The sequence below is a fragment of the Corylus avellana genome, chromosome ca9 (assembly GCF_901000735.1).
Source record: "Corylus avellana chromosome ca9, CavTom2PMs-1.0".
Lineage (NCBI taxonomy): Eukaryota > Viridiplantae > Streptophyta > Magnoliopsida > Fagales > Betulaceae > Corylus > Corylus avellana.
The window spans coordinates 5,197,795-5,266,972 of NC_081549.1; the positions used below are offsets into that span (position 1 = coordinate 5,197,795).

At 36.0% G+C, this 69,178-nt stretch overlaps 9 protein-coding genes across 23 annotated transcripts; 2 read left to right on the forward strand and 7 right to left on the reverse strand.

Annotated features, from left to right (window-relative positions):
• Positions 1-1,794: 1,794 nt before the first annotated feature.
• LOC132191514 (serine/threonine-protein kinase Nek6-like) lies at positions 1,795-7,152 on the reverse strand. 4 transcript variants are annotated; one of them, XM_059606574.1, is made up of 15 exons: positions 7,136-7,152; positions 6,925-6,998; positions 6,617-6,767; positions 6,201-6,267; positions 5,495-5,560; positions 5,317-5,363; positions 4,950-4,995; positions 4,776-4,856; positions 4,653-4,695; positions 4,493-4,542; positions 4,150-4,231; positions 4,007-4,056; positions 3,816-3,889; positions 3,628-3,679; positions 1,795-3,543 (listed from the first exon to the last, which is right to left on the reverse strand). In XM_059606574.1, the coding sequence occupies exons 3-15, from the start codon at positions 6,733-6,735 to the stop codon at positions 2,260-2,262; spliced, it is 2,061 nt and encodes a 686-aa protein (XP_059462557.1). In that variant the 5' UTR covers positions 6,736-6,767; positions 6,925-6,998; positions 7,136-7,152; the 3' UTR covers positions 1,795-2,259. The 4 variants fall into 4 exon arrangements, with proteins under 4 accessions (XP_059462557.1, XP_059462558.1, XP_059462556.1 ...); XM_059606575.1 differs by lacking the exon at positions 7,136-7,152 and having other exon boundaries at positions 1,795-3,275; positions 3,351-3,543; positions 6,925-7,091; XM_059606573.1 differs by lacking the exon at positions 7,136-7,152 and having other exon boundaries at positions 6,925-7,091.
• A 3,593-nt stretch (positions 7,153-10,745) lies between these two features.
• On the reverse strand, positions 10,746-15,796 carry LOC132192275 (chaperone protein dnaJ 6-like). Of its 4 annotated transcripts, none has more exons than XM_059607551.1 (9): positions 15,716-15,796; positions 15,246-15,412; positions 12,631-12,729; positions 12,447-12,548; positions 12,014-12,073; positions 11,814-11,920; positions 11,659-11,741; positions 11,205-11,295; positions 10,746-11,104 (listed from the first exon to the last, which is right to left on the reverse strand). In XM_059607551.1, the coding sequence occupies exons 2-9, from the start codon at positions 15,372-15,374 to the stop codon at positions 10,894-10,896; spliced, it is 882 nt and encodes a 293-aa protein (XP_059463534.1). In that variant the 5' UTR covers positions 15,375-15,412; positions 15,716-15,796; the 3' UTR covers positions 10,746-10,893. The 4 variants fall into 4 exon arrangements, with proteins under 4 accessions (XP_059463534.1, XP_059463536.1, XP_059463538.1 ...); XM_059607553.1 differs by having other exon boundaries at positions 15,666-15,755; XM_059607555.1 differs by having other exon boundaries at positions 15,246-15,381; positions 15,716-15,733.
• A 2,113-nt stretch (positions 15,797-17,909) lies between these two features.
• On the forward strand, positions 17,910-20,053 carry LOC132191676 (zinc finger A20 and AN1 domain-containing stress-associated protein 8-like). 2 transcript variants are annotated; one of them, XM_059606770.1, is made up of 3 exons: positions 17,910-18,085; positions 18,185-18,247; positions 19,200-20,053. In XM_059606770.1, exon 3 carries the CDS (start codon positions 19,213-19,215, stop codon positions 19,729-19,731), a length of 519 nt encoding a protein of 172 aa, XP_059462753.1. In that variant the 5' UTR covers positions 17,910-18,085; positions 18,185-18,247; positions 19,200-19,212; the 3' UTR covers positions 19,732-20,053. The 2 variants fall into 2 exon arrangements, with proteins under 2 accessions (XP_059462753.1, XP_059462752.1); XM_059606769.1 differs by lacking the exon at positions 18,185-18,247 and having other exon boundaries at positions 17,911-18,085.
• Positions 20,054-30,420: 10,367 nt separating this feature from the next.
• Positions 30,421-33,664, forward strand: LOC132191839 (probably inactive leucine-rich repeat receptor-like protein kinase At5g06940). Its single transcript, XM_059606952.1, has 2 exons — positions 30,421-32,879; positions 33,083-33,664. Exons 1-2 carry the CDS (start codon positions 30,596-30,598, stop codon positions 33,433-33,435), a joined length of 2,637 nt encoding a protein of 878 aa, XP_059462935.1. The 5' UTR covers positions 30,421-30,595; the 3' UTR covers positions 33,436-33,664.
• A 1,471-nt stretch (positions 33,665-35,135) lies between these two features.
• Positions 35,136-41,904, reverse strand: LOC132191503 (uncharacterized). Of its 8 annotated transcripts, none has more exons than XM_059606546.1 (9): positions 41,787-41,904; positions 40,135-40,185; positions 38,945-40,051; positions 38,567-38,858; positions 38,142-38,351; positions 37,857-38,030; positions 36,656-36,856; positions 36,440-36,553; positions 35,136-35,789 (listed from the first exon to the last, which is right to left on the reverse strand). In XM_059606546.1, exons 3-9 carry the CDS (start codon positions 40,009-40,011, stop codon positions 35,451-35,453), a joined length of 2,397 nt encoding a protein of 798 aa, XP_059462529.1. In that variant the 5' UTR covers positions 40,012-40,051; positions 40,135-40,185; positions 41,787-41,904; the 3' UTR covers positions 35,136-35,450. The 8 variants fall into 8 exon arrangements, with proteins under 8 accessions (XP_059462529.1, XP_059462527.1, XP_059462526.1 ...); XM_059606544.1 differs by lacking the exon at positions 41,787-41,904 and adding an exon at positions 41,595-41,669; XM_059606543.1 differs by lacking the exon at positions 41,787-41,904 and adding an exon at positions 41,553-41,658.
• A 12,716-nt stretch (positions 41,905-54,620) lies between these two features.
• On the reverse strand, positions 54,621-55,338 carry LOC132192354 (uncharacterized). Its single transcript, XM_059607669.1, has one exon. It carries the CDS (start codon positions 55,243-55,245, stop codon positions 54,898-54,900), a length of 348 nt encoding a protein of 115 aa, XP_059463652.1. The 5' UTR covers positions 55,246-55,338; the 3' UTR covers positions 54,621-54,897.
• A 1,018-nt stretch (positions 55,339-56,356) lies between these two features.
• LOC132192357 (putative pentatricopeptide repeat-containing protein At3g13770, mitochondrial) lies at positions 56,357-59,614 on the reverse strand. The gene is made up of 2 exons (XM_059607671.1): positions 59,134-59,614; positions 56,357-58,411 (listed from the first exon to the last, which is right to left on the reverse strand). The coding sequence occupies exons 1-2, from the start codon at positions 59,612-59,614 to the stop codon at positions 56,967-56,969; spliced, it is 1,926 nt and encodes a 641-aa protein (XP_059463654.1). The 3' UTR covers positions 56,357-56,966.
• A 368-nt stretch (positions 59,615-59,982) lies between these two features.
• On the reverse strand, positions 59,983-63,295 carry LOC132192320 (putative pentatricopeptide repeat-containing protein At3g13770, mitochondrial). The gene is made up of 2 exons (XM_059607617.1): positions 62,706-63,295; positions 59,983-62,006 (listed from the first exon to the last, which is right to left on the reverse strand). The coding sequence occupies exons 1-2, from the start codon at positions 63,184-63,186 to the stop codon at positions 60,562-60,564; spliced, it is 1,926 nt and encodes a 641-aa protein (XP_059463600.1). The 5' UTR covers positions 63,187-63,295; the 3' UTR covers positions 59,983-60,561.
• Positions 63,296-64,050: 755 nt separating this feature from the next.
• On the reverse strand, positions 64,051-68,718 carry LOC132192070 (uncharacterized). The gene is made up of 3 exons (XM_059607267.1): positions 67,974-68,718; positions 64,728-65,059; positions 64,051-64,656 (listed from the first exon to the last, which is right to left on the reverse strand). The coding sequence occupies exons 1-3, from the start codon at positions 68,615-68,617 to the stop codon at positions 64,169-64,171; spliced, it is 1,464 nt and encodes a 487-aa protein (XP_059463250.1). The 5' UTR covers positions 68,618-68,718; the 3' UTR covers positions 64,051-64,168.
• Positions 68,719-69,178: the final 460 nt, after the last annotated feature.

A 69,178-nucleotide genomic window follows, 5' to 3' on the forward strand; every position in this document is an offset into this window, starting at 1 on the left:
ACAGATCAGAAAAGCTCATGTCTTTGAACAAAAAAAAAAAAAAAAAAAAATCCAAAAAAAAAAGAAAAAAGGTTTCTACCACAGAATTATTCATAATATCATATGGACCATGTATTACATGCATGCATCGATCCCACAAAATAGGCAATCCTCATCCCACGCAAAGCCATACACGTAAAAGTCTTGCTCAATAATCACATACTATTTTTGGCTCAAAGAAGCATATATATATTCCTCCCATCACCTTCATTATTCCTCAGGCCTGCAAACGCAAGAGATTAAAGAAAACCAAGATTGTTTCTTTATTCTCCAAGGCGGGTCTCGATCGGAAACGTCTATTTGTTTCCCCATTTCCAACAAAATAAAATAGTCGTCATCATCATCATGGGTATCAAGAAGATCTCCTGCGCTGTTGTCATCGCTGCCGCCGCCTCCATGAGCGTGGCAATGGCTTTCACCGAGGTCCCGGCTCCGGCCCCCGGACCATCCAGTGGTGCCACCGCCACCTTGCCCCTTGTTGGGTCTTTGGTTGGTGCCTCTCTTTTGTCTTTCTTCACCTATTACTTGCAGTAAGCTCATCACAAAAAAGGATAGATGTTAGAAAAGATGAAGGATATGAGAAAGAAAAGTTAATTGGTTCAAGAACAGTGGATTTGTTTTTCTTTGGGGGTTGTTGGATTTTTTTAAAATTTTTTTTTGAATTTAATTAACTATTTCAACTCTTTCTCCAATCTGTTTCCCTGGATTTCTGCGGTAGATTGTGATAAAAGACTCATGTACTAAATGTCTGCAAGTTTATGGAAATGTCAGAAATAATGTTCTCATGATGTTTCAATGTCCTGTGTCCATTGTAGAAAAAACAAAACGAGTATAATTGATCCAATCCAATTAGGTAAACTGTAAACAAATAGTTAGATACATGATAGATGGTGATGCAAGGTGACAGGAAGCATAATTTTTTCTTTTCGGTCAAATAGGCCGTCCTTATTGACCGAAAAGAAAAAATACAAAAAAACGCATGTTTGATCGATCGAGAGTCGATCAAACTCTTGATTTTTTCTCTATTGGCATATATCGGTCCCAAGTTCAATTGATCCAAGGTCGATCGAACTTCTTAAACCAGATTTTTCAGACTTTTATTGAGAGACCAATTAGACCTAATAAATAAATGTTGGAAATGAAAATATTTTGTGAAATATATATACAAAATTTTATCCCTTTAATTAAATCAGTTTTCTAAAGCCACCAAGTTTGCCATCATCATATATTAGATGTAAACTGGCCTGAATCATATGGTTAATTAAAATAATAGTAAAAATAAATAAATTGGGTTTTAACTATTTGCAATTTCTTTCCTTGAAAATGTATGATAACATCCTTAATTAATGGCAGAATGCTAACAAGTCATGAGCAATAAATGCAATTAAGACGTATTATCTTGCATAATTGGAGTGGAACTCCACACATGCACGAATCTTTTAAAACACAAAGCATTTTAGTCCTCATGCATGTCCCTGTGATTATCATTGTGAGGACCAAATGCATTAACATATTCGATTATGACAAATGGAGCCCCATAATAATATGATGTCGCTTGAATTATGCCATGCATTAACTATCATTACAATCCATTATTTTATGTCATATAATTTAAGAAATCATTAATCTTCTTCACAATACCAATTTGTTACAACACTTTAAGATAAAATGAAATAAATTAATTGCATAATTATAATATATATGTGTGTGTATGTGATTTCGTACAAAAGGTGTATTTATACGGACAAGATGGGCGATCGGGAAAAAAATTTCAATAAATATAATGAAATACAATGGTGATGAAGAAAGATACTCAAAACAATTACCCTGAAAATACACAAAGCCTCACACTTACAAGTTCAAACGCATAACAAGAAGAATTTTCTTTTGGCCTTGATCTCTTGCTGGGGTGTCAAAAGTCAGAAAGAAGTACACTACTCAACCAAATAGATAGAGCATTCATAAGTCGGTTATGGGGAATGCTATGGTGAGTGTGGAGCATGGTGCCCTATGTACCCCTCCCAACCAATTGAAGCCACCAATCCAACAAGGTTCATTTCATCAAAGCCAATTGGTAAGTTAAAAATCTGTGCTATATATATGTTATTTCCAAATTCCAAGCCTCTAATCTTCATATACATTATTATTATTATTTTAACACATTCAATGGCATATATTCTTATGACGAAGAATAAGTTAATGCCAACCATCTCTCAAAAATTAGGTTCCTCCATTAAATTTCTGTGCAGACATGAGACTCTTTGTCAACCAAATTGCTGTTTCTCTAGATGAGACAGTATCTTCTCCAAATGGTCTTAGCACACCAGAAAGCTCTTCAAGTTTGTCCTGCTTGAGTAGCTGAGCACATAGCTCAAGCAGAGACTCCAGAGCATCAGCTCTTTGCTGGCTTTGATTGTCCCACTCACTTTTTGTTTCATCCCCATTGATTGTGGTAAGTGTACTCAGTAAAGAGATATCACTAGGTACCTGATTATTTGCATGAGCATCTTTCTCTGTCTGCATGGAGCAGCTGAAGTCATCTGTTTTTGTTCTTACTTCATCTTTACATGGAAGCGTATCATTACTTTCAGCCAATGCATAATCCATGCGAGACCCTTCTGTGAATGCATCAGGACTTCCCTCTTTTTGTATAGCTCTGGATTCTACATCAGCTTTATTTTCAACGGTTGGCTCGGCTGATGATGAACTTGCATCATCAACGGACCCATCCTTATTGGTGCATTCTGCACTGGACATTGTCAATGTCCCATTATCCCTTGGTTTAGCCACCTCACCCTCTGCTACAGCTACATCAAGAACTTGGTTCCCTGATTTAGCAAGCTTGCTCTCCACTTCAGCTTCTTCTTGAGGTTGGTTGCAAACTCTCCCAGGTTCAGCACACTTGCCATCTACTTCAGCCTCGTTGAGTACTTGATTGCAAAATGTTTCTTCATCTTTTGAGGTCACAGTCCTGACATCAACTTGCAACTGGTTAAAATGTTCGGTGGTCTGTTCCCGTTCCTTGTTCTGAGAATTCAGTGTACTCTCCAAAGTACTCTCAATGTTGGTGCTTTCCTTTTCAGGCGAATTTGTAAAATCTGCTTGCTTGTCTCCATTGCGAACAGTTGCTTCAGAATCAGTAGACCCATCTCTTGAACCATTGATGGCATTAGATATTTCAACCGTGTAGCTAGTAGGATCAACCTTCTTGGTCTCAAGGCTGTCTTCTGTACTAGCTGTCAGAGTTGGCTCGTTGCTGTTAGGCAATTTGATCAACTGCAAATCAACATTTCTCTCAGATGGATGAATACCTTCAAGCTGGTCTAGTACTCCATGCTCTTTGTCTTTGCTGTCTTTCCCATTGCTAGGTCTGTTAGATAATGATTTTCTTGTTCCCTTCTCCTTGGAATTGTTTATGGGATAGATTGGTAGAAAAACAGAAGATGGATTACGGCAACGGAGGAGATATGGTTGTAAATGTGGATGCCGCAAAAGTTCTGCTGCCTACAATTATAAAGACACAGCGATTAAAATGGCTCATAGTATTCAGATATAATCAAAAACAAGGATAGGTTGACCTGAACTCACAGTTGGTCTGTTTTCTGGGTTCTTCCGCAGCATGCTCTTGATAATTTGTTTCCTGTGAGGTGTAACTCTTGTTTCAATTGATAATGAACTCAATAATTTATAAGAAATAAAAGCATGTTATATGCAACTGTAAATGCAAAATTTCTAGAGATAGCACTGTGGGCGGTGAATTTGGAAAAGTCACTTACAGTGTGGAGGAATATACAATTGGCAGTGGAGAAATGGAGGATCTGTTTATTTTATTGATGAGTGCAGCCATGTCCTGTTAAATTGAGTGATTAATGAATTTAATTTACTTTCATAAATTTTCACAAAAGTACAAAGGCAATGTTGATAGCTGATAATTGTTTCAGTATAAATGGCTGAATCTTGAACTTACAGGAGCTCTAAATGCTGGTTGATGGGCAGCAATTTCAAACATACAGCAGCCTGAAAAATAAACAAGATGTTATTCCTAGACTAACTAGTCAAGACCATCTGTACCGTTTTGTTAAAATAAAACCATGCTTCCACTATTCTTACCAAGCGACCATATATCAGATTTGTAACCATAAGGAATGTCTGCAAGGAGCTCAGGACACATGTAGTTGGGAGTTCCAACGACCTATATCAAATATATAGGGGCATTGAAGACATACAAATGAGGAAAAGCAGATTTAGTTAGGTAGTTTTAACCTAAAAAACTAACATCTCAAAGCCACTTAAGTGTTTCCAGGTCTAGTTGAGCATTCTAGACGTGACAAACATAAAAAAAAAAAAACTTGGCAAAGGCACTACAGTAACAGGGTTTTAAGACAGTTTAGCAGATTGAGGTGTTGACACAAAGTAAACAATTAGCACACCTAATATATATACAAGTCCATACCGAGGAAGTAAGGTCTTCTGAGTTGAGTAGTTTTGCAAGTCCAAAGTCACCTGTACAGTACATGTAAGATAAACATTGCTTTAGAAGACATAAAGACATGGAAGCCAAACCTGATGTGGGAAATAAAATTCTGCTCCCTTAATAATCATTATCTTCATACCAAGCCGGATGTCATTCTCCTTAGTAAGGAATATGTTGGAACACTGGAATTCAATGAAGTTGTATTACTATAAGTACCTTAACATTGGAGCTTTTATTTGCAAGGATGGATATATTATAATACCTTAAGATCTCTGTGAAGTACACGATTGGAGTGGAGATAGTCCACAGCTAGCAACAATTGAGCCAGCCATTTGCAGAGCTTCTGAAAAGTGAAACAGAATAACACAGAGTAGGTGCACATTACCTTGTCAAAGTACATATAAAGGAGGTAAGACATTGAAATCTTAATGATTACCTCCTCTGGAAAATGTGTTCCTCTAGCTTTTTTTATAATATCAGCCCTGCAAACAAAGGAAAAAAAATGTTGTTCCTTGATTCAGTCATTCATCAAAAGCTTTCTTATTGCTTTTCTACTTTTTCACATAATTATTTACGTAAATACTTTTTTACGTTACAATTGGGTAAGATTTTTTCTTTGTTCTTAATGGTTGTCCGGACAGGGGCCATCAATCTGTTTTGAGCTTATTTGGAAAGGAAATTTCTCAAATTACTCTGAATTTGTGTATAATCCTCTCAATTCCTAGTTTGATGTGAAAAACACATTCTATTATACCACCCAAAGCATATATAAAATATTAAAGACACAAGCATATATTACTTACATGTCTCCTCCTTCACAATAGCTAGTTACAATGCATATGCAGTCTCCCTACAAAAATTAACAACTCATGAACATGCACGAACAGAGTAAAAAATAATCACAATAGCTACAGATTTCTACAACATTATATGTCATCTTAGGGATATGCAGATTTAGGAACAAAAGTATTACATAGTTACCTTGTCTACCCAAGCATCTTTGTACTCCACAATATATGGGTTATTTAGTTTTGCAATTAAGTTCATCTGCAGCAGAAACAGAGGAACAGTCATTGATGTGAGTTAGAAACTTAGAAGCATTGTCTGGCAAGTTATTTCACACAAATTTCAATTTGAGAAAACCCATGTGGCTTCATGCATGGGAAGTTGACTATAGAGGTGAGTTTATCTTCTTGGACAGTTGATGGGAAAGATGGGCAGGAAATCAAGAACTTCAAATCGTAATTGGCTCAGTATAGCATTTTACTATGATATCATCAGTTCATCATTTAGCGTGTTCTGAAGGGGGATGAATCTTCAAATAAACAGATGACAGAATTTTCTATCATGGTATTTAGTATAAACAACAACAAAAATGTCTATGCTGAGTCAAGTTTGTCCATAAATGATTGTGTCCTCCACAAATTATTTGCTTGTAATGAGAAGAAAAGGTGCACATCTTGCTCCTTAGGATTGTTGCATCGAACAGAATCAAGACATTTTCATCAAATCAATGGAGTAGAATTGAGGAGAAATATTATGATAGAAAAAGAGAAATAAAAATGAAGTTTACTATCATATGATTGACTGCCAAAAATAGAGAAACAAATTAAAACCCAACCCTTTAGTACAGCAGACAATGGATTTCTACAGTTAAAATGTAACCGAAATTCTTTTGTATAGTAACCTCCTGGTGTGCTGTACGTTTGAACTTCTCTGTTTGCTTAGCCAAGCGAATCTTCTTCAGCACATACCTAAAAAGAAAAGAAAGTACATAATCAACTAAATGGAAGTTAAAAACACAGCTTTAAGCAAGTTGCTGAGCCTGGAAAGGATATCGCTCATACAATCAATTAATCAAACACAGAAATCTCGAATACTTAGTTTTCCTTTCCTGGGAATTCAATTCCCTGGATGGGAATTATGATAACATCGCATTCAATCATTATCAAAACAGCTATTATTCAAACAAATTTGTTTCCCGAACTGGGTTGCTTCGTATTCAGCAGAACAACAGTTATCTTTTAATGATCTAGCTGATTAGAACCACAGAATTGAAGAAATTAGGTTGAAGAAACAAACTGGGTCGGAAAATTCTCTTACTTCTTCTTCTCAATCTTATGGAGAACAAGAAAAGCAGCTCCGAAAGCTCCTCTTCCTATCTGCTCCATCACTTCGTAGTCTTCCATCTTTGACTTTGCATCACTATTGTCTATCTCCATGACCACTTTCTTCAATAGCTGAAAGGTAAATACTGCAGCAAGCCACGTTGGAGGCAGATCCAAATAGTTAATATCAACTAAATTTGTAGCCATCCCAGAAATGAAAGACATATAATTGAAAGAAATAGTAGTTGAATAGCCCCCAAAACAAAAACTAAAAAAAAAAAAAACAAAAACAAAAAATTGTACCTTGGTTACTGGGTAAAATTCTTAGGAGGACGACGACTCTGGAGACTCCTGAAGTTCCAGAAACTAGGAGAGCTCTTATAGCATAGAGACATAAACAAATGAGTAAAGCGACATTCCACAATGATGATATAACACTAGCTTGTTTGAGAGGAGAGAGAGAGAGGGAGGGAGAGAGGTGGAAGGACAAACTCAAGTAAAGTAGTCTACTTACCAGAAAAAGTAGATAGAGAGAGAGAGAGAGAGAGAAACTCAATCGAAGCAACATTTCAACACATGTATTATTTATATGGATATGATTCCTTAATAAGAATTAAAATAAATAAATAGTTTATTTACCACACACGTCTATCTCCCAAAACTTATATTACATCGTTTTTTTTTTTAGGAACCGTAATTTGTATTGGTGTGTCGGATTTAAGTCGTGTCAAAATATAGGTATAAAATTATATAAGTCAATTCTAATTCGATCCATTTTGTATTGGATTTGTGTCGGATTCGCGAATTATATTAAATATTGTCAGTCATTATGTCGCGTGTCAAGTTTGGATTGTGTCGATGCATAAGTATAAGACTATATAGATCAACCTTCATTTAACCCATTTAATTAAACGATTCAGATTCTTCAACCCTAACTTTTTACTTTCGAGTTGAATTCGTGTCAAATTCGTAAGTTGTGTAAAAAATTGCCAATAACAATTTTCTGCATAGGATTTGAAGAATGGGAAAGAAATAGAGGATAATATATAACATTACCCTTAATAATAATAATAATAATAAAAATAAAAAATAAAAAAAATAAAAACGAGTTTCTCAAGTACTCAAAAAGCACATGTTTTATATACTTAGTTGAAGAAAAATTTGGAAAAAATTATGTCCTTATTATATAAATGTTTAGCTATTACAATTTCTAATATAATCTCCTTATAAACTGAAATTACAGTGAATAATTAAGAATGTAGAGCTTCTAAGTCCGTTACTAATTAATTAATTTGACAAATTATATATATATATATATATATATATATATATATATATAAAGTTATTGAATAGTTGATCACCTACCAAAAATAAAAGGTGGGGGAGAGAGCATGAAAGCCAAAAGTAAAAGTGACAGGTAAGGAAAGACAGAGAAAGCAAAGGTTTGCTTGCATTTGCAGATTCATGGGATAGCACTCACACTAGGGATTAGGGAATGTTTCCGGCCAGCACGCAGGTGTGATGTCACGTCCGTGTAACTTCAAAAATCTCATTAGACTTTTGGTCTTTGCCTTTGCCTTTGCCTATGCCTATTTTATACATGGAATCTCTTGTGTTTTTGGGCAAAAGTACCTCCAATCTTCCACAAAGCTTCTAACCCTTCTTGTTGTGTATTAATTAGTGGGTGTTCTATTTTTTGTTTTAGATAGGTCTTTTAAATTCTAACAGGATTCATGAATTTGAGATAAATTCAACACATAATTAATGGATTAAGATTGATCTATATAGTCAGTCTTATACTGATACCTCGATATACAACATAAGGACTGATAATTTTTTACACGATCTTCAAACTTGACGCAAACCCAACATGAAATTAGCAGATTAGGGTTGAAAGAACTGACTTATTTAATATTATATACCAATGCATTGATACAACTCGAATTTGATACGCAAACACGAATTGCAACCCAAAGGCTTTAGGGACATAATGAATGGCATAAATTTTGACCTAAAGTATTATATTATGTGCATCTTTGGGTGTAATCATTGGTTTGATTACCCAAAAAAAAATTAGGTCACAACCCAACCAAATAATGAGGTGGGAGATATCAATATCTAATCAATTCCAAGTAGGTGGAGACATCCTCATTGCAGCGGATAGGCTTGTTGGACAATTATCTTATAATTAATAGCTGTTATATTGTTTAATTAATTAAAAGAAAGAATTGATTCCAAGGATAATTCAATAAACCATTTTGGCTTTCATAAGGTGCAATGTCACTAATATAATGATTCTGTAGAAGACGTGAAAAATGAGTATAATGCTATATATTCCTTGTGCATTGTGCAAAGGACCTACAAGAATGTGGCACTTCTTTTCCCTCTAAGTTTTCTTCAGCTAGATGATAAGGTAATGAGTAAATTTTAGAACAAATACTTCTGTTTCTCTTGTTTCTTTAAAAGTGACGTGAATTTAGAATATTCGATTTTGATCAAATAATAATTTTAAAAGTTATATCACATTTAAAAAGATAAAAATTTGCATTCTCGTATTACTCACGTTTTGGTAAGAGACGTCAAGGAAAGCCCATGCTTCAAACTCAGAAGAATGTTTATATAATTAGCCTAGCATGTAAAGTTATACCAAGGAACATAAGAATCCTCGTCAGATCAATTATTTCACTAGTCAAATAAATGGTTTGACTTCATAGTTCTTAGCAAGCATTCTAAGAAAAAGGTTGTCAAAAATGACAATTTTTTAGGTAGCCCAGTTAATGAATTGCTTAGAGAGACGTATTATGACCGCATGAGAGATTGAGAGCCACAATAAAGAACATAGAATTGAAAATGATTGAATCGGAGCCGTCGCAAATAAGTAACGTTACGAGTTTACGATGTCTAACAAAGGAGGTGTCCAGCGAAGGACGCAGCCCCCATAAATAAGCAACACTACGAATTTACGATGTCTAACAAATGAGGTGCTCGTCAAAAAACGCACAGTTAACTGGATATGTGTTTGAATGTTAAAGTCAAAAAAACGTGGCACAAATTAAGAAGATTCAGAAGAAATGGCTAAGGGAAGCTTAAGATACAAGAGGGGAAAAAAACAAGGGTAGGCGCGTGTAGATATATCTAAACCTACTTTTCCGTACATATTTTAGACTCCAAATTATTCTGTAGGTGCAGGAATCTGAGCAAATGAATTTTGTAAACCCATCTGAATATTCAATAACACCCTTTTTCATTTTTCAGCTATACACTTTCTATCTACTAGCATCTTGAAAATCAGACATATTTACATTTACATACAGCTGGAGACCAAAGTTACTCTTTTGTCTTAGGAACCTATTTATTGTCGGCATGAAAAGCCCCGTCCAAAAAGAAAAGAAATCCGCTTTTTTCATGAGTTGACTGCAATTTTCTGTTGATTCCGACAAAGGATGAAACACTAGAGCATAGGAGAAAAGTTATAACCGTTGGTTACACCAAGCTTTGTCCAAGTAAAACCGCGTTTACTTTTAAAGTTTGGAGGGCCGTGGCCCATGTTTGGAAAATAGAATTTGATGCTCCTCTCAACCACCAAGCAATAGCTTCTTCACCAAACCAATTTCCAGCAATTTGCACAATCAGATTCAAAAGGGTTGGTAGAAGCTGTACCTTTTAATTAACCCTCTTATGTCTACCATCCTCAATCATTCACCATAGATGCTGCAATCATTTGTGTTTGGTCGCACAAAATGCTCTCATTTCTTCTCTCACTAGTTCTCCCTTTCTTGTCTCAGGCTACAATCATAATAGATATTATCCACCAAGTAAAAGCCTAGACATTAATTAACTACTTATAATTGTCGCGCCACAAAATAAAACTTCTTTATATATTGTTCTGATTTACCCTCAATGGCCAGGTTGAGAGTGGCCGAATCACCCATGTGACTTGCACCGGGTGCAAACTACTCCCTCTCTCCTATGTAGATTCACATTTTAAACCCTTCATTTCAGCCCATATTAAAGCTATTGGGCCCTTTGCAATATCCTGGTTCTCAATCTTCTCTTAATTGGTCCTGCTTTTTGGGTTACAATCTTCATTCCCTTCTATTTGAAAAGCAACCTCAAAGCACAAGGAAAACAAATCCAGAATCATATCATTATAAAGAAGATAGGCCACATGCATACAGATCTTAGTCACATTTAAATAGTTATAACTATTGCAGGGTGTTAGCAGAATAAACACAATCATTTCATAGAGCCAAATTCTATTGAGAGGTCAAGTTACTTCCGCCTTGATGTTTTGGACGTCCTACGACTTTCCAGCTTTTTCTGTGCAGCCTCAAATTCTTCTTCTGTAGGTTCTGAAGAAGCATTACCTCCATCACCATATTTAGAAACCAAAGATGAAAACATAGAATCAAACCGATCTTTCCTCTCACTTCGGCGCTGAGATACCATTGCATATAGATCTGTTTCTGAATTTTTATTTGACCTGTTAAAAGTTTATGCACAGAAAATTTTTAATGTCAACCAGAGTGGGGTCAAAATATTTTTGAGTATGTACACAAAAATCCAAGCAGTAGAGTGCTTACTTCCCCCTCCTTCTCAAAGGACTGGTTGGTGGTTTTGTTTTAGATATTTGCTTTGCCCATTTCTCGTAGGCTTTGGTTGCTTTCAGTTCTCCTACACGAGGAAGAAGTTAGCCTCATTGAAAATCACAAAAGCATGCCTTGCAATGCATCTAAGGTGTCAGAATTACCAATGCATATGAAAGTACATTACATTTTAGCCTTGACACCAATCAATAACTTTTAGGCAATGTATCTATAAGTGACAACAATCTGATGAATAAATGGACCCCACTTAGAAGTTAAATGTTAAAAAAATAAGCAAAATCATCCCAGACAATCAACTATAGTGTCAATCACCCATTTTCAACTTGCAGAGCAGGACTGAGCTCAGATTCTAAATTTTTCCCCACTATGAAGCGAGAACAGCTAATTTCCTAGCAAACTTACTACAGCAAAAGCCACTAGAAATTCTTACCTGCAGCTATAGCATCATCAAGAATGTCCTTGAAACGGTGTGAATCAAGCTTACAGTCCGAACAAAGCATTGAACAGAACAGTCTGTAAAGGAAAGAACTTTATAAGTCAAACTGGCAAGGCTTCATGAGAGAGGGTAAAACAGTGCTCTTGTACCTGTTCATGTTACCCTTGTACTTCTTGTACAGATCAATTAAATCTTTCTTCTCTGAATCAGATCCTCTATAGTTTGCTTCAAACTCTTCAATATCAGCCTCAGTTACCTGCAATTGTACATTTAATGTATTATAAAACTACAAAGTAATCAAAATTATCAAACGCCAGTAAAGATGTTGACCGGATAAAGTTGATGTAACCTTTTTGTACATAGTCCTGAAATACTCATGTAGATTCTGAACAACTTCCCCAGCAAGGTCCTGATGATCAAAAGGACAAATGAGCTATGCAGTTGCTGATGAAAAAAGAACTGTTGGATTGCCTAGAAAAATAAAACTATTCATTTTGTTTTATAAAGTAATTCAAAGGAAACGTTTTATTTTTCATGGAAATTTGAACTAGACTTTCTATGTGGCATTATCTTCGTTTCAAAGAATGCCATCATTTGCCCCCAGCTTTCTTCTGGAACAGTTTCTTGCAATGAACTAGTAATTAGTGAAATATAAAGGAATAATTTGTTGCCTTTAAATTGTAAAACCAGTGGAATAATCTTATTCCATAGGGTTTCCAAGAGCACTTGAATTGATAAAATTAAACAAAAATGAAATATAAAACAATTCAATGGTGACTCACAGCATCATCAACACAACCAGTCTGATCATAGACTGCTCGTTTCTCCTCATCCCCAAGAATTGATATAACTTTTTGCAGTTGCTGAAACTTCTCTTTAGCCTCCTATTAATAGCAAAATAAGAGGTTACAAATACAGAAAACTGCTTGTTGATAAAACTCAGCATCAAGTAACATCCACCGTTACCTCATCACCAGGATTTTTATCAGGATGGAGCCGCAATGCCAACTTATGGTATGCTTTCTTTATTTCCTGTTGAGATGCTGTCCTCTCCACACCAAGAACCTACAAGCAGCACATCATCATTTAACATAACTAACTCCACCTCACACTATGATGTAAATGTAACAGAAAAATTAAACAAGATGGGGGAGCTGGGGAACAAAAAGTCAAACACAGCTACATAGAACACACAATGAGGCTACCCATGAGCCTAACAGTGCCAGAGGTTGCAAAAGATGAGAATGTTTAGAGCAACTCTAAGTTACTTTGATCGAAGCAGGAAGAAAAGGCAAAGGTTCATCCCCAGAACTCCAAGGATATGAAGCCAGAAAAGTCTCTAGTATCAAGTAGGAAATGTAATTTAAGCAGTATTAAGCTTCACCAAACATGACACAAACTAAACATGTCAATCCTAGATGATTTGATAAATTACCAGAGTATTGGTGAAGCTTAATAAAGCACTCTGCTAAAAATGCATTTATGTTTCATTAATAGGTAAACAAAGCCATGGAGGCAGAAAGTCAACCGATTGCTTTAACAGCTTATCACAACAAGGCACTAATAACTTTTTAGAAACAACTTCAATAACAATTACAATCATGCATTACCATGACATCCAAAAAAAAAATGACAATGCTGGATTTAAAGTTATTGTCATGAGATGGCAACCAAAGAATATCATAATAACATTTATCCAAGATGTCCTTTAAGAAGAGAAAATATAAAAAGGGCAAAGTATTGGGACTAGCATCTACAATAAAAATAAATTAATAACATTATAACCAATCTAAAACAACCTTCTAACCAACAAGATCAGTTACACAAATTCATTCACTCAGCAATATGTACTATTATATGCATAATATATCAATATGTGACTTTCTTTTCTTTTTTTCCCTTTTGCAATAGACCCGTGGAATGGACCCAAACCAATTCAAAAATATTTGGATTGGTTTGTTTTGGGTTCAATTCTAAATGCAAACAGTTGGGTCCTATATCCAGTTTTTTAGAATTGAATTAGGTCAATTTAGTTCTTTCCGTATAACCAAACCAACCAGAACCAAGCCACACCTCTACCCAAAATCATTCACTAAGTGAGGCCCTATAAGTGCCAATGAATATCAACCCATGATGAGGTTTTAAGTATCAAAAGATTCCATTGGCTCATCTCCTAACCCAACCCCTTTTAAGTTTTGATGAAGTTTCACAATTTTAAATGGATACAAAAGGATGAGAGCACGAGAATAATTTTCTGTTATACCCCCAGGGCCCCACCAAAAGAAATGTTGTTCATGAGAAAGGGCGAGACTCTTGACAGCCAGATAAATATTCAAGCAAGTCTAGGATTATCCCCAAGAAGAACTTTTTAAGTTTTTTGGGGCCTTATCACCAGTCCTGCCCTTTATGATTTCGTTACAAGATGTAAGAACACTTTGGGAGTGAATAAGTTTTCGTGAACAGAACTTATTACATGCTAATATAATAAGTTTTTGGTTGAAGATTCGTTCTCCGAAGCTAACCAATGGTTTGGGGGTAACAAATCTGATTAATTTTAACAGAACTCTCCTAGGGAAATGGTTATGACGTTATGCTATGGAAATGGAGGCTTTGTAGAGAGCGGTGGTGCAAACCAAATATGATAGCAAGAGTAAAGGTTGGTGTTCTAAGGAGGCAGTGAAACCCATTGGAGTGGGAGTGTGGAAATTATGAGGGGGTGAGGAGTCTTTTCGAGATTTGTTAGATATGAAGTGGGTGATGGAACCAAGATCAGGTTTTGGCATAATTTATGGTGCAGGGACCAGCCCTTAAAAATAACTTTTTGGGAATTGTTTAGTATTGCACGCTATAAGGAGGTGTGGGTGGTGGATCATATGCAACTTTCTAATGGAAATCTGCAACTACAGGTTTTTAGAGTGAAAATTGGATTCTGAAGAGAGAAAGAGATGGCAAGTATAAGAAGGTCTAAATTTCATTAGTTATATTTTTTAATATTTTAAATTCTATCCTTTAATTTTGCCCCCTGTCAATTAAAATTCTATCTCCACCATTGACCACCACTCCAAAACCTTTTAACTTTTCTAATCTCCTTTTACACAATGGAAGACATTGAGAATTTGGCTTAATGCACTAAAATCCCTGGGAGATGAATTAGAAGATAGCTTAAATATGATTGGTCCGAATGATAATCTATTGCCTCTCAACTTATGATTTTTCCTATCATAAAAGGACAAGCAATCATCGTGAAGTTGATACTCTTACATAGGAGTACATAATACATTTCCAAGACCCTTCTTTCACTTCTAGATAGTAATAGATTCCCATTTCCAGCAAATCCAAAAAAAAAAAATACTTCAAGCCGTTACAACCCTAAGATGAACAAAGACATTTTCAATCTTCTCCACCAGCACAGTAAACCCTCCATTGAATTGTTCTAAGGCATGCATTAAAGTAACAAAATCATCGAAAGGAAACAGAGAACCCAATGAAACACTAATATACAATATAGGGAAGAAAAAAAAAAGTCGTAAAAACAGTTCTTCAGTGACAAATGTTGAAAAATTGAGTAAAATTCCGGGTACCTCGTAGAGGCTCTTTTCGTGATCTGCCGATTGATTGAGATTTTCTCGATGGTCTTGTCCATCTTCTTGGACTACTTCTTCCTCTTCTACTACTTCCTCGGAAACCCTAGCTTTCTTTCTCTTCGCCATCGAAGCCCTGACGGAATAAGAAAATGAAAACCTCCTCTCTGCGGGTGAAAAATGAAGCGAATGCTGAATGAGAGGGTTTTTTGTATTCAAAATCGATTTCGTTGTGAAATGGTGCGTATCATATCAATAAAGAAATTTACACAAAGCAAAAAATACAATTCCAGCCATTAAATAGCACTAAAAATGCTATAAGCATAAATATAAACCCACATATTTTCCATAAATTGGTGATAAACACAAACGCAAAGCGAAGAGGAATGAAAAAAATGAAAGCAAGAACGGAAAACAAACCAGAAGAATCGAAAAGATGAGCTCGAAGGAGTGATTGAACTTTGACGTACCTATTAGAGGAGATTGCTCAAATTATGCTAAAATTTTGAGCGGGAGTGCTCTAGGTTTCCCTCGTTTTGGGATATCCAAATAAAACAATCAAAAAAAAAAAAAAGGTCGAAAGCCCGTTGTGCTGGCCTCACGAGCCCAAACGGGCCCAGATCCTCCCACGAGCCCAAAGTTTGACTTTGGTAGGATTATATATTATATAATCAATTATAAAAAGCCTTCCAAATATGTTCTTTTGTTTTTTAGAAAGCCGAGTTCCCCCTAGATTGACGGAATTGCAATTGCAAGGGACATCAATCAATTTGGATCTTGTTTCTTTTAAAAAGATACATAAATAAGATAATAACTTTTATAAAGTTTTTGCACAAATCAAGGTTTTTGTGCCCTTCAATAAGATCATGACAAATTAAAACACCATAACAAAAATAAACATAAACACTTAATTTATTCTCACCAAGACCTTATATGGGTTGAAACAAAAAAAATCTTCTAAAATATACATTTCTTCTTCTTCCTCTCTAGACCCACTGTCAACTACCAACCCGCCACTGGCAAGCCCAGACGACGCTAGGCAGCCCAGACCTTTCTGGTGCTCCTCTCCCTCTTTCTCTCTCTCACACACACCGGCAGCAAAGAAGAAATTTCTCTGCTACCAATGCTTTCTCTCCCATTTCAAAGATTTTGGTTGATTGCTTGATTTTTAACCTGTCTAGCAGCAAAGAATTGGGAGAACCCAAACCTTGAAAATTAAGCAATCAACCAAAATCTTTGAAATAGGAGAGGGAGCATTGGCAGCAGAGAAAAAAATTCTGTTGCCGGTGAGATAGAGAGAGAGGGGCTGGTCAACGTGGCCTCCGACAAGTTTTGGGCCGACCGGCGGCATCATCTCTAGCGTGGTCTGGACTTCCCGGCAATGGGTTGGTGGCTGATGATGGGTCTAGAGAAGAAGAACATGAAATGTTTATTTAAGAAGATTTTTTTGTTTTAACCCATATGAGTTCTTGATGAGAATAAATTAGGTGTTTATGCTTTGTTTTTTGTTATGGTGTTTCACACTGATTTGTTATGCTTTTATTGAAGGGCACAAAGATCATGGTTTGTGGCAAAACCTTATAGAAGTTATTATCCATAAATAAATGCTAATCAATATTCTTATTAAAAGTTTATTTTTCGTCATTCTTATCTATATGGCACGTTCACATCTACTTTTAAAAAAACAATAGAATGTTAAAAGATCATCGCTTGAGATTGCTGCATAAGATTTCTCAAAAAAGAGAATTGGATCTATTTGATCTTGACATTTTCTTTCCTTGTTGTATTAAACATTGGGAAAATGATTTTCAATCCAAATGCATGTCTCTACATAGTTCCTAAAATAGTTTTATTTGAGAGCACTCTTTTTTTTTTTCTTTTTTTTTTCTTCAAACAAAAACATGAACAAATAAATTAAAACACAAAACACTAAAAATTATTTTTCGCCCTTGTCTCATGTAAGAATACTTTCAAACAAAAAAAATAAAAAATATCATCTAAAAGGTATTAACAAATGGAACTGAGAGAGGGAGAGAGAGATGTTATATAGTACCGACGTGCTTTTATTTTTTATTGATTAGCAAGTGAGCCTTTTTTTTTTTTTTTACATGTTCGCACAGAAAAATGAGCGAGGAATTCAAACTAGTAACCTCCATTTCATGAAACGCGGTCTTCAGCCAATTGAATTATTCATTGGAGACTCTTTCAGGCTAATTTAGTATTCGAGATTTATTCAAACTTGATCATAGACGCTATCTACCTTGGGGATGCTGTTATTTACAAATGAATTAAAACTAACACATCAATATTATGATATAATTATAAAATAAAAATGTGATTTTTACCGTTGGTTAAACTAATCATCAGTTTTTTGCTTGTTCTTTTGCTTTGTACTTTCCAAGGCCATTGAAATACAAAGCAAAGGTGCTGACAAAAAGGTTGGGCTTTGTCCTCTCGCTTTCAAACTAAGCGATCAACAAAACTGTGGGCCAAGCCGCCAAGCCCACCCCGGTTTTAACAAAGCGAAGCGTAACTTACAATTAATATTAAGATTAATTATAAAATAACCTCGGCAGCGAAGGCCACGTTTCTTGTCCCATAAGCGAACCAGTAAAGGGTGAAATGGTAAATAAAAGGGTTGTCTAAGGGCAATGAATCCCGCACCACCGACTCTGTGGAAAGCGTTCGTTGGCAGAGAAAAAGCGAGTTTTAAATAGGCGAAGGAGAGAGAGAGACAGCCAATTTGCATTCTGAACCCAACATCTCTCTCTCTCCCCCTCTCTCTGTCTCTCGTGGCCTTGATTTTTCCGATTATCGTTGGATTATCTCACCGATTTCAGGTGAGATTTTCTGTGATATAGATTTCGTCTTTTAAAATTTTTAAATTCTGCTTATTAATTAGGATTTTTTTTTTTTTTTAATATATATATATTTCAAAGAAATCATCTGGTTCGATTTTGTGCACCAAGATCGGCCAGACCAAACCGGTGGGGCGTTGTTTGGTATATTCCTTTCCCTTGATTATGGTTTCTCCGTAGTCTTTATGTATATACACATATATTGATTGAGGGTTTTTTTTTTTTTTTTTTCGTATTTATCTAGGCGGTTAGTTGTGACACGGGTTATACTGTTTTAAAATTTGATTTTAGAAGATGTTGTTTTCTTACTATTTATGCGGTTGGGCTGATCGTTTCTGTGAAAAATTCTGTGAGCAATTCTTATGCGATGGGTAATGGTTGGGACAAGGTGGGAAAGTTATGCTTTTTAGTTAATATTTTGAATTTTTTGTTGGTATTTCTTCAAATCGTTACATTATCAAGGAGATTATTGGATTTTTTTGAAGTGTTTGATTTGTTCTATGAAATTTTGTAGGATTCATGGGGTTAGACTGGGTTTTTTGTATGCTGATTGTTTCATATTGTTTGCGGATTTTTCTTTTGTTCATCTCAATCAAGAAAGTTTGACTTGGTTTGGTTTATCTAGGGGTTAGACAGAAAGTGAAACAATCGTTATCCATGTAGGGTCTGCAAGAATGTTTGGCAGAATTGCAAGAATTAGAACCCATCCTCCCCAAAAGAAAAAAATTTGTGTTGTGCTGCATTGATTGGATCTTCACTTTGATTCAAGAAAATTCAATGTTTTGTTAACTTTCTGATGCTCTTATTTTCACGAGATGCAACCTTGATACATGTGTCTTCTTGTTGTATGTAACTAAAATTGACAGTATTGTTGAAATTGATTCAACAGTATCCGCTTTTTATCTCTTTTTGGCTTTCCTTAATTACTTTTTGTCTAGGTACCCGAACTTTCATGCGTGTCCTTGTGGGTCTCTGAAGTTTGTATTTCTTTGCTGGGTTATATGGAATTATGGATTGCTAAATGGTGGGATAATGGTTATCTTATCTTGCTTCTAGTTTATAGTTGTGGATCAAAAGGCGATTTTGTTGTTTGCAGGAAACTAGAAAAGATGGAGTCTCATGATGAGACAGGATGCCAAGCTCCAGAACGCCCCATTCTTTGCATTAATAACTGTGGCTTCTTTGGAAGGGCAGCCACCATGAATATGTGTTCCAAATGTTTCAAGGACATGGTCCTTAAGCAGGAGCATGCTGAACTTGCAGCATCATCCATAGGAAACATAGTGAATGGTGGCGCTAGCAGTAATGAAAAGGACCCTGTCATTTTGGGTAAGGTGGACGAACAAGCCGGTCCAGTTGAAAGAAAGTTTTTTTCAACAGAACGGTCGAGTGATTCATCCTCAAGCAACTCTTTTCAGATGCCTGTGAAAGAGGGCCCTAGTAGATGCACCACTTGTCAAAAGCGTGTTGGTTTAACCGGCTTCAACTGTAAGTGTGGAAACCTCTTCTGTGCAAGTCATCGCTATTCTGACAAGCATGATTGTCCCTTCGATTATAGGAAAACTGCACGGGATGCTATTGCAAAAGCCAACCCTGTTGTGAAGGCAGAAAAGCTTGACAAAATTTAGGATTCATAGCTTGAAGTGAAAGGTTATGTACTGAAGTATGATTCCTCTTTCTCTATCCGTGTCTTTGTATAAGTTGGCTGCTTGTCTTGTTAGGTGTCCTTTGCTGATAGAAATGGTTCGTTCAGTTCATGATAGTGAGGACATCTTTAGGACAAGTCTTATTCCTTGTTGATTGGTGAGGATTCCTTTATTGGCTCAAATGTGTGTAAGCCTTTATTTATGCTGGTTTGATGGACGTCTTTGGGGTTCCTTGTAATGAATTCTCGGTTGGTATGCATTTCTTTCTGGTAGTACGTGGAAAAATGCCATTTTTCCGTCTTCAGTGCATTTATGGAATGTTGTGTGCATTTCTTTTGGTAATCTGTCATTCTCTAGGTATATGCTCTTCATTGGATTTAGAACCATGCCATTAAAACTGGATTTTTTATTTTTTATTTTTTAATTATTCTTATTTTTCTTCTTTCAATGGATCATGTTTATATTTCTTCTCATGGTTAGGGGCTTGGTGGATAAGACATTTTACTTGGAACATTTGGAGTGTTTTTTCTTCTTGTTTTCTTTGTGGTGAGAATATTTCTCAATGGCATGCTCTGAATTCCATTTTAGTTGTGTGGTTACCCATAGATCTTTTCAGGAGCTATGTTGATTTAGTTTATGGCTCAGCAGAGACGTCTGTGGGTAAGGCTTCACAACGTGTTTGTAGGTAACTTGTGGCCGTTTTGATTTGTGACCAAGAAGGCTACAAAACACTTGTATGGTTATGTAATATAGTATGTCTAGAGGTACACAAGTGAAATCACTAGTTTGTGAGGGGAATTTTGAAGTTTGAATCAGCTCTGCATAAGCTGGGTAAATTTGAAGAGGCATGTGTCTATGTTGCAAGTGTTAGTTGGAATGTGGTCTTGTGCTTTTAATATCGTCAAGCTTTTGACTGTCCGGAAAATGAAGGATTATTGGTCATGTTTTTGGAATTGAATGTTGGTATCTCAAGGATTGAGGAAGCCTTGAAACTTGAGAAGTGGTGTAGAGTGGGTGGGTGGTGGAGTTGTTGGTTAGTTGGAGAGGTCAATAGGAAAGTCAGCTTGGAGGACAACTTCTGTGTTTAATGTAGTGTGTTCGGAGAGAGCGGAAAGCAAAGAAGCTTTTAAGATTGTGAGAGATGGGTGTTTAGGATTTATGGCTACACAAACTGTTGAGGATAGTTCTAGATTTGGTCCAAGACGAAAGTTATAAGCCATTATGTTCAAATTGATGGCATTGGTGCACAATAATTCTTGCTTTTCTAGCTTTGCAGACTTTCTAGGCTTGGTTTTGTTGTACTCTTATGTGCTTTTTAATGAAAAGAGAAGTGGAAAACTTGTCCCTTCGTATTTCAAGCCCCTTGGCTAGTGGACGACTTTGATTGGCGATGGAATGGTGGTTGTTTTGTTATTACTATTTATTTTATTTTATCTTATAGACGAGCAAGAACAAATTCAAACAAACGAAAGGAAAAATTACAAAAGACCAAAAAGAAAATCTAAACCTGACAGCAATCTAACCATATCTCTAGAAGGAGTCCTTGAAGGTAGAAAAGACAATTGAAATTGAAAAGGCTGCTGGCCAAACTGGTTGTAGTGGCTCATGTTGGATGTTGTGGGTATTATCAACGGAAACTCATGTTAATTTAGCTTATGTCCAACTTATGAGAGAGCTAAAGAGACTAAGAAGTAGTTGTGCAATGGCAGATGAGACACCATTTGAGGGTGGTAAAGCAAAAAACTATCAAGATCAAATATTTTGAGTTCTAGATTCAAATCTGAAATTTTGATGGACGAAAAGAGCTCTATAAATGAGAGCTAGAGATATTGTGATGGAGGGAGGAGGCCGGTGGATGGTAGAGCGAAGGCTGGCGATGGAGGAGGAGGCGCAACCGAGTGGTGGAAGTTGGGTTTTTAGTAGATCTAACCTCTAATAACCCAAACAAAATATTAGATTCTCTTCTCCCTTGCCAACATTTGAGAGAGGGATCTGAGAGGTGGGGGCGCGGGGGAGAGCTTTTTATGGAGATCCTATTAAAACTTAATGCATAGAGACTTTTTGACCATCCATATTCAATAACGGAGATGGCATGCTGTTGAATATTAAGAGGCAAACCAAAGTCCAATATAAGATAATAATCAATCTAAAAGTCTCCAAATTAATTTGGCATAAATTGATTGTATGCACCCAGCTGTTGACTGGGTTTTCAATATTGAATATGGGTGAATCCTCTTTACAAGGGGTGCCTATGGTTTTTGAAAACCACAATCACACTAGCTAGCATTTGGTTTTCTGTTAATAACAACATTATAATGTGATAAATACAAGTTTTCTCTTTTTTTTTTTCTTTTTTTTTTTTTCTGCGACTAAACATAACATGAAGGTGTCAGCATTGACGTATTCTAAATGACATTTTTACGATATGCAAATGGCAAATTCTTGAGAAATGTTAGGAGTTAATACTCTCATCATATTTAACAAATCTTATCTTACAAATCAACTATTAGGTTTGTAGACCCCACATAAGTTAATGATAAATCCTACAAATCTAATAGTTAATCTATTAAATTTGTAGAAAAATATTTGTCAAATATAAGAAAAATATTGACACTTAGCATTTCTCCAAATTCTTTCATTAAATCTAGTTTATGTGGCCTTCAATTATCTCTTTTAAGGGATGACGACAGAATATTGTCATGTGTATTTAGCTTCTTCTTTTTTTTCTTTTCTTTTTTCTTTTTAAAGATAAGTATTACATTTAAAAATAGACGTACAGCTTTATTGAACCACTTGAAGATTTAAACCAAACTAATTCTGATAAGGTTCCACACTGTTACAACAGCAACAAGAAGGAGACATTGTTGACATGACCCTATAGTATGTAGCAAGGTCTAGTCAACAGTGGTGCAAAGCTCAAAGTGACAGTCCCAAAAAGTAAAGAAACCAAGTTTGGAATTTCACTTAAAAAAAAAAAAAAATGGAAGCCAAGTGGAAACAAATCGAATGGGGTATTTTTGGGTTTTCATGATGAAAAATGGGTCAAAATTAAAAGAAATTTTTTGAAGGGGGACAAATTTATAAAATTATATTTTTAAGATGAATTTTAGAACTTTTCAGCCACCCTAAAAGTTAATGAAAAAACTTTTTTTTTCAATACCAAATGGCTAAGGAGAGAGTCACCTTGAAAGTGGTATGTGGTATGCGGTGTCGTCCAATAATTGGACAGTTGAACAAATGATACATTATGAAGATCACATTTCCCTCGTCCTTGATCAAAGGAACATGTTCTACAATAACTCCGAACAAAAGAGAAAATCATTTTCACTTTATTGATGAAGGAGGTAGAGAGCTGGAACTGAACACCACGAGGAGGATATTGCTTGTAGATTAAGTTACCAATAAGTTGGGTGGGAGCTTTTCCAGGATTTTGTTTTCTTCCCAAAGCACTATAAAATGTATGGAGTTGAAGAGAGCATGGTATGGTATAGCATGGCATAAATCTTTTGAAAGCAACAAAATAAGTTGATTTCAAATAAACAATATGGAAACATGGAAGAAGAAAAAAAGAAAAGAAAAGAAAAGATTTTTGATGCTTTTCTTTCCTTGTTTTGTTTGTTAGCGATTGTGCAATTGCTTTTTTGATGGAGATCGTCGTGGGAATCATTTGGCAGGGGTGAGCAGGCTTGGAAAAAGGTTGCAATATGCCCTCTAGAAGGCACCTGGTCCTTGATAAAAGGTACCTATTAATGATCAGGTTGGAGAACTGACTCCTTAGTGGACTTTTCTCTATGTTTTACTTCAATAATATAACATAATACTGTAGATTTTTCATGCTTTACTTCTGCACTAATTGCATTTATTAGTCAATACCATACTATATACTTAATTAGCCATGCTTGTTTGTTGCTCAACCACCCATCTTTAGGTCAAGAAGAATCTTACAAGTTGCTCTCTGTGCTGCAACAAGTGGTCTACATGATCATGATGCTCTAAAACATAAAGAAAATTTTGGTTATAGTATGTACTTCATTATACATGTTTGCATAGCTTGCAAAGTTTCAATGAGATGTCATGTGAGGGCATAGTGTTGTAGAGGGCAAATGTTGAGGTCTAACGCTAGATTCAAAAGCCTTAAAACTGTTGGATATTGATTTGGTTAAGCCCTCAACGTTTAAGATTGTAATATTTTATCACACTTCATAATTAAACGTTCATTACGACAGTCTACTCTATCAACACTTGCCTGATGGTGGGTATTTCTCTTTTGATGGCTCTACTCAGCAATCAGTATTCAATGAAGTAGTACTATTTTAGCTCAAATAATACTAAAACATTTTAGTCTAGCCTATAGGCCACTTCTTCCGTGATATGATGCCCAACTCTGATACCAATTGTTAAGGGTTTAACTATTGTTCCAAAAGCTCTGTGACTCTTGGATATCGATTTGATTAAACCCTTAACTCTTTGAATTGTAACATTTCACCACACTAAGCTTCCAGGATAGATATCCAACCAATACGCCAAAAGCTTCATAATTGATGTTACTTGAAAAGTTAGGTCCTTAAATCCATCTCATATAAAGCTAGCCCAATCTAACGCCCGTTCTCCAAATTGGGCATACCATGATCATAACAAGAATCTTGGTCAAATATTTTCATATATATATATGTCAAAACTAATAATTGTATCCTATATGGCTATAAATATATATGTAATGAGGATATATATATATCCTCATTACATTTCAAGTTTTGTATTTGTTGGCCTTGTTCTTCCTTGTGTGATGAGGTGGGGCAACCTGAAAGCATGGATCAAATTGCCACCTTTTCGGTTGTGGACCAATCACAATGATTCGGATCAAATTTTGGTTAAGTTTAGAGTGAAATCCTCTCAAGGGCTTTGTTTGTCCCCATGGATCAAATTAAAAAAGAAAAAGAAAAGTTAATTAATTGATTGGCATAAAGGATTATCAATGGAAAGGGAAGAACAACATGGGAGGCAATATAAAGAATGAAGAAATCAGAAAGATGTGCCCCGGCCCACTCTCCACCGTCTGCTGAAAGCAATGTTGGTATACATGCTATAGAGTTTGTTTGTGTGTATAATTATTAATCCATATAACTTTCTTCATAGCAATAAGTGATATTTGATAATAGCAATTTTTGCTCAACCCCACCACTCCCATGTCTGGTTTCTTCATCAAAGACAAAAAGGGCAACCTCGAAATCCTTTGTTGGGGGGCTTTGGGACTTGTTTTCTGGGGAATATTACAAACAAATTAACAGCACAAACATCCACCACCACCACCACCATCCCTCCTCGGATGCTTTGATATATTGTCTCTCTCTCTCCCCGATGATACTAAAAGTTGACTCTTCTTTAACTTTTGCAAAGGAACAAATTGTAATGGATTATAAAAGACGAACATGTATATAAATTACAAGAACAAATATTAATAGTACGTCTCTACTCTAGGGTTGAACATGTTTTTAATCCATTGACATTCTTAAATATTTGAGTTAGTAGGACACCGAAAGAAGTGAATGATTATTCAATGGCACTCATAATCTGACACAGTTTGAATGGCATTCATGAAATGGATTGACGGGTCAGTGAACAACTCTAATTATCTCACAGACTGTAAAGTATATATATATAATATAAAACCATTGTTGATGAACCAAAAGGTGGTAAATCTTTTTCATGTATTGAGTTTGGACCGTGTCAGATTTTTTAACTTTTAACGGGCTAATCTGTATTAAATTCATGTCGAATGGCGAATAATGTCAAAAGCTTAATTCTTTTGTGATATTTGTTCTTGATTATACATTATTGATCTAGTTTATGGGCATGATGGTAGCTAGGTCGAAGCTGCATGTGTCTAGACTCTTTTTGGATTTTCTTCTGGATTCTATTATGGCTTATTGACCAAATTTTTAGCTAATTATTATAATTAACACCTGGTTTTCTTACCAACAAGGCAGCAATAAAGGTTATAGAAGATAAAATAATTCAATTTATTTCTCTTGGCTTTGATTAAAGGAAATATATGTAACAACTTTCCTGTATTGCATACCTCATCTTCTTTTTTCTCCTCAGCAGAAAATGGTAGGTCGAAAAGATTAATTGTGACTATCTTAGTTGGATATTATCATAGTAGTACTTACTCGCTCAACACTGCTCAAGAGAAACAAAAACGGCGAGAATCGTAAGCGTACCCTCAAGACTAGCCGAATCATAGTTTAATCCAGTCCAATCAGCGTATCAGTGAGAACTATGGTAGCTATTATTAATCAGGCTTTACGGGTGATTCTCCACTACAGATATTCGAACCCTCGCCTTAGTATGTGCCTAACCCTTTAAGAATTCTTTTAGACCACTGAATCACCGCCACGGTGGTTCATGCCTCAATATTTCTAACCATTTTTTCTCAAATAAAATATATATATATATATATATATATATATATATGAAAATGATATAATAGTATTTTTTTTTTTAATTTGAAAGAAAAATAGTTAGAGATTTTAGATTTAAAATAATCGTAAAATTATGTATTGAATTAGTCAAATTAAAAGCACGTGGAGTTTTGAAATGTTTTCTCTCAATTTAATTTAAAACGGAAGTCGCTAAAATCAAAATCAACAACAACGACGAAAAAAAAACAAAAGAAACGTACAGAGTACAGGTGAGCCATTTTTTCCGTCAGGTTCACCGGCGAAGAAATATGTTGTTGAAGATGACGTGACAACAAAAATTTTGTATAGATTTTGGCAGAGAAGTGTAATAATGGCTGTCGTTTATTTTTACACTTTTGCAGAAAAAGGTCAAACGGAGGCGTACAAAGGTCAACTTTGAAGAAAAAGCTACGCAATAACCTTTTTTTTTAATTTTTTTATTTTTTCACCGCAACGCTTGTACTCTGCACGAACCTGGCTGTACCATTCCCTTCCTTCCATGTGTAGGGTAGAGAGCAGTGGACGGCGGCCGATTCGCCTGACCGACCGTGCTTCCAACTTTTTGCATAAAAGCATCTGGACGCTTTTTACGGTACCAATTAGCCACCATCTTCATAATTACTGCATTTCCAGGAAAGCTCTTTTACTTTCACCAACTTCTGTGAATTTTGCTGCTTAATATTTGGCGATAGGAACAAATTAAAGCTATCTTATCATTCTACTTTCTTTTATTTTCTTTATTTATTTTTTAAAAAGATGGAGGCTAAGGAGTTATCAGTTTTCTATATCCGTATATATAAGAGAATGCAAAGTATTTTTTTTTTAAGTCATAGGTAGATATTATTTTTTAAAATTGCTCTTATTTTTCTCACTTAATTTTTAAAAATAAAAAAATATCAAGAGAATGCTAGAAGAACACATAGCATTTTTCTATTAAAATTAGGCACCATACTGATAAATTTAAATAGTCCAAGCTATATCTCAAGTAGATTTGGCTGAGTTGAAGGGATCTACAATCATTATTGTTAAGGGATTTTTTTTTTTTTTCTACTAAATATCATTAGTTATTGTACTGTATTTTTAGTCGTTTGGGCTTTATTGTTGGGCTACCAACCCATTATTATTCGATCTCCTATTATACGTAAGGCCACTTGACAACAAATATTCTAGTGACTGACATGATAAGTGTCACACGTATTATTACATTAGTTTATAAACGTAATAAATATCACATGAACAGTCACGTAACACTCTATTTTTTAGTGACTAATATAGTAAGTGTCATATATATTAATTGTCACGTTAGAGATTGATTAATTTGTCATTGGTTTAGGGGTGGAATTAGCTTATGGCCAGAAGTTCACCAAGCCATAATATTAAAGTGAAAACTATTCTTTTGTTTGGAGTAATTTGTTAATAATTTTGTTTTAAATCACAGCTGTGATGATCTCCACCGTTAGAATGACAGTCTTCACCGTCAGTGTAAAGTCAATTAACGGCGAAAGCGGAGGTGATCTTTTTCAGGACGCATCTCAGAAGACGGGACATGTTTTCTTAATTAAATATATTTTATTTTTAATGAATTAATGATAATACAGACCTTGACATTAGCGCAACTAATGTCGTTGAAAAGAGGTGGTTAGGTAGCACGTGCGAAGTGGACTTCTGTCTCATACTCACGGTCTGTCTTGTCATCACTCTACACTCACGGGAAAGTCTCTCTGTGCCCTTCTTTTCCTTTTGTTTTTATGGATCATTTCTTTATTTATTCATTTGACTTTCAGAGCTTCGAGAGTTTCTCCACCCCTTTCCAATTTTCTGTCTCTGCTATGTTAAATCATGCTTTTTTTTTTTTTATCTTTTTTCTCTGCTATGTCAAATACCTTTTTTTTTTCTTCTTCTTCTTCTTCTTATGGGGTAATTTTTTTTTTTTTTTTTTTTGGTTAAATTTACTTTATCTTCTTCTTCAAGAATTTTTTAATTCGAATCTTAATGTTTAAAAATTGACTGTACTCCTTAATATTTTAAAAATTTTCAATTCAAACATTTTATTACTAATTTTCTTCAAATTAGACGAAAATCTATAAAATTACGTAATTACCCTTAAATGCTTATTTTTATTTTTTAATTTTCATTGAATTAGACAGAAATTAATAACGGGGGTTCTGAATTGAAATTTTTTGAAACATTAGGAGGGTACATTTGCCAATTTTTAAACAATAGGGTTCAAATTGAAAAACTCTTAAAATTTTAAGGAGTAAAATGAATTTAACCCTAATTTTTTAAAGGGTTTATATTTAATTTCAAGTATTTTATGAAAATGAGAAAAAAAAAAAAAAGAAGAAAGGAAATTAAATCTAAACCCTTAAACAACTACAATATAGAGCACTTGAAAATATTGTCAGAATTACATGGTTTCTCAAAATATTTAAGAATTAGGGAATTATAATAAAACTTGTGTTTTGAGGAGTATTTTATATTTTAAGAAGCAAAAAACAAAATTCATTTAAATTGAAGCAAGTGGGGGTGAATAAATAAGGACCTTCATGATCACCATTTTTACTGTCGACAGATGTTCATAAACTTTCTTCAAAGGTGGTTTCACAATCATTCTTATCATATCACACTTGACAAATCTGTATTAAATTTTGAAGACAAGGGTAAAAACTAGACGGTAAGAATGATTTGTAATCATTAATAATTCTTACAGTTTTACTAATGTCGTAGACTAATTACTAATTACTGCACAGAAATATTCCATATATTTGAACTGAAAATGAAATACATCCCCTCCTCCTCCTAAATCCCAATAGGGTTTTTCTGGTAGGGTTGGTGAAAGGTCAAATCTGCCTACTATTTCTTAGGATTCTTTTTCCAGCTTATAATAATGATAAAGTTGAAACAAAATTGCTGACAATTATCGAACGGTAATACTGTAGATTATTTTTCACTTACCAATGTTTTTTTTTTTTTAACTGTTGTGGGTAGGGGCCCCTGGCCCAGTGCACCATTTCACATGCTTGTCATGCTAAAAGTTTCAGCATTACCGAGTAATTTTCTTCTTGGGAGACATGAAGGCAGGAAGAAAGTGTCAAGAAAAGTTATCTCACATCTTGTGTTGATGATAAAGAAGGTCCAAAAACGCCCATTTCAGCCACTGTGTATTGTTTGAATGGATGAATATATTAAGAGTTTTGTGTGTATAATAAGTCAAGCTTATGCAAGAAAATCAAAGATTGAGATTTTTCCTGCCCAAAGGAGGAGTGGGGGAGGAGAATTGTATAAAATTTGTTAGAGAGTTTCCTGCCAATGTTCCGATAAGAAGTGGGCCATTTGCTCGAGCAGGTGGTTCATCAACTCCCTCACATTATTTGCCCGATTACAAAGGGTAGAGGGAATCGGTCATGATCCCCTACAACTACACAAGTAATGTTCAAAATTTCAAAATATGGATAGATATATATATATATTTTTAAATTGGGTTGGAATAACTTTTTTCGGTTTGTGAAATTGACATATGTCACTTAATATGTGAGAATCACGTACTTTTTTAATATGATGTAAGAAGTACATGATGTTTTTAATAAAATTTTCTCAAATTTTGTTAACGCTATTGAAAGAGTATGTGTTTCTTACATGCTTAAGAAACACTTGACATTTTTATATATTATAAGGGTAATTACCTTTTGCCCTTATGAATTATAGCGCCTTGACACTTTCTTCTCTTGAACTATCAACTATTACACCTGATCCCATCAAATTAATATCTCATGATAAAAAGTCTCATTTTGTCAGTTAAAGGGTCATGTGCCTTTGTGGTGTCATACGATCCTAGTGGTGGTTGCCGGGCCGTCAATCTGATCGTTTTGTCGACCACCACGGAGGCTCTACACGGTAGCCATTGCACAATGGCCACTCTTTTATGTAAAATAAATAAATTTCAAATGTTATTTATTTTTTATTTTTTTGTGAGAAATGTATTTTGTTTTAAGGAAAATTTTGTAATTTTATTTTGAAAAGTGTATTAACGATGAGCTTAAAAAGCGAAAATAATTTTGTAATTCTCAGTTCTCACTATGAAAGAGTCTATAACATAATTTCTGCGGTTACTCCGAGAGATTATATTACTCTTCTTTTTGGGAGGGGCCAGGGGGATGCAGCGGGGAGTGCTCTTGGAACTTATACAATTTTATATAAGAAGTAGTACCTTTATGAGAAATCCTGGAAAGTCATGGCGACTTTTTGTAACTTTGTATAGATACCCTCGATCCCATCAGCCATCCAGTAATCTCTTCGTCTGAGTCACACTCACACTTCACACTTCCGCAGATATATAGGAAACATTGAAAAGAACACAACCAACCTCTCTCACTCGATCACCTCCAATGGCCGCAGCCTGCACACACCCTTTCCTTCTCTCTTTAGTCTTCGCATTCTTCGTTCTCAACTCAGCTTCATCTGAGGCAGATATCCTTCTGACCTTCAAGGCCTCCATTGAAGACTCCAACAATTATCTCTCAAGCTGGTCTAATGCCTCAGCCAGCAGTTACTGTAACTGGACTGGAATCTCCTGCATCTCCACACCTTCACTCTTTGTTACTAATATTAACCTTCAAAGCTTAAACCTTTCTGGTGAAATCTCACCTTCCATATGTCAGCTTTCCTATCTGTCTCACCTCAATCTTGCTGACAATCTTTTTAACCAACCCATTCCTCTTCATCTCTCTCAATGTGGCACTTTGGAAACTCTGAATCTCAGCAACAATCTCATTTGGGGAACCATCCCAGACCAGATTTCTCAGTTTGGTTCTCTGAAAGTGCTTGATTTCAGCGGAAACCATGTTGAGGGAAAGATCCCAGAAAGCGTTGGCTCACTGAAGAACCTTCAAGTTCTCAACTTGGGAAGAAACTTGCTTTCAGGTACTGTACCTTCTGTCTTTGGGAACTTCACTGAGCTTCTTGTTCTTGATCTGTCTCAAAATGCATTCTTGGGGAGTGAGCTTCCCAGTGACATCGGAAAGCTTGAGAAGCTGGAGCAGCTTTTTTTGCAAAGCTCTGGTTTTCATGGTGAAATCCCCATCTCTTTTCTGGGTTTGAGAAATTTAACCATTTTGGACCTTTCCCAAAACAATCTGAGTGGTAAGGTTCCTCAGACACTAGGGTCTTCTCTCGAGAAACTGGTGTCTTTTGATGTTTCACAGAATATGCTTTTGGGGTCATTCCCAGATGGCATTTGTAATGGAAAAGGCCTTATAAACCTGAGTCTCCACACAAATTTCTTCACTGGTTCAATAACCAACTCCATTAATCAATGTATAAATCTTGAGAGATTTCAGGTTCAGAACAATGGGTTGTCGGGTGATTTCCCAAATGCTTTATGGTCATTACCCAAAATTAAGCTCATCAGAGCTGAAAACAATAGATTTTCTGGAGAAATACCCGATTCGGTATCAATGGCTGCTCAGTTGGAGCAAGTTCAGCTGGACAACAACAGCTTCTCGAGTAGAATTCCTCAGGGTCTAGGGTTGGTTAAGAGCTTATACAGATTCTCTGCATCTCTTAATGGTTTGTATGGTGAACTTCCTCCAAATTTTTGTGATTCACCTGTTATGAGTATTATAAATCTCTCTCACAATTCGCTTTCGGGCCAAATACCAGAATTGAAGAAATGCAGGAAGCTAGTCTCATTGTCTTTAGCAGACAACAGTCTTACTGGAGAAATCCCACCATCCCTTGCTGATTTACCAGTGCTAACATACCTTGATCTTTCTGGTAACAGTCTCACCGGTCCCATCCCGCAAGAGCTTCAAAACTTGAAGCTTGCCCTTTTCAATGTGTCTTTCAATAAACTATCTGGTAGGGTCCCAGACTCTTTGATTTCAGGTCTCCCGGCTTCATTTCTAGAAGGAAACCCTGGACTTTGTGGTCCAGGTTTACCCCATTCTTGTTCTGATGAGCAGCCAACACACCACACTCTTGGCCTTACCGCATTGACATGTGCACTGATATCTGTAGCTTTTGGTCTTGGGACTTTGATTTTAGCTGCTGGGTTTTTTGTGTATCATAGACGTTCCAAGCAGAAATCTCAAATGGGAAGTTGGCGCCTGGTGTTCTTCTATCCTCTTAGAGTCACTGAGCATGATTTGGTTATGGGAATGAATGAAAAAAGTGCAGTAGGAAGTGGTGGAGCATTTGGTAGAGTTCACATTTTGGGTTTACCGAGTGGTGAGCTTGTTGCAGTAAAGAAGCTTGTTAATTATGGGAACCACTCATCCAAAAGCTTGAAGGCTGAGATCAAGACATTAGCCAAGATCAGGCATAGGAACATTGTTAAAATTCTTGGGTTTTGCCATTCTGATGACTCCATCTTTCTAATTTATGAGTTCTTACAGAAGGGAAGCTTAGGGGATTTGATTCACAGGCCAGATTTTGAGTTGCAGTGGGGTGTGAGATTGAGAATTGCCATCGGGGTTGCTCAGGGATTAGCATACCTTCAGAAGGATTATGTCCCGCACTTACTTCACAGAAATGTTAAGTCTAATAATATTCTTCTGGATGAAGATTTTGAACCAAAACTCACAGATTTTGCGCTCGACCGAATTTTGGGTGAAGCTGCATTTCAGTCAACTATGGCTTCAGAATCTATATTATCATGTTACAATGCTCCAGGTATATAGAATTCAAGTTTTACATAGATTTTCTTGCTACATAACTATACTATAAAAGTATATCATTTGCTTGTGAAAAATATAATATGTTGATGTTATGACCATATCATTTGCTTTCTGATTTCCACATATTGCATAAATATAATATGTTGATGTTATAAAATTTGAGGTCTAGATGGTCTTATTATTGAGTTTGTATTGCAGAATATGGATACTGTAAGAAGGCAAGTGAACAAATGGATGTGTACAGCTTTGGTGTTGTATTGTTAGAGCTAGTGACTGGGCGACAGGCTGAGCAAGCAGAAGCAACAGAATCCATCGATATTGTGAAATGGGTGCGGAGGAGAGTTAACATTAGCAATGGGGCATCCCAAGTTCTTGACCCCAAGATATCAGAATCTTTCCAAAAAGAGATGCTGGGGGCTCTGGAAATCGCTCTCCAGTGCACTTCTGTGATGCCAGAGAAACGGCCATCCATGTTTGAAGTTGTGAGAGCACTTCAGTCTCTTCCAAGTACAGCGTTCTCTGTTAGCATTCAGTTTCAGTCTGAACGTTGAAGGGGTTGGCTTCTTTTGGCTTCTTTTTGAATTCTTTCTCTCTCTCTCTCTCTAAGTCTTAATGTAAAGCCAACTTGATTTTACATTTTCTCCATCTTGACTTCTGATTGGTAAAAGAATGTGCTTGGGCATGGTATTTTCTGTTCTGCACCAGAATATGTTTGGGATTTGTTTAATAGTAATACAAGATTTTTACAATGTTCTAATACTAGTATTCATGAGTGCCACCTTTGTATGTTTAAGAAAACTTGATCCAATAATCAAGGCAGCAATCTGCTCTTTTAGAACCCAAGTAACAATATTATTAACACTTCTTTGCAATTTCCATATGAGTATGCATCAGTCAAGGCATGATGGGTCTTTTCTACCAACCGTGCTTGTGCTTTGTTGATGGCTACTGCATTGAAAATATGAGAAAACTGACATTGGGGGAGGGCCAGGGGATGTCTGAAAGGCTTACACTTCAGAGGCTATGGATGTGAAAACTTTTGTTTTTCTTCTGTCTAATCCACTGCACCAAATGCTTCTAAAACTACAAAAATATATACTTTTTTCCAAAAAAACAAAAACAAAACAGAATATACCTGATATTTTTCATCAGTGTTAATTTTGTTTTTGAAGTTTAGTTTTGGGGTTAAATTTGGACTCTTAAAACGAATCTTGTTTACAGATTTAGTGTACTTTTTTCAGTGGCTTTAACGTAATGTCATCATCATCTTTTAGGTCTATAAGTGGATCAAGATTTGTGCAGTGAATAGATCTAGTGTGTAGGCCTAGATTTAGCCGCTTCACAGTTCTGACCGTTTCTGGGCCTCTGTCATTCTGACATTTACAGACTCTGGTTTTTCTTTTATCTTCCATGGCCATCGCTCATCCTAGAAAATTATTTTTTTATTTGCATCCTTCAAATGTAATAGATTCTAAATGTTTATTGAATTAGCAAGTCACGAGCTAGGAGATTCTACCTTCTTTTTTTTTTTGAACGTTAAATTGGAATGATGGTAACATCTTCCTATCCTCTTTGATGAACATTCGAGCTATAAAAATGGCACATTTTATATCTTCCAGATTTGTGGCAGTAGGAGCTCTTCCCCTTTGTTTTCTGTGCTTTTTCTTGATTTCCAGGTATTCTGTATTCTTCATTTCATGAAGAGAACTTGTTTCATACTATAACAGCTAAAGGAGTACACACATTTGCAATTTTCACGTTCATATTTTACACCTTTTGTAGGTGCATTTATATCGATGACGGTTATTATATGTTCGAAAAAAAAGATTTCAAGGTTTGATCACAATGACGATTTCTTTAGAACGTATTTTGTCCAATTTCTAAAGTCCAATGCCCTAGTGGCGTTGCTACCACTAGGCGGGTAGTCGTCTTCTCCCTTACTCGAGGTTATTGTTAAAATAAAGAAGATTTTGGTACAATCTATTATCCATACACTTCAAAATTTTGGTTTTTCCCTTCAAATCTTTGGATTGACTTCAATGGTGTAGCATTTATTTATTTAGAAAGTAAAAATATGTTTCATCATTATTTGAAATACCCCAAATAAATAAATTCAATTCATTTCTTTTTATAAAATCTAACAACATACTGGTGAAATTTTTGAGTGGGTGACTGAAGAAATAAAATATACAAATTATTTTACCTAAACTCTTTCAAACAAATCAACTTGGATTCTTTCACGCAGTTAAAAAAGCATTCAAACACTTCAGCATATGCATCTCTGTTGTTATTCAAAAGCTTTATATGAACAATTGGGATACCTTTGGTTCCTTCTGACAAACTGGCTCAGACACCAACAATTTTCCAAATACAATGGAATCTATCATCAAACTATATATGGTAACTGATCACTGTCTAATATACATGAAAGCTAATGGATAATGTCCTAAGACACCAGAAAAACTTGAATTTTTTCCCCTTTTATTTTTCCCAATTCTTACTTTTCTCCTCACTTTTTCCTTTTGTGATACAAAAACAACAAATATACATATAACGTCTCGTGTCATCACATAGACCAGACCTCACGAAGGAGTTCATACCTTGCATTTGTGCTGGCATAACTGGTATTCCCCTGTCTACCATTTCCATTTGCTGTGGTTGTTGGTGAAGGCGGCAATTTGTCAATGATGGATGTGAGAGGAGAATTTAGTTCCTCTAGCTCTTCGTCGCTGGTATACCCTTTCCTCTGTACAACAGACACGTTCCTTGCCAATGGAGATCTCTCTCCTGCCTCTGCAACTTTCTCTGCCACATCAGCAGAGGAAGGAGGGTAGTAGATAACAGGAGCAGCTGTATGAGGGAAGCTTCTAGTCGAGTCTCCTGACAATCTCCTCTGCACAATACTCTAATCAAAGGAAATAGCCATCCATCAAAATGTTTGTTACCGGCAATAATCTCTTTCTAATAGAGAACACAAAACTTTATGGTCTTAAAAATTAGAGGGGGGAAAGAAATGAGCGATCTACAGGCCAAAATGATGCTTCTGTTAATTTTCTTAAAAGATTAACTTAAATATTTAACTGAAATGGAAGGTGAATTGTAGAGTCAAGATTCGAACTCATAACCTTTACTTATATATCATGTTATACCACCACTTTTCTAAAAGATTAAGCTAATAAGAATGAGTAAATTTAATCATTTAATTAACATTCTAATGGATTTTATCATTGTTAGACAAAAAGTACAAAACTTACAAGACTTTGAATGTAGACCATCAGAAACACCAAAATGATTAGTGTTGTATGAAGTTAAATTGTTGAGAAACTTAAAACAGGAAACCTCTAATAAAACTGATCAGGCCTCTATGAGGTCTTTGTTCTTTCAATGCAGATTGCAAGCAACATCTGGTACAGCATCTTTTTTTTGATCTAATGTTCCATAGTCTATCTACCATAATTGCACCACTCCGCTGGTAGTGGAGCTTGAGAGACTAAAAAGAGAATTTTAAGACTACTATGAGGCTGTAGGGGTGGTTGGTTGAAAGCAAAATCATACCTCAGCATTCAGTGCCTCCAATACCGCTCCCGGGACAGGATCAAGACAGAACTCATCTGGAGTAAAGTTGCAGAGTATCCGTTTAATCAATGGAAGACCTATCGATGGGCACACCTAGAAAACAAGAGACCATAAAGTTCAATCAAGTTAAGAGCTATGGAGCTCAAAATAGACGAGAAAGTAAAATATTTTTGACATTAATGAGCTGAAATAAACCTCCTGTCTAATTGATCGGTCCATAAGCATGTCTTTAGGAAGCATCAGAAGATCACTCAATTCATTGAGAAGAAGGAAAGGTTTAGGTTCACCATCTCCACTCTGCCTGTCATCGTCCTCATTGCTGAGCTGATGTTCCTTCAGAGAATCATCATTATCCATGCCAAATACATCACTAAGCCATCTAGACCAATTGCCAATCTACACGAAGAGTAAGCCTCAATTAACACATGGAATGAAAAATCATCAAACTTTAGCTATAGAAAATGTGTCAAATAAAATGTGATACATCACATCAATCAAGGATATATTTGGACACCCAACTGTTCTTTCATCTTGTTCTTCTTATCCCCCACCGCTTCAGATTTTCACCAATGCACATGCAGTTATGATTACATGAAAGTAGGATCTAGCACCGAATTCAAAGGAACGGTTCAACATGCACATCGCAATTTCAAGATTTCATATCGAAGAGGGGAGATTGATACTAAGAAACGAATTTTCTTTATGGTAAGTAATTCTATGAAATGATGCCACAAACAATTTTTGTTACAGGTCTAGCCGGGACTACATTAACTCCATTTCTTAATTTAGCGATATTAATTTGTTTAAGTGACAATTCCATGCTAAAACATGAATTTATTTATTCAAATTTAATGTGAAATGATTAGAGAATAATCTCCATCTCCACTGGACATAAAAAATGCTCCCTTAATGTATTTGTTGGTGTGCTCTTCATTGTGAAGATAAACAATATTCAACCATGCAGTGTCTTCCATCAAAGGCCCATTAGTCACTTTGGGAACCCTAGTCAACAGAAAATATTTGGTGTGCCTCATTAAAAAGCAAGCCTCTACATTTTTCAACAACCTAGATTATTTCCATTGATATTACTTCTTTCCCAAAACATGTTCCTTTTCCACACTATTCTAGTAGATATACCTACTTCAGATATTTGAATTGTTGAAAGCATCTTTATCAATGTAAACTACATTGATTTCAGGAACAATTAGTATTTGGAGTCGATATATCATAAGTCAAAGAAAACTAATCTGTGCTGTTTTCTCTCCAACAAGCTGAAGATCTCTTTGTAGATAAAAGGGCTAGCTCTCTAACAGACGAGGCAGTCAACTTCTTTCAAGCAATGGTTAGATACACTATGTGCAAACCACATAAAAGTAAAGTGAAACGTGATACATACAGAATTTTTAAGTTGGGCCCCAGATCCAAAACTCAAATCTCCAGCAGGAATAGGCAGAACCTTGGAATCAACAATGGGATCTGATATAGGATCAGTTGGAATCTCATGTGCTGACTCACGCAGAATAGCATTAAACATTGCGGTATCTAGTCTGGCAATACATTGTTCCATAACCTAATCAAAGAAATCATAGAAAATTTGGTAGCCTGAACTTTAATTTCAATGTCTGCGACAAAGGAATTGAAGTTGCAGAAAAAGGGCAAACAGATGTTAAAGACTTCATACCATTCTTGCCAACACAGGCAAGCAACCACATTCGTGCCCTCCTGCTCGAACAGGACAGAGCTGTTGCAATGCATCTTGAAAAGCATTTTTCCATAGGGTGATAGAAAAGCTGCCTTGCTGCTGGTCTCCCAGGGCTGGTCCCAACAACCTTCCAAAGGTTTTGTTGGTTGACATTTTCTCAGCTGGAGATTGCATATTTGGAGTAAAAGCCTGAAAACATAAAGGATTAAAGCACATAAAAGTAATTTATGGTAATACATGTCAGTTATAAATTGGCTAATGGCTATACATAAACTTATTACCACCATTAAATTTAATTGAAAAAAAAAAAAAAATGATTGCTCCAGTCAGATGGTCACCATGTTTTAGTTATAATATCCAGATTAATTCATAATATTTCATTGTACAGTCCCTTTGGTTTTTACCTGCCACCATACTGACTCAACTATCCGAGAGAAAATCCAGGATTCAACTTTGACTAATGCAGCTGTGAAGGTTCCTGTCTCCTGCCAATCGTCAACAAACTGCATAAAACCATTAGCTTGCTTACTACCAGAGCTACCCTTCCACTTCAACGTTGTAGACCTCCCTTCACTGCTCTTGCTACTCCCATTTGACTCAGCAAACCTTGTAACTGGACTGAATTGACGGGAACTGCCAAATGCCTGTGAGATTATCTCCCTCAACGCAACGGTGTTCGTCAACCAGAAGGTTAACCTTAAAACATAGGGCAGAATATCTCAGTTTTACACGCTACAAATATAGACAAATGCATTTTTAAAAAGTGATCATAATATATCTACCTTGCGACATCATTACCGCAGGACTTGGAAATCAAAACAAGGCCTGATACAGTATTTTTAGCAACTGTGGCTCGCTTGTCTAGAGTCCAATGTTTGCAAGCATGAATATAGAGTCTAGAAAGGCGTCGAGCAGGTGTGTGCACCTTATGTGCTGAGCTGCCATGCTCTGGTACTACAGAATAAAGTGAAATTTCAAGAGCAGCAACTTCTCTCAGCTCCTCTTCAAGTTTTTCAATTGCCATCTCCATTTCTCCAATCTTTTGCCCCAAAGTTGCCTCATCCTCATGTTCATCACTGTCTTCAGCATCAACTGTTTCGTCATCGCTTCCTATACTCTGAGCACCATTTGAGGTCCCATCCAAGACATCAAATTCTTTTACCTCTTCAACAAGCTTACCATCAACTCCTTCAGAAGATTCTGATGCAGGTTTAGAAGGAAATTTCATATTTTGGGAATCAGTCTTGGAAGAACTTTTGGCAACAACTTTAGAAGGCCCTTTAGAACTTTTCTTAGGAGTGTTATGTAATGCCTTAGATTGTGGTTTGGTTTTTTGGAGATCAGAGTTCTCTCCTGATCTGCCGGGAAAGCTTTCTGAGGAATTCCTTTTAACGCTAGAAGCTCTATCTACTTTCTCATCATCAGCTATCAGCGGATCCCCTTGAGACGATACCGAGTCTTTTACTGTCTCAGAATCTGACACTTCTTCCTTCCCCTTAGGTTCTTTCTCCAAATCAATAGAGTGATTATCTAGAACTTCATCCTTGATCTCTTTGGCAATCATTTTATTGGTTTTTAAATCTTGAGATGCCTCCTCAAACCTGTTGACATCATCCACATAATGTATAACAACGTTTTCGAAAACTTCAGAGGGCTCTGTGCCCACGTTTGAATCACTTACTAATATACTTGAGTCTGGCGTAGGAGATGGTACTTTAGAACGAACTTCTTTTGCTTTCAAAGTTTTGCTGACATGCTCTTGAGGCAATTTATGGTCTCTCCTATCAATTCTTCCAGAGCGCTTTTTTGGGTTGTTATTTGAAATTTTCTTCTTGTCAATCTCTTTCATACTCGTTTTTACCTTCAGCAATTGCAATCAAATGAGGAACCTACAACAACGAAGAAGAAATTACAATCAAGAACCTTAGGAAAGCTCCTTAAGAAAGAGCAATTTCTAGATGATGGCACTTACTTTTATAGGAGTGACTTCCTCCTCATCTAAAATGGAGAGGCTTCAGTAAGGCTGTGACAAGGCACCAATTTAGGTTATCAGCAGATCGTGCGAGACATTGAACAAAATGCAATACCAGTGTGCTGGGTATAACACATATAATTTGCTCTACTTTTCATTGTGTTTTAAGCTAACAATAGGAACATGACTAAACACAAATAGGAATCCATGGGTAAGAATAAAATGGATTAAAAATAATCACTCAACTTGAGCAAGCCCAGGCTAACAATCTGAGGGGCCACAAAAACGCCACCTCAGAGAAACATGAAACAGGACATAAGTCAAGTATTAAATCAAACAGCATGCTACAATTGAATAATTAATACAAACTACAGAGTTAGATGCCACCTTGAAGGTTTACACATTGTTAAACCAAAACAAAAGGGGGCAAAAAAAACATCAAGTATACTCTCTTGTTCACCCCAGAACAGAGTACAAGCCCATAGGTGATTGTTGATGATCAATCAATGGAGAACAAGAGAGTAAGGGACATTAGCTTGAATTCAGGATGCTAACATCATAAAGATAATTAATTTCACAGGGACTCCGACAAAAAACATATGGGAAAATCCCCAATTTGGAAATTCCCAGACTACCTGGTGACATGTTCTCACTTTTCCACCTTTTCCAAGGAATGAAGGCCGTTTTATTCCAGACACAACAGACGTCTAAACAAATGTTAGGGACACTAAGAATTGTATTTAAGCTATATTGGGCACTAAGAATTTTAATATTTATTAGATAAGCCTGGGCTTTATAAGTTTTAAGAACTCTAAATTGACTCATTTTTTTTTAAGTAATAACACAGTAGATAGCCCTTTTCCATGTGTCGTTACAATGGCAGACCTGAATAAGCAGAAAATCTCTTAGAATACAAGAGAAGAATCGGAATTAGAATCAACAGACAATGAGGCTATATTGAAGCGACACCGTTTTCCGCTGTTAGATTCGGTTTTGATCATATCCACAAATAGTGGGAAAACTTTGAACCGCACAACTGACGAACAAGCATACTCACAGATGAGAACCGTACAGAACCGACAAGACAAGTCACCGGAGAGGAGGCTAATTTGACACTCGACGCTTAGACATGAACAAGCAACAAAAAAAATCTACTTCCTCGCCTCCGTTTCGTGCGATTCGCGCTTTTACAGTGACATCAAAACACTAAAACTTGCACTCTTTTCTAGCACTGGAAAAGCTTCCATTGCAGAGCCTTAGAAACCTGATCTTCTTCATTTTCACTCAGACACAAACACAGCAACAAAGCTAGAACTAGAAGCTAAAAATCCAAATATCTAAAACACAATGCCAAAATTGAAGAACAAAAACTCACAGTACTTGAGCCACACCAAGTTTCCAAACACATCATAACAAACCTGACGCTCAGCAAAAGACACAAACTACAATTACAGCCTCACCGTCACCGACAAGATCTAGCTATCATAGCCACTTTCAGAGCAATGCGTTTCCCGTGGTGTCATAGTACTTTAGACTTTAGAGTCTTACTAGACAGGCCAGCAGATATAAAACGACGACGGAAAAGATAATTGGCAGCAAAAAGCTGTAACAAACAGTAAATAAAAGCAAGAAAGTGAAAATTCGAAACTCACCGCAGCTTTTTCCCAATTGGCTTCGAAATTCCAACTTCAACCAAGCTTCGGAATTTAGAAAAATGGTAGCTGGCAATCTTCGAGATTGTCGTTTAGTCAAACTCTCTCTCTCTCTCTCTCTCTCTCTCTCTCAAGCGGGTGGTTTCAGTGGAGTGCGGGAAGATGGGCATTTAAAAGGCAAGTGTCGTGGGCCTTTGCGGAAGAAATGGGATCGTGTATGTACGGACTAGCGATGGAGGTGACCGGGAGGGGTTGTCGGTGGATGGGAAAGCCACCGGGTGTTACCGGTTACGGTACGCGTTATGTGCAAGTTTTTTTGGTATACCTAAACTGCCATCATTGTCTTGGTTGGAATTACCGGTATTGTCATTTTCTTCTCGGAAGGAATTACCCAATCTAGACATAAACTCATTATTTTCCCTTGTATTATTATTTTTTAAAAAAATTATAAGTAAATTTAAATTCAATTTATTTAACCGTTGGAGAGGGGGTCCGGGTTCGGTTGGGCCAACTGGGTATTGAATGTGATCGTGAGGGACCCAAAGGAAGGTGTAATGTAACCTTCTTACCATAACATTACATTTTTTTCTCTTTTTTTTTTAAGGAAGAGTAAATTTCAATTTTTCCTTCTTACAAGATTTTTTATTTTTTTCATGTTGTTTGTCAATATTTAAATTTTCATACTCAAATAATTCTCGGATTAAGAATTATTTAGATATTCAGTTTTAATTTTCCAAGTAAAATAAACTTTACATTTTGGAGGGGACATAAATATTTCGTACACTTCCTTGGTATAAACAAGCAAACGATCCCAATCTAGACATGTACGTAAAATGTTTTGTGTCAAATAAATGGTTGTCTCCACAAAAGACATCACCCAGTTATAATTTTTACTATAACTAACTGAATAATATTCAATTTATTTAAAATGATGGGTTTGTCTTAATTTATTTGCCTATCAACTGCGAACACGTGCCAAGCCAGAGCAAAACGTGCAAGAACTTTTTACCTTGCACTTTTCTTTTGTTTTTTTTTTTCATTTGTGATTGTGTACCCCTTGAAAAGACAGACAAAGCCCACCAATAAATAATATAAGTCAATAAGAATAGTTTAAAGAGAGGCTGTTTTATTGTACATAGGATCTAGAGTGCCAGGCTGCCGGCCATTAAAGCTATTTATTGTGATCTAACATTTTCTTCTCTCTCAAATAATAAATAAATAAAATCTTTAGAAGATTAATTTAACATTGATTTCTTTTCTTTCTTTTTTTCTTTTTTGCGTTTGTTTGTTCAGAAGAACAAGAGGTTGACTGGTCAGGGCCATGCATGGGTATCGATGCACTCTCAAGTATGGGTCTGCTTCTTTTAATTATATAAATTAAATTTAAATTTATTTATATAATTTTATATTTATGTCCGAATATAATTTGAATTTGACATATGAATATAAATTGTCACTATTCACTTAAGCGTGAGCATATTAGGTTGGGACAAGTCGACTATCCCTAGTCAACTTATGGGTCCTAAATATTAAAGGCAAGGAAAACAATGATCTTCTCCTGCGAAAGCGACGTGTGGAACAATAAAAACCATTATTGGATTGCAAAATAACCCCATTTATATATATATATATATATATATATATATATATATATTTTCCAATGTTGTTCTTCTTTTTCTTTATGAATGATTTTATTAACTATTAAAACCCTCAAAGGTCAGTGCCCAGACATGCAAGCGACAATGTGATTTATGTTATCGCTTTAATAATAGGTAGGTAGCTTGTCTAATCTTTTCAACACTAATATTAATAAAAATAAAAAAAATAAAAAAAATTACAATGTTTCCATATCCTTCTTCTTTAAGCCAATAATATTGCATAAGATTACAGAAGCAGAGCAATTTTTTCAAGAAATATTTAAAAATACATAATTTTCTCCTCCTTTTCTTCTCAAACTTATTTTTTTTTTAAAATAAAAAATAGAAACTATACATGCATGCACCCTTGTATATATGTTGGTTTCGAGTGGGACAACCCGCACCGACATCGATGTTCTTATCCATATTAGAGAGGGTGATGATTAAGGGAAAATTAAGGCGCAACAAAGCATCTGCCTTTTTTCGTTACCTTTTACCCTAAGACAAACAAAGCTGATGGGAAACTTCAGTTAAGGAGCATAATTAAAGAAAATTGGGATTTTTCATGGAAGGTCAAATTCATGATATTATTGTCGATTCGAATTTTGAAGGGAAGAATGTTAAATTATCAATTTTAAATTAATATTTTAATAATTCTCTTCATAGCTTACTTATGGATCGATTTTTTTTATGTTTTTATTTAACTAAAAAAAAAAAAGGGTTTGTGCATTGGAGGTATACAAGTTGGAATCAATCTTTTTGCAATTTTGCCTCTACCGGGGTTGGAAGGGTTGGAAACCGCCGACAAAGGTCATTTCTGCCCTACCTCCATCTACAAAAACTTGGAACTAGTTGGAGATGAGTCGAAGAATGGAGTTTTTTGTCCGCACTATCTTGTGTAAACAAGGATAAAGATCTAGATATAGGGGCAGAACTAGAACTTTTAGTTTGGGGGGCGAAATTTCACCTCTATCTAAATAGATGAAGATCAAGACACGACAAAAATAAAGTGGTGATTTATTCAAGTGAACGTGGATGTAGGGCGGTGAGGAGTAGATAGTGGAGAGAAAAACGAACGAATGGCACAAACAAAGGCAAGGGAGAGGAAGTGATTTGTATTTACAGTAATATGTAGGAAAGATAAATATGTAGGGTTCAAAACAATTGAAAAAATATTCTAAAGATAAAACGACATCCTTCTATTAGCTATATATTTTTTAAAAAATAAAGACTCTCGGGTCTAGAATTTCATTAGAAACCAAAACTAAACTCCGTCTTTGCCTTCGACTTTCGTCAAAAACCAAAATGGAACTCTTCCCATCGACCCGCACAAATTGAAACCATATTGGCAAAGGGTCAATCGTCAAAAGGAATCCGATCGTGATAAAACACAACAAACTCAAAAATTTAAACTAATAGAAAATAATAAATTCAATTATTTATTTATTTTAATTTTTTTTTAAAAAAATAGCATAACATTAGCTCAATCTTGTCCTAGCAACTTAAATGTTACAAAAAAATTGTCGTGGGACACAAATGACGTGGCTTTACCTACACAAAAGCTGGGAACAGTATTTAGTCAACAAAGCCACTGGGTATGATGGGATCCAGCTGGCAAGTGAGGGCCCCAAGTCAATGCGAACGCATGATGGTGGGCAAGATGGCAAACACATCAGGAGGTGATCGCTAATGTGTGCAGCGTGGGCCCTACAGTAGAAAGTGATGTCGAAGGATTTACATATTTATTTTTGTCCGAAATTCCTAATGCATGGCGATTGGCCAGTGGCCACGCCAGCTGCAAGGATCTCCACCGACTCCCCTTGTCTTGTTCGTCCTTCATCAGAGTTTTGTGAAAATTGAAAGAAAATAATATTTGGGAAAAATTGTATTTACAAGTTATTTTTATTTATTAAAAAAAAAATTAACAAGATTAAAGAATTGAATAATGGTTCCAACATTCCCTCCATTTGGCAAGATGTTGACTGAATGAAGGGTTGCAAATTGCTTGAGCTTTAGAACATATTGTTAGTGGTTTTGAGTATCCATCAAGGCAGAGTGGTTGACACAAAAGCAAATTCATAAATTTAAAGAGAAAAAATAAAAGGAAAATTAGGATTATTTTTGGGCACGTTTTAAGAAGCATGAAAAAAATAATTTTTTTAAGAAAGCAAAAAATTTCCAACAAAAAAAATTCAGGGAAACACGATTTTTTTCATTTTTCTAAGAGTCTGTTTGGGTTTGCGGTTGCAAACCCAAAAAGAGCTTCTAAACCCTGGAAAGCCCGTTTCAGAAAAAATAGGGTCGTTTAGTAAAATCGTTAATTGTCATTTTTGACACTAAAAGCACATTTTTAGTTTTGTTATCAAACATCAATAACTTTAAAAAAAACGCTTCTAAACCCTGGAAAGCCCGTTTCAGAAAAAATAGGGTCGTTTAGTAAAATCCTTAATTGTCATTTTTGACACTAAAAGCACATTTTTAGTTTTGTTATCAAACATCAATAACTTTAAAAAAGTGCTTAAGACATGCAGTTACTAAACGTGCAAATAACTTTTTAGTATAAGCGTTTTTGACAAAAGCTCATAGACAAAAACTTTACATTCAAAAGCTCAAAATCTCTATCTTTATAAAACACCTTTGTGGGTTGTTTTTTTTTTTTTTTTTGTGGGTTTGTTTTAACTTTGAAGGGATGCTTCCAGTTATTGCAACGGTTGAATTCACAGTTAACACGCATTGTTGGTTGCACCGACAAAATCTAATGCAAATCCTTCTCCTACAAAAGAAAAAAAGTACCAAAATCTATTACTTTTTAAACCTAGCTTTAAAGGGTATTAAATCTTCTGTTCAAATTTTGACGGTCTAACAAAGGGGAGTTGTAGGGCCACTTGTCCTTTGCAAGTAAATCACATGTCCTAAACGGTTTAAGATCGGCGAGTCATGCCGTTGTCTCTTTTAAACGGTCTAAATTTTGATGAAATTCAGACAAGCTAATAATAGGTATTAACTAATAGATTAAATGAATAAATTTATATTTTTTTTATTAAATTAAACATTTGGAACTAGTTAGGGTTGACAAAACGTGTTAGCGTGTCGGGTTCGTGTCAACCCGTTTATGGCAAACCCAAACACGATACGACACATGTAATATGTTTAGATAAACGTGTCGTGTCGGGTTAACATGACAAGACCTGTGAACATGTTTAATTTAGATGTTAATAGTGAACATGTGAACAGGACACAACCCCTGAACATGTTTAAAGTCATTTTAATTTTTATAGCATAACAAAAATAACAAAATCCCAAAAACCTTGCAAATTTGAAATAAAAATAAATAAAAAATAAAAATATATACGGGTCAAACGTGTCATAAACGGGTAATCTATTTACAACTTGAGAATTATATATATATATATATGTTGTAACCCTGAATTATTAATAGAAAAATATAGTCACACTCTCATCTGGACATACTAACGTTGACACCTTATCCAACCATTTAAATCTGTGTTTCAATTTCATATTATTTATCATTATTGTCCGATAATGAAACACATCAATATACCAAAAGAAACACTCTTTATTGCTCTGTCTTGTGCCGCTGTGCCTACAAGTAACGTGATCCTATGATTACCTAAGCACTTGCAACGAATCTTGGGCATCTTCTGGTAAAAACAATCAATAAAATGATTTGCAGAGAATAAAAAGCATGACATGTTTTGTAATTGTAAAGCAAAGATCCAGTTGGTTCTCCTTTATATGCACATACCTTTACACTATTATTACAAATTCATTTAGGTTATCTTTGTCTTAACGTTAAAAGTGAAAATCTGGAATTTCAATCACTCTTTTACACGTGACAGCATCAATTAATCTTTGAATCAGCATTTGCTAAATAATAATAAATAAAAAAAGGGTTGATTAGCACTAAAATAGTGATGAAATAAAGGCGTAGTTTATAGCAGCATTGTTTTGATTAATCCGATGAATTTAGCTGTAAAACCCGATCAAAATTTGTCAAATCATCACCTATCCTAGCACGCTAAAATATTTTTGTGCACTAACATGCAACTCCAGTTTAATTAAATCCATAAGCGTGGGAAGTGCTAGTAATCCACTTTATTCTATTAAAGTATTATAAATTTCTTACAAATTGATGTAACACTTATAACGTTCATGTTAGTCATTTAACACTTCTTCTTCTTTTTTTTAATTTTTTGCAGAAGTATTGGTTGTCACCACATGGGTTGTGTCCCATAATATGTGCTCGAGATCTAAAGTTTGTAAAGAGGACGCATTATTGGACAACATGGATAATTAAAATACTTTTTCTTTCTCTTTCTGGCGGTATTTCAGAGAATCTGAGATGGTATTAAATTAGTAAGAAAATTGCTAGGAAAGTGTGGGTTAACAAGGAAAAACAACTCAAAATTTGTTCGACAAAGCAACATAATACATTAAATTAAACAATCATTAAGAATAGCATAAATTGTCCAACTAGGGTGTTTGTTTAGCCAAGCTTTGGGTCACAATTTTCATCTAGGTTTGTCAAAACTTGTGTTTGGTAAAAAAAAAAAAAAATTACGAGTTTTACATAAAAGAATATTGAACTTGATCTTTTACTCGGGTTCAAATCTAGTATAATATCCTTTATTTGGGCCGCTCATTTTAAATCGTAACAACTAATAAAAAATATACGGCTTTGGTGGATGTTAGGAGGTTTGGGGTGGCCGAACCAACCATTTGGTCACAAGGTGGTTCCCCTCCCCAATAGCCGGTTTGGGGGTGGTTCCTTTTCCTCAACCAACCTTTATTTTTTTTTTAAAAAAAATAGGATTGATTGAAGAGTTGATTGGGACTGTCACGACAATATTGTGGAATAGTTTTAAAATAAAAATGCAGCTTCTAATATTATTCATACTACAAACTGGGTTGTAAGAATTCTTCTAATTCAATCTCTAAAAGTATCACATGTTCTTTGAACATATGACAAATACTATATATATTTTTTTTAATGCTACTAAAAGAGCATGTGATTCTCATATACTAAGAGACACATGACACTTTTAGTATAAGAACCACCTTATGACCAACCCCTTGGTCACAAGGTGGTTCTCCCTCCCCAATAGCCAGTTTGGGGGTGGTTCCTCCTCCCCAATCAACCTTATGTTGTCTAACTTTACTCATACTATAAACAGAGTTGTAGAAATTCTTCTAATTCAATCTCTAAAAGTATTATGTGTTTTGTGAGCATATAAGAAGCACATTTTTTTTTATTTTTTATTAACCTTATTAAAAAAGAACGTACTTCTTACATAATAAGAGACACATGACACTTTTAAAAATTATTTTGAAAGAATTTTCATACAAGTCAGTTTGTGAGAAATTTCTATCGCAAATATGAAATGATGCTCACTTTTTGTTCTGGAAATAAGATATAAACATCAGGGAGTAGGTGTATATATAAGCATCATGATTCATGAAGTAGGTGTTGTGGATTCAAACTCATACATTGGAATAAAAACATTTGATTTGATATTATATCAACATCTTACTTATAAACTTCCCCATGTAATGTTTATCTCCCCAACATTAAAAAACATTATAGACAATCTCACAATGTTTTATTTATTTATTTTTTAAATTAAAAAAAAATTCTACTGGTATTATCTCAAGTGGCATCATAGACACACGAGATTCTTCACCGTCGCTTCTCTCTTTTATTTTCTTTCTCTTGGGTGGTGTCTCCATCGTCAACCAAAAAGGCATGTTGGAGCTTTTCAAAAAAAAAAGAAAAAAAAAGAAAAAAAAAAAAGGCCATGTTGGAGAAAATGAGTCAAAAGATGGGGGTAGAATGAAAGCTCCAGGCTTTGAAAATATGGACCCCTTTGGTGCATCATGACAGCAGACCCAATAACTTAATCATATCTCAACCATCCAATGTTTATCAACATTATATGATTTTTAATTTATTAATTATTAATTATTTTTTATTTTTTATTCACTCAAGAATTGATTATCTAGGAACGGAGATGAGTATTACAAAAAAGTTGAAATCAAATGACTATTTATGTTCATTTGTTTGGCGACAACACATGAATAATCAAATTTTTTAACCAAAATTGAATCAAGTTTTTTTCTAGGAACCCAAAAAAGGTTTTTTACATATATATTAAGGAGGTAGTCAACCCAAGGAGAAGGATTTTTTTTTTTTTTTTGGGGGTTCCTAGAAAACGGAATATCCGATCCACTCATGGGTCCCTTCATGCATTCCAAACGTAGCCTTAACACTTTTGAAATTAGTGGTAATTTAACATGATATTAAAACAATAATCGTGGATTGTTTCCATAATTCACATCTCATTCAGATTAAATATTTTACGGGTGATCTTACTTATTACCTTATTTTATGCATAAATGAGAACATACTTTCCTTCTCCTTAAAGCACTTGACAACTTGTAGATGGGTATTCAGTTTGGCCCACAAGTCAAAACCAGTTAGAAATTAAATTATGTGGGCATATAATAGAAGGCTGCTCATCTAGAATTGTCAAAAGTTGCTAGTTTAAAACAAAAGAAATCTTAAGAACTTGGATCATATAATCATAAGCAATCATCTGTGTATTTGTTCATGTCTTCACCCGGTGGCTGGTGCCAAGATGCTTTGAATTCAAATATGTTGGTGTTGAATCTGAAATACCAAAGGAGTAGCCTATTGAGTTAAGTAACACCAACCCAGGACTGTGCTAAGAAGATCAATAACGACATTAATAATTAAAGCATAAGGATATTGACATTTTGCCTGCATTACACTTGTGTTACAATCAAATTCCATCCTACCTAAATCACTGTTTTGTTTGTTGGTTCCTTTCTCCAAAGGATTCTAGCCTATGTTTGTTAAAGACATAGCCTATGTTTGGTTCCTTTCTCCAAATAATTAAAATCAGTTAGCATTGTCCCCATGGCTCGGAGGATCTGCTTGCACTTTATAGTTACCAATGCATCATATCTGAAATCACTTGGAAAGCTTCGAGATTGTAGAATACCAAAAACTATTTGATGTGGCATTGAATAGAAGATGCCAATGGCTGTTTGAAATCATCAAAACTGAATGTATTTGATATTTTGATGCACCATAATAGAACTGATTATTGTAAATTGTTCTTCTTTTTCTATTTTGTTAGAATTATAGTAAAATGGTTGAATTCATTACATGAGGCTGTATTCTGATACTCGTAATCCATCCATCCAAGTAAGTGGTTAGACATCCCAAATAAGATTTAAACAAATGGATTCCATACGAGCTCTCTCATAATTGCAAATTGCTAGGAGCTCTCAATCTACTCCATAGAACCCAAAAGTTGAAGGATTTCAAATCGGTTCTAACATTGTCATATTGGTAATCGGTCATTCCAAATTGGTTCTAACTAGAAACTAAAGAGATGGCCACCCCCTTGGTTTTTTTTTTTTTTTTTTTCAAATTTATATAAGGATATTTTTGTCTTACTAAAATTTTTAGGGTATTTTTGTTTTTTTTGTTGGCCTTTTGGGAGACATTGAAATTTTTTTAGTAGTTTAAGAAAAACATTGACAATAAGATAGTAGTTTGAGAGGGAATATATATGCTTTTCCCAAAAACCAAATAATAGCATCAAAAAGATTTTTTTGTTTTTTTTTGTTTTTGTTTTAAATAAAATAAAATAAAATCGGACCTTACAAATATAATGGAGTTACCCCTGCATCTCTGAGAACTTGAATCACAATCATACTTAGTCATCCGGAATTTTTTTTTTTTTTTTTTTTTTTTTTTTTTTTTAAATCTGAATTGCGTATATTAGCTGTAAGTAATCCTTCGACTCTTTCTGGCCTAGGAAGAGTTTTAGGATTGAAAAAGCCAAAAAAGTATGAAGATGTTTAGTGCACTTATTGGAAGAAAAGGAAGGGCATTTTTGTTCGTTAAGAGGAAAACAAACCTTCTCAGGTGAGGGGAATGTGGATTCCCACTTCTATACAAGGGAGGAATCCACATTCCCAAGAAAAGGAGGTTGGGAAGGAATCTAGATGCCAAAGGACATCTGGATACCCTTTACTTAAATGCAACAAAATGAAGTAATCTTTTAGCATTTTCAAGATGAGAATAACTTCTATATAGTTTTGGCATAAATCAAGCATTTTGTACCCTTCAATGAGAAGTTGACACTTCGAACAAAAAACCAAACAGGGATAAAAAAACCAGATCATACCAAATCTAACATTCGTCGTCTAAAAAAACTCTCCATTTACTTTCCAACCCAGAGTGCTTGGCTGAGATAACATACCCTGCTAAACCTAGTGCATCCAAAAGGACTTGGCCAGCCTTCTACTTGGTGGCTTTTAGCAATCAATCAGGCATATGTCACGATGTAAAGAAACTGAAAGAGGAAAGATACTCTTCATAGCTATTATTGAAATGACTACCAGTTAAACAAGACAACATACATGCTGATAGAAGGTGCAAGAACAAAGCAACAAAATCATTAAGAACTCCATGATATGCAGACGTTTCTCCCTGTTCTCAAAATCATTAAGAAACACTCTACATAACTTGGTATGGCACATTTTTCAACACAATGCCCATGTTCCCAAAATGTTCTACCAAATGCATACAACATGACATGATACATGAATAAACTAAGAAAAATGAGAACAAAAAAACGGGGCAGCAGAAAAAGATATGATACATGAGTCGGCCTTTATTTACTTCAAGAAATGTGGAGATTATTATGGTTATTATGTCTATTATCAAAGGACTATTGTACAACAGGTTACCAGTTCCTGTGTTATAATGTATTTTTTAGGATGAATAAATTGCATAATGTTCAATACATGTAATGTAAGATTTTCATCTTTTCTTGGATATAATATATTGTTTACATTATAGGCAAAGTACTCTAGATTGATTTAAAAACAGTCACCAAAATAAAAGAGAAAAATTCACTACAGTGTTCTTCCATATGTTCACAAAAATACATGATCGCACCAACAAAATGTAGCCTCCTAAATAGACGAAACAAAATTGAAGAGATCGAGATAATTATAGTTTCAACCAATAGATTCACAGACAGATATATAGCCTGAGCCAATATCCAGAATTCAGATGGAATTGGATTGTCAAAATTTAAATAGCACATCTCATTGTCCACAGATTAAAGTCAAAATAAATGAAAATATGGTGATTATTGGATTCTAATTTGTCAAATTCATTGGAACACTCTTGTTTGTACCCTGGTGTCTTATTAGATTGCCACACTTTTGAACCATAATGTCCTATACGATAATAACAACTAGAACCACATCAGTTCTTCATCTATTCAATTGACTAATAACTATTGAACTCCAATGCAAAATGGCATCCATCCAACATTGACATGGAGCACGCATTCTCAAAATGACAATCTAGAGAAACCAGGTTTTTCACAACCTCAATAAATGACATCATAATGACTTCCCCCACCCCATGACTCCTCACCTTCCAAGGTAAGTATACTCTCACGGATGCCCAAAATTTCAAAATTCTACTCTTCTAAAGAGGATATCACTACTTATAGCAAGTTCCTCTAATCATTTCCGCTACTGGTCTCCATCGTTAATCCTAACAGTTCAATGTGGTGATGCTTAATATTCTTCACCTGAAACTGCTTAAAGAGCATGGGACCACAAAATGAAAGTTGACATATCAAAAGGCTTGCATCAATACTCCTAGTGAAACATGTATTTTCCTTAGAGAGACAACCCTCCAATCAGGTAGTCTGTTCTCAGAATGCTACATCACCAGATCCCATGCCACCTTTGATTTGACGGATGATCCAAAAAGGACAAGATAAAGGTCCAAACTTAACATAAAAGATATGAGTTTTAGCATAAAATCTTAACATAGATGATTAAAGATTGTTTTTAAAATTAATCCACCAAACATTATATAAGAAAGGTAAGTCAATAAGTATTTGTACGTATCAAAAAAGAGAGTCAACAAGTAGTTGCAAGGAGCTTGCAAGAAAGCATTCTCATGGTGGTATCTTATCAAGCTCAAAATGCTTCCTAGTACATTTATTTACTTTTAGGTCCACCTTTTCCTAAGAAATTGACACAATAACCAACTGATGCAAGGTTGTGCTGCACCTTGGTACCCATGTATCTAGTCCCATATATCCAAAATGGATCCAAGCGAAAACAAAAGGTCAAGTCATATCAGCACCAAAACAATTAAACCTCAAATGCATGCTCAAGATGTTGACAAGGATAAAACAATACCCATTAACCAGAAATTCAATGCAACAAGCCAATCAAGGAGTAGGACTATTAATTCCAATTGCTGCTATACTGATTATAAAGTTATTTTTTTAAAAAAAAAGGGTATACACATACAGCTAACAGCATATAACAAAGTTTTGTGATTATTTCAACATTGAGTTTTAGACAAAGATTTCAGCACACATACAAGAGTCAAATGCAAATAAGGATATGGGGTGCCAAATATTTCAAAAACCTAAAATTATAGCAACACAAACTAGGCCCACATGTTACAGAACATATATGTATGTAATTTTTTTTGATAAGTAACAGAACACATATGTATGTTGAGAGAGTGTATAAATTAAAACTATCATTGATATCGTGTGAAATGTACACAAACTCATAACTGTATTCACAAGCTCGCTTCACAAACAAAATCGGCCCTGTGCACTACGCCACATTACAAAAGAACAAGAGTAAAAACCATTGGCAGCAGTGCCTTATCAGCCCAATTAGGGGTGATGCCCCAGATTTTCCACAATTAGGGGTGTCAAGTAACGATTATAGTATAAGAAGAATCCACCAAACATGACCAAAGGGTCTCACTCATCATCTCATTTCTATTCTGCCACTCGCCCCAATCAAAATTCCAATCACCATATAAGTTCAACCATGCCAGAATGCAAAATTGCCACAAATCATGTTATAGAAATCATACGCTGAGACTAAGAGGTACCCATTCACAAAGTTCCAGCTTAAAAAATAATCATAAATAAAACTGAATTAATTGAAGCTCAAAGTCTTCAAATTCAACAACAAAAGGTACCGGAATAAGCTAAAATTAAAACCAATTCCTCATCAAAACATTGATATTGGAAAAAAGGGAATTTATTATAAACTAACTGACGAAACATGATTCAAGTCAAAGTAACCAAAAAATAGCCAGTAAATAAACATTGATAAAGCTTCAGAGAAAGATCCCAATTAAACAGTAAAAGTCAAAACAACCTTTATTTCAACTACATACCATAATATAAACAACCACAGAAAGAGCAGAGCCCCCGTTCCTTCCCAACCCCAGCACTTTAAACAAAAACCCTCATCGTCATCATCGTCGCCATTATCATTAGCATCAAAATCAGAGAAGAAAAAAAAGAAGCAGCATGTGGATCCGAATTGACCATACCACCCAGAAGATCGGAGACTCACTCGGATTCAGATGATCCGGAAGAGGAGGAGGCCTCGAGCTGGAGACGCTCGAGGGCCTTCTGGTGAGCCCAGGTCTCGATGGTGAGATCGGGCTTGGCGTTGAGGCCGACGCCGAGGATAACGATGGTGAGGAAGCTGGTTATGTAGCAGGGCAGCTCCCAGTCCTCCCACTTGCGCGACTGGCCCGGTGGCAGTGGCGTTCGGTTGAAGAGGTATCCCTTCGGCCGCTCCTCGTGCCCCGGGCTCGTCCACCGGCTCGATCCTGTGGTGGATGCGCCGCCACGGATACGCAGGGCTCCCACCAGGCGCTGGCGGAGCATGCTGGAGGCGCTGCTTATGGGCATGCTTGGTTGGTGTTTTTTCGCCTCTTAGGTTTTGCTTGAGGACTGACGGTCGGACTCTCACCGAAAGGAGAGGCACTACGAGAGAGTGAGAAATGTTGTGGCCATTTGTTTTTGTTTATCGAAAATACATTTTGGCCCTAACTACTACTAATTTTTTTATTTACACCACCAATTTTTTTTAAAATGTCATTTCAATACCTAAAACTAAAAGTCCCCTATACCAGTATTTTTATTTTTTATTTTTTTATTTCAATCTTTCTTTTTAAAATACTCTCAAAATTAAAAATAATCATAAGTTAAAAGAAAATAAGAAATAAAATTTTAAAAAATACCAAAATAAAATAAACAAACAAAACTGAAAAGAAAAAAAATTAAAAAACAAAAGCTAATGGTTGGTCATGGCCACTGGCCAGCACTTGTATTTTTTTATTTAAAAAAAAATACTAATTCTAATTTGTATAACTTAATAATTATAATAGGGGGATATTATAGTATTTTCATAATAAAGTAGTCATTTGAACTACCTTTTTTTTATTAATTTTAACTATTCTCACTAATAGAATGACCTTTTTGGCATGGAGGGATAGTTTAAAGTAGTGCTGATAAATTTTAACATGACTCACAAATTAGACACAAATATAATACAAAATTAGTTAGTTATGGTCGAAGAATTTAACCAATTTAACTAAATGAGAAGTGAGAAATAATAAAAAATAAAATAGCTCCCTTAAAAAGTGATGCTACATTTAGCTTTTTTTTTTTTTTTTTTGCTCTTCCAATCAAATATCAATTTTGCAATTTTTTTTTTTTTGCTAATCCAATGTAGATGGTTTTTTACGAATTTGATTAGTCATTTTAGATAAAAATAACATTTGATTTTTCTATTGTGAATGCTTTAAGAGATGTATATTTCATGCAAATTGCTCATTGTCCCAAGACAAAGATATTTGTAATTCAAATTAGATTACACAACTTTATAAATTCCTAAATCAGAAACAAATGGGTAGCCTTCTGCTTCATGGTGTGAGTGCAACAATTTTTTTTTTTTTTTTTTTTTTTCAGCCCTCCTCTCCAAGGCAAGGCCCCTGTAGTGCAAACTCCGGTCCCGTGCACCGCACGCTCGGGAATTTCCCTACACAGAGCTGATTAAATCGCTGACTTTTCACTAGAGGGTGTGATCCCAAAAGATTGTTTGCACCTATAAAGCGTTGAACCTTAGACCTTGATGAAGAGAGCAAGATATTACATTCGGAGACTCATCTTATTATGAGTCTGTCCAGAATGGTAATGAGATATTACAGCCAAGAGATTACAATCTGCACTCGACTCCTCTGAAATCATGTCAGTAAAGAAGTGTGTATCATTCCTGGCTTTTGCTTTCATCTCCAACCATAAAGAATTGTACATGCAGCCGGTTCAAAGATAACCTCAACAAGACTCAGAGAAACCCTAGGAGGTTCCTTGTCTTCCCAGCAATTTTTCATGTCAGAATCCAACCTAGATCCATCTTTATGTCCATGCGTACATATTTCCTGAATTTTCTATAATTAATGCAGCATGGCCTTTTTTTTCCAGACTATGGTTGTTTGCTCACCTCATCATTCATCTAAGAATCATATTACTTCTGTTTTTAAAACAGAGAGTAATATTTGAGAATCCTTATTCCATCATCGAAGGGGTCGTTGGATTGCTTACCAAAAAGAATCTTCAACACTCACCGCTCACCAGTAATCTCCACAAGAACAAATCCCTCCAACGATTTTATGAAACCGCTTTTTGTCCCTCAAAGTCACTTCCCTCCCATTAATCTTTGAGACAAATTTTGCAAAATTATGGCAATCAACACATATCCTGAGGTTTTTAATGATGCGAACTGGCATTCCTTTAGCTGTAGCAATCAGCCCAAAAGCCAAAGCCAGTTTTTCACTGTGGCCGAGGAGTAACTTTTCCTTCTGCTCCTCATCAACATCATATAAAACACAACTCAAATCAGGAACATAACCAGCTTCCTTAAACTTGACTGATAACTCCCTCACCATCGTAAGCACCTCTTCTATTCTGGGATGGGATCGATCACTTGCGTGAAAAGTATGAAGCATTTGATCAAGCTCAATCCAGCTTCTTCCTGGCTCCTTTTTGACAGCCTTTTCCTTCATCAACTTCCTTAAAGTTCTTACATCTTCCCATCTCCCAGCAGAAGCATATAAATTGGAGAGAATCACATAATTCCCAGAATTTTCAGGCTCAATTTCTAAAAGCCGACGGCCCACAGACTCGCCCATCTCAACATTCGAGTGGATACTACAAGCACCTAAAAGCAAACCCCATATAGCAGCCGTTGGCTCAAAAGGCATCTCTTCTATAAAGTTAAAAGCCTCTTCTAATTTCCCTGCACGCCCTAGCAAATCAACAACACACCCATAATGCTCAATCTCTGGCTCAACCCCAATTTTCCCATTTTCCATCTCATAGAAAACATCCAGCCCCTTTTCTTCCAACCCTCCATGGCTACAACCAGATAAAACAGCCAAGATAGTGACACGGTCAGGTTTGACTTTATTTTCAACTCTCATCAATTCGAAAAGCTCAACCACCTCTCTTACCATCCCATGCTTGCTATATGCCACGAGCATTGCATTCCATGAGATAGCAGTTCTCTCAGGCATACTATCAAAGATCCTTCTTGAGTAGGTAAGACTTCCACATTTTGAGTACATATCAATCAGAGAGTTTTGAAGAACCACATATGAGGGCAGTTCAGAACGAAGGACATGGCTGTGAACTTGCTTGCCATGATCTAAAGCAGCAAGCCCAGATAATGCAGTTAAAACACTGGCATAAGTGATATAACTTGAGCTCATTCCTTCTATCTGCAACCTACGGAATAGCTCGAGTGCCTCTTCATCAAGCCCAAGTTGGGCATAGCCTGAGATTATAGCAGTACAAGAAACAACATCCCTTTCCGGCAAGTTTTCAAAAACTTCGCGAGCTTCATGAATTCTACCAGCTTTGGCATACATGTCAAGAAGTGAGTTTCCAACATATATAAAGGATTCAAAACCTGTCTTGATTATGAAACAATGGACTTGCCTTCCCAGGTTAAGCCCATTTGAACCTCTACAAGAAGTAAGCACAGTACTGAAGGTGAACGCATTAGGCTCTGTACCTGCAAGAAGTTTGCCTTTGTACATGAAGGGAGAAAGAAAAAGAAGAAAAAACAAGTTGCTAATCTACTGTAATAGCTGGAGCTAAGCTGCAGAAAACAGAAAAAAAATCCACCTTGCCATCTAACAACCAATTAAGGTATTTCAGGCATTGCAGATTAAGATCAAATTCTTTTGAGATTTCACACCATTTAAACTCCCATGTGCTCACTTTAATATAAGAAGAACTTGTTCTTTTGTACGTAAGGAGAATCATCTTCAAACATTTCTCATTTACTCACATTTGAGTTTGAGCCTTCAAAAGCTATGGAATCTGAATTATTTATTATGCATACTATGTGTAATTTCTAAAGACCCCTATATGCTTTTATAAGTCCAATTACAATAAGGAATGTTGCAATAAACCTGCCGCTTCAAAACTTCTTGAAACCAAAGTCAAGAAAGGCATTCATCCCAGTCAGTTACCTCACCATCCCCTATTATTGCTCGCAGGCATGCCTATAAAAATAAAAAATAAAAAATCCAATGGTTGGTTGCGACTGTAATATCAGTATTGTGGGATAAAAATATAGTTCTAGCATTATTCATACGATAAAAAGAGATGCTAAGCCAATTTGAAATAGATAGACACGTCAATGTTTCCACAGTCCCACAATAATTTCAAAATTTGAACAATTCCAAATACACCCAATCGCATACATTGGACATGAAATTTCAAAAGTACCTGATCTCAACATCTGCTCAAAGAGATTCAAGGCCTCGGAGGAATAACCCCTCTGACAATAAGCCGTAATCAAGGCTGTCCACGACACCACGTTCCGTTCAGGCATTTCATCGAGCACTTTCCGCGCATCACCCAAAGACTCACACTTAGCGTATAACACAATCAGCCTGGTCCCAAGGTAAACAGGAGGGAGATAACAGGTTTTGATCATGTGGGCCTGGACCCTTTGGCCTCCTCTGATGGCCCTTTGATTCACGCACTCGTTTAAGAGCGTGTCGTAGCCGTCGAACACCATTTCAGGACCTTGAAGGGCCATCTCTAGAAGGGCTTCTCTTAGTTTACCCTTGGAGCACAGAGATTTCAAATCTGGTGAGCTCGGCGGGAAGGAGGAAAGGGTAAGTTGGCGGGTACATGGGTTAAAGATAGAAGAAAATGAGACATGTTTGGGATGATGGAAAAAGCAATTGATTTTCCGAAGCATATTTCGGAATTAGATGTAATGGTTAAGTAGCATGCAGTACTAAAATCCAGTGTTTTTTTTTTTTTTTTGACATGTCTACACAAGGAAAAGGGGAGGAAAAATTCGAACTAGCGACTTTCGTTTTATGAGGCGTAGTTCACAGCTGATTGAGCTACCCATTAGAGACAACTCTCCAGTGTTTTTGAAAAGAAATGATATATTGTGCGGACGTTATAAGATATAGCAGTCTTTGTATTATTATTATTTTTATTTTTATTTTTTTGAAGTTAATCATGAAAATTTCATTAAGATCACAAAAATTACTCTTGCTTTGCAAGTATAGTAGTTTGAATGAAAAAAAAATGACTTTCTTCTATCCATATTTTTCATGTCAGGTCTGTATCTTAAGAGCTGTATATTTCATGCAAATTGCTCACTATCCCAAGACAAAGATATTTGTAATTTAAATTAGATTACAAAACCTTATAAATTTCTAAATCAGAAACAAATGGATAGCCTTCTACTTCATGGCGTGAGTGCAACAATTAAATCTCTTATTCCGAGTCTGCACTCTTGACTGCTCTGAAATCATGTCAGTAAAGAAGTGTATATCATTCCTGGCTTTTGCTTTTATCTCCAACCATAAAGAATTCTACATGCAGCAGGTTCAAAGATAACCTGAACAAGACTCAGAGAAACCCTAGGTGGTTCCTTGTCTTCCAAGCAATTTTTCATGTCAGAATCCAACCTATATCTTTATGTCCATGCTACATAGTTCCTGAATTTTCTATAAATGCAGCATGACCTTTTTTTTTCCAGACTATGGTTGTTTGCTCATCTCATCCTTTGTCTAAGAATCGTATTACTTCTCTTTTTTTTAAAATAGAGAGTAATATTTGAGGGTCCTTATTCCATCATCAAAGGGGTCGATGGATTACTTCGCATCAAGAATCTTTAACACTCACCGCTCACCAGTAATCTCCACAAGAACAAATCCCTCCAATGATTTTATGAAACCGCTTTTTGTCCCTCAAAGTCACTTCTCTCCCATTAATCTTTGAGACAAATTTTGCAAAATTATGGCAATCAACACATATCCTGAGGTTTTTAATGATGCGAACTGGCATTCCTTTAGCTGTAGCAATCAGACCAAAAGCCAAAGCCAGTTTTTCACTGTGGCCAAGGAGTAACTTTTCCTTCTGCTCCTCATCAACATCATATAAAACACAACTCAAATCAGGAACATAACCAGCTTCCTTAAACTTGACTGATAACTCCCTCACCTTCGCAAATGCCTCTTCTCTTCTGGGATGGGATCGATCACTTGCATGAAAAGTATGAAGCATTTGATCAAGCTCAATCCAGCTTCTTCCTGGCTCCTTTTTGACAGCCTTCTCCTTCATCAACTTCCTTAAAGTTCTTACATCTTCCCATCTCCCAGCAGAAGCATATAAATTGGAAAGAATAACATAATTCCCAGAATTTTCAGGCTCAATTTCTAAGAGCTGACGGCCCACAGACTCACCCATCTCAACATTCGAGTGAACACTACAAGCACCTAAAAGAGAACCCCATATAGCAGCCGTTGGCTCAAAAGGCATCTCTTCTATAAATTTAAAAGCCTCTTCTAATTTCCCTGCACGCCCTAGCAAATCAACAACACATCCATAATGCTCAATCTCTGGCTCAACCCCAATTTTCCCATTTTTCATCTCATAGAAAACATCCAGCCCCTTTTCTTCCAACCCTCCATGGCTACAACCTGATAAAACAGCCAAGATAGTGACACTGTCAGGTTTGACTTTATTTTCATCTCTCATCAATTCGAAAAGCTCAACCACCTCTCTTCCCATCCCATGCTTGCTATATGCCACGAGCATTGCATTCCATGAGATAGCAGTTCTCTCAGGCATACTATCAAAGATCCTTCTTGAGTAGGTAAGACTTCCACATTTTGAGTACATATCAATCAAAGAGTTCTGAAGAACCACATATGAGGGCAGTTCAGAACGAAGGACATGGCTGTGAACTTGCTTGCCATGATCTAAAGCAGCAAGCCCAGATAATGCAGTTAAAACACTGGCATAAGTGACATAATTTGAACTCATTCCTTCTATCTGCAACCTACGGAATAGCTCGAGTGCCTCTTCATCAAGCCCAAGTTGGGCATAGCCTGAGATTATAGCAGTACAAGAAACAACATCCCTTTCCGGCAAGTTTTCAAAAACTCTGCGAGCTTCATGAATTCTACCAGCTTTGGCATACATGTCAAGAAGTGAGCTTCCAACATATATATAGGATTCAAAACCTGTCTTGATTATGAAACAATGGACTTGCCTTCCCAGGTTAAGCCCATTTGAACCCATACAAGAAGTAAGCACAGTAGCGAATGTGAACTCATTAGGCTCTGTACCTGCAAGAAGTTTGCCTTAGTACATGAAGGGAGAAAGAAAAAGAAGAAAAAACAAGTTGCGAATCTACTGTAATAGCTGGAGCTAAGCTGCAGAAAACAGAAAAGAAAAATCCACCTTGCCATCTAACAACCAATTAGGGTATTTCAGGCATCGCAGATTGAGATCAAATTCTTTTGACATTTCACACCATTTAAAATCCCATGTGAGAACTTGTTCTTTTGTACATAAGGAGAATCATCTTCAAACATTTCTCATTTACTCACATTTGAGTTTGAGCCTTCAAAAGCTATGGAATCTGAATTATTTATTATGCATACTATGTGTAATTTCTAAAGACCCCCTACTTCTATAAGTCCAATTACGATAAGGAATGTGGCAATAAACCTGCCGCTTCAAATCTTCTTGAAAGCAAAGTCAAGAAAGGCATTCATCCCAGTCAGTTACCTCACCATCCCCTATTGCTCGCAGGCATGCCTATAAAAATAAAAAATAAAAAATCCAATGGTTGGTTGCAACTGTAATATCATTATTGTGAGATAAAAATATAGTTTCTGGCATTACTCGTACGAAAAAAAATGCTAAGCCAATTTTTAATAGATAGAGACGTCAATGTTTCCACAGTCCCACAATAATTTCAAATTTTGAACAATACCAAATACACCCAATCGCATACATTGGACATGAAATTTCAAAAGTACCTGATCTCAACATCTGTACAAAGAGATTCAAGGCCTCGGAGGAAAAACCCCTCTGACAATAAGCCGTAATCAAGGCTGTCCACGACACCACATTCCGTTCAGGCATTTCTTCGAGCACTTTCCGCGCATCACCCAAAGACTGACACTTGGTATATAGTACAATCAACCTGGTCCTGAGGTATACAGGAGGGAAATAGCAGGTTTTGATCATGTGGGCCTGGACCCTTTGGCCTCCTCTGATGGCTCTTTGATTCACGCACTCGTTTAAGAGCGTGTTGTAGCCGTCGAACACCATTTCATGGCCTTGAAGGGCCATCTCTAGAAGGGCTTCTCTTAGTTTACCGTTGGAAGACAGAGATTTCAAATCTGGTGAGCTCGGCGGGAAGGAGGAAAGGGTAAGTTGGCGGGTACATGGGTTAGAGATGGAAGAAAATGAGACATGTTTGGGATGATGGAAAAAGCAATTGATTTTCCGAAGCATATTTCGGAATTAGATGTAACGGTTAAGTAGCATGCAGTACTAGAATCTTAGAATTTAGAAATTAGAACACTTTATGGGTTTCTTTCGCATATTGAAGCATCAAACGCCATAAAACTGGGCCCGCTCTCCGGTGTTTTTAAGAGAAATGATATATTGCGGACGTTATAAGCTATAGCAGTCTTTGTATTATTATTATTATTATTATTTTTTGAAGTTAATCATCAAAATTTCATTAAGATCACAAAAATTACTCTTGCTTTGCAAGTATAGTACTTTGAATGAAAAAAAAAAATGACTTTCTTCTATCCCTACTTTATCTAGAGAGAGATAGATCACTGCTTTCGCTAACTGATGAACTGCTTTGTTCACCTACCTTTTGATATAATCAATCTGCCACAATTGAAGATTGTTTAATATGACCCTAATGTTTTCTACTAGCTGCCCATATTGATTTTAGCAAGATCCCTCATGGCGCAAAACTTGTTTAATTTCTAGCGCATCTCCCTCAATAATTACCCTTTGGTATCCCAACTCACATCCAAGAGCGACCGCCTTCCAAGTTACCAGCGCTTCCGCTACCTTTGGGCCTGTAATAAAAGACATTGTTGTACACATTAAAGCCCGAACAAGTCCCGTTACATCTCTATGATCACCCCACCCCATTTCCTTGTATTTTTTGGTGAATACAAAATTTTCTTCAAATTGAATTGATTTTTCTTTTTTCCCTTTTTTTTTTCAAATTCAGCCAATTAATCTGACATATTTTAAAACGTAGCAAAAGGAAAAAGTAATCACTTTTATTTTGCCTCAAGAATCACACAAAACGTTGGATGAAGAAGCGTTCTTTTTATTTATCAGAGTCATTTTCAGTAAAAATGTGCACCCTTCATTTTCATGGAAAAATACTCATCCATCTCCATTCTTCCCCATCAAAAGAATACATTAAGCAAATATGCCCCCCTCCCTCCCTACCACTCACTCTTCACTGTCTATACAAACCTGAACGAAAATTATACAAAGAAATGTTATTCACAGTCGAAGGCCTGAAATCAAGAGGATTATTCCAGCGCCGTGACCGGTCATCGGACCATCTCATGTTAACATTTTCGACCTCCAAGCCTTCAATGTGTTCCATGATGATCCCAGCAGTGCTGTGATGAACAAGCCCCTGGCATCCTGGTCTGTAATCTACCAATCCATCAGCATAATTTGTCCATCTTCTGTAAGTGAAGTTCACATTTGTGAATCTCAGATTGCTTAGTAGCCCATGTTTAGAACCCGACAAGAAGACACCATTTTCAGAAGTTGCAGTGATGTTGATGAAAACTAGATTAGAGACTGAACCCTCCTTTGAAGTCTTGTGTCTTGGGCAGGTTGTCACATATATAGGCTCTGCTCTTCCCCACCATGATGGATCATAGTATCTTGTGCTTATATTTATATTTGAGAAGGTAATGTCGCTTACATTTCCTGCACAAGGCCAATGTTCATGTTACAATCTGTCTGTCTCCAAAGCAGTATTTATAGCAAGAGTAATTTACCTCCATCACGTATCTGCAATGCCAGCCCTCTGTGAGACTCTACAATTGTGATTCTGTCAAAAACCAGACCCTTGAAATCAAACGAGCTAGCACTACCAAATTTGATTGCTGAAGATTTTGTTCGAATCCAACAGTCGGTGGCTGTCAGGTTATGAAGAGGGGAAGTGTATGTCTTTGGACAGATAGCATCATCTCCTGTATCGATGTGGCACCTTGTAATGACTGTATTATTTGAATCCTCTATATCCATCCCATCATTGTTGGGTGTATTAAAGTTCCCATAGATTGAAACGTCATGAATGTAAGTGTTTTCACACCTTACAATGTGCAAGCTGCAATCATATTCATGCAATCTATTCATTAGATACACAGCACTTGACTATGATGCAGTGAATCATAGTTGATCAATCCAATTCAACTATACTACCCATTTGCAAGAATAAACGTATGGAATAGGAAATATGGATGACTCAAAAGACAAAAATCAAGCCAATCATAGCCAACAAGACAACAAATCCAACACAAATCATCGAGAAATGATGCTTAAAGGAAGAGTAAAAGTGAATAGTAGAGACCGAGATGTAGATACTTTGGAAAAGTCGGTAGTAAAATATAAAATGGTGATTCTTTAGCTAAAATGAAGAAAAAAAACAAAAAAAAAAATCCTATTTGGACAAGATGGAAAAGGAAACTAGAAGTATCAAATCTCTCTCACCTCAGGCTACACTATCAAACTTATTAACAACAATTTTGCTTGCTCTCTCGACTTAAATACGAACTTTTTTAATGAACTACTGAATCCTATTGGGGTTATTTCTCTTGTCCCCTGGCCTCACCACCCCAAAATATCCTTTGGTAGATTTAATGAGATTTCCTTACACCATTAAGACATGTTGTTTCAGTTGTAACATAACCAGGGGATCTTTCAATTACCTGTTGTCATCAAAACAGACTGAAGAAGATTTAAAACAAAATACAATGAGCCAGGAAAAGCTCAAATCGTAGCTAAATGGGAACTGATCATTGTAGGAATCCTGCCAAGTACGCACAATGTCAATCCAACTAAATCATTTATCAAGAAAAGGAAAAAGAAGCAATCTCACCGATCTAGCTTTGTTTGATAACACCTTTTCCGTTTCTATTTTGTTTTCTCTTTTCAAAACAAAAATATTAACAAACAACCCAAAATCCAAATACTTACAAAACAATTTTCACCTGTATTTCACATCATAACACTTTTTCGAAACAAAAAACACCTTAAAAAAGAATCAAGAAACGGAGTCTAAGACGGATCAATGCATGTCCCATCCATTACTTGGATGAAACATTTCATATATGAACAACTACACTAAAGACACAATTAATGAGTAATGCTATATGTAGGATTTTTATCTCTCTTTTATCCTCCAAAGGTGATGTTTTTAAAATCACCATTAGATCTGACATAGCAGATCATCACGAATGAAAAGACTAAATTGATCATTATTGAAATAAAAATAAATTTAGAATTCTTTTAGAATTTTTGGAATTTAATTGAAACCATGCTATACTTCAGAGAATAAAAATAAAGGGAACTGCACCTGCCCCTCTTGAATTATCATTTCAAATGCAATTTACTCCTTAAATTTTAAAAAAAAAACAAAATTGCAATTGACGTCCTAAACTACTTGCCCCTTTCACTTATCTTCCTACTTATATAATTTTCTGTTAACTTCGACAAAAAATGGGTGAAATTTCCATTATACCTCCGTGAAATGTGTGAAAATATCAAAATGCCCCCTGATAAGATGAGTGAAAATTACCAAAATGCCCTTGAACTAATTTTTTTTTTTTAAAAAAAAAATCATCTGCCTATTTTCTGTTTGATTCAACTAAATGTTTTAAACGGGGGGGTGGAGTTAATTGAAAGGGACAAGTAGTTTAGATCATTTTTGATAAGTAGTTTAGATAATTAATTATAAAATTTAAGAAGACATTAACAATTGAGATGATGGTACATGAATAATTGTAGTTTCCTATAAAAATATAAATCAGGCAATAATATCAAGCCATAGACAAGCGTGACCCGTCGGCCATTCTTGTCTGTTAGCAAGTTGACCAGTCGGAGGATTTAGCGTGAGGTTGGGACCCAGGCTCCGCTGGTGGGCCCTTTTCGGCAAGGAATCGTGTAGCTCAGTGGATAAGTGTAAAGACGGTGAGGTGAGCCTAAATCATACTTGATCCTTCCCTATTCGCATGTACAGATAACAGTTTTGAGTTTTCTGACTGCCAAATGATACACCGCCACGTCTCATCTAGACCAGCGAAATGGCATCAAAGGGGACAGGGACGTATGCCAAGTTGACAACACATGTACCTGTGAGGCCCGTAAGAGCAAATATTTTTGCCCTGGTATCCTTTTGATTAAATGCATTTGCCTATATAGCCTTGTCTTCTCATTTTTTGTATTCAGACCTATATTTTGTCTTACTATTTCAGCAAATCTCACTTAGACTATAGTGAGGCACAACTCCATCTTTTGCTTCAAGCTAATGTAAAAAGAAACAATATCTCTTTCAGGTGTCTTAAGCAGCTAAGCTTATAGATTACGAAGATGAATTGTTAATTGTAAATGAACAATCTAAATTTCGTTTTGTAATTTAAAAATACAAAACTATATTATTATGCAACCATCGCCACTTTACCAGCTTCATCGTTGTGTATGGTCACTATTAGTTTTTCACCCCCACCATTAGAGTGGCTAGCGATCCTTTTGATTGTTTTGGAGTGGGCGAATCACCGTTTTTTATCGCGAGGCGATTTAGCCACTCCAATTAACCTTTGGAAGTAGCCGAACTACAAAGGGGTAGCCAACCACCCTCAAAGGGTCAAGCTGCCGCTTTAGTCACATGAGTGGTGACCTTTGAGAGGTCATTACCGTGTTTCGACCACCCTCTAAGGGTGGCTGAACCGAACCTAACCTAACAATCATATGGTCATTTAGACATACGGGAATGACCGAACCGAACCGAACCTGACCTAACCGTCGTATGGTCATTTAGAAAGTTTTTATACCAGGAATTTTTTTTTACTACTCATGCATCGACTAGATACTTAAATTCAAGGAGGGAATATTAATAGAAATGGAGGGGTAAAAATGCAATATCATCACCTCTTCCACACAATCATGGCAAATTAGGAAACTATCCAGCCCCAAAAGAAGAAAAAAGAAAAAGAAAAAGAGGAGTTGAGAGTCAAAATACGCACCACCAATAGGCCGGCTCTCTGAGCGTGACGTTCCAAACCCTAACGTTGGTGCACCCAAGGAAGCCAACCAGCCTGGGCCTGCACTCGTCCCCAAGACAAGCCCCGGTCCGGTTCCAGCTGACCATCACGTTCTTCTTCTCGTCGAACCTCTTCACGAACCCCAGCCCTTGGCCATCCACCACTCCGCCGCCCGTGATCCCCACGTCGCTCGCGTTCTCCGCCACCACCACGTACCATCTCCACGCCTCCCAAGGGTAGTCCTCCATTCTCTTGCCGCCCAGGAGCGTGGCGCCGTCTTGGACTTCCAGAACGACGCCGGATCTCAGGAAGATCGTGGCCGTCAGGTACTTGCCGGGCGGGAAGGTGACGCGGCACGGGGTGGAGGCGGAGGAGCAGGTGCAGGTGTCGATGGCCGATTGGATGGCCTTCGTGTCGTAGTGGCGCCCGTCGCCGATGGCCCCGAAGTCCCTGACGGATAGGGTGGTTGGGTGTGGGAGAGTGGAGAGTGGGAGCTGGAATTTGGGTGAGGTGGCGGGGTGTGATTGGGCGGGGCGGAATGAGGAGAGGATCAGGAGGAGGAGTAATGGGGTGGCCATCTGTGGTTGGTTGGTCTTGAAAGATTTGGAAAAAGTTTTGGTTTTCATCACCTAAAAAGATTGCTGACTTGATTTAATTTATAGATTAGTACATGCTTTTTGGCTAATCTGTACAGATTATAATTATCTTAACAGAAACTATATCAGTGATATTGCTAAACATAGAGCTATTTTTATAATTTTAAAAAAATTATAAATTCTCAAATTATGAAATTTAGGCGACTTTTAAGAATGAAAACGTTTCGAAAATATCACATATAAAAAGAGTGGAAACTCGAGATAGCCAGAATTTTTTTTTATTTTCAATATTACGCTTATTTTTTAAAAAACTAACAACGCAGTTTTAGTTTTTTTTTTTTTAACTTATTTTTTTAACATAAAGAGCAAGAACCCGAATTTTTTTTCCCAGGGTAATACCCATTTGGGGTTGAGATGTGTTTGGGTGATTAATTTGACCGTTGGATTGGGTTAATGGGTTTGTAATGTCAAATATAAACTTCGTTTTCAATGCTCAGAGCTGTGAATTTTAATATTTTAATGCTTAACAACTAACATATCTACCTTGGTAGCTTTGATGGTTACATTGCAACATTATTAATCTTATCTATT

Bases quoted from the DNA above. Each gene is read 5' to 3' on its own strand.
- LOC132191514 (XM_059606574.1), bottom strand. From the start codon at position 6,735: ATGGAGATAGACAATAGTGATGCAAAGTCAAAGATGGAAGACTACGAA. The intron at 5,364-5,494 runs GTAACTATGTAA...TAATTTTTGTAG, and splicing joins AAGATGCTTGGGTAGACAAG to GGAGACTGCATATGCATTGT. The intron at 4,543-4,652 runs GTATGAAGATAA...TGTACTGTACAG, and splicing joins GGAGAATGACATCCGGCTTG to GTGACTTTGGACTTGCAAAA.
- LOC132192275 (XM_059607551.1), bottom strand. From the start codon at position 15,374: ATGGCGAAGAGAAAGAAAGCTAGGGTTTCCGAGGAAGTAGTAGAAGAG. The intron at 12,549-12,630 runs GTAACGGTGGAT...TGCTATTAATAG, and splicing joins ATAAAAATCCTGGTGATGAG to GAGGCTAAAGAGAAGTTTCA. The intron at 11,742-11,813 runs GTACAAGAGCAC...TTTCCTTTACAG, and splicing joins TACAAGGGTAACATGAACAG to ACTGTTCTGTTCAATGCTTT.
- LOC132191676 (XM_059606770.1), top strand. From the start codon at position 19,213: ATGGAGTCTCATGATGAGACAGGATGCCAAGCTCCAGAACGCCCCATT.
- LOC132191839 (XM_059606952.1), top strand. From the start codon at position 30,596: ATGGCCGCAGCCTGCACACACCCTTTCCTTCTCTCTTTAGTCTTCGCA. The intron at 32,880-33,082 runs GTATATAGAATT...TTTGTATTGCAG, and splicing joins ATCATGTTACAATGCTCCAG to AATATGGATACTGTAAGAAG.
- LOC132191503 (XM_059606546.1), bottom strand. From the start codon at position 40,011: ATGAAAGAGATTGACAAGAAGAAAATTTCAAATAACAACCCAAAAAAG. The intron at 36,857-37,856 runs GTATGTATCACG...CTCTTCGTGTAG, and splicing joins GGGCCCAACTTAAAAATTCT to ATTGGCAATTGGTCTAGATG. The intron at 35,790-36,439 runs GTATGATTTTGC...TCCTTTGATTAG, and splicing joins TGGAGGCACTGAATGCTGAG to AGTATTGTGCAGAGGAGATT.
- LOC132192354 (XM_059607669.1), bottom strand. From the start codon at position 55,245: ATGCCCATAAGCAGCGCCTCCAGCATGCTCCGCCAGCGCCTGGTGGGA.
- LOC132192357 (XM_059607671.1), bottom strand. From the start codon at position 59,614: ATGCTTCGGAAAATCAATTGCTTTTTCCATCATCCCAAACATGTCTCA. The intron at 58,412-59,133 runs GTACTTTTGAAA...AACTTCTTGCAG, and splicing joins TGAGCAGATGTTGAGATCAG to GTACAGAGCCTAATGCGTTC.
- LOC132192320 (XM_059607617.1), bottom strand. From the start codon at position 63,186: ATGCTTCGGAAAATCAATTGCTTTTTCCATCATCCCAAACATGTCTCA. The intron at 62,007-62,705 runs GTACTTTTGAAA...AACTTCTTGCAG, and splicing joins TGTACAGATGTTGAGATCAG to GTACAGAGCCTAATGAGTTC.
- LOC132192070 (XM_059607267.1), bottom strand. From the start codon at position 68,617: ATGAAAACCAAAACTTTTTCCAAATCTTTCAAGACCAACCAACCACAG. The intron at 65,060-67,973 runs GTGCGTATTTTG...ATATGATTGCAG, and splicing joins AGAGAGCCGGCCTATTGGTG to CTTGCACATTGTAAGGTGTG. The intron at 64,657-64,727 runs GTAAATTACTCT...GGCCTTGTGCAG, and splicing joins ATTGCAGATACGTGATGGAG to GAAATGTAAGCGACATTACC.